The following is a 72089-nucleotide window of genomic DNA, read 5'->3' on the forward strand; positions in this document are numbered from 1 at the left end:
ACTCTTGTGCTAGTCGAGCTGAAGGGGATGGCCCCGCCGATGCCTGGCTGGTCGAGGCCGCAGGCTTCGTCGGTTGGCTTGCAACTAATGGCGTTTCAAGCTGACTTGTCGATGGCGTACCCTGTATAGGTGCTGTCCCACCTCCACATAGGTTAATGTCGCCAATTATCTTTGATGATAGGTCTAGCTAGGCCATCCGAAGCTCCTCCGCCTTGTCTGGGTCTACCTCCTTTGGGTATCTAGCCTCTAGGCGCTTGAGATCGATCCGAGGGTAGTGGGCACGCACCATGCTTAGCACATGGGCACCCGTGTACTCACCCGCCTCCTTCATGAACTCTTGGAACCATCCCCATGCTTGTCTGCATCTCTTGACTAGTCTGAGCTGGGGCGTCCTTGGCTCTTCCTCTATGAGCACCGGGTCGACAAGGTCGAGGATGGGCAAAATGCCAGTTGCCACCTCCTGGCACCGGTTCTTCCATGTGTCCCGATCCTCGGTGGCCTCGAGGCATCGTGCTTTCCAGCTGTCACGCTCTTTTATCATGGCTTCTAGATGCCTCTTGGCATTGACTTTTAAAATTGCACACCGTACAAGACATCAAATGTAAAGGCACGACAAGATAAGGTGGGCAACAGAATGAGAACGGTGGTCTGGAATACTTACTCTTCAGTTCCACCTTCATTGTGGTGGTGTGGTCCTAGAGTTGAGACTGGCTGCGTGCTAGTTTCTCATTGTCCTCCTTCAGGCGACCACACTCTGCGGTCACACAGCTATTCTCCTCTTGGAGGTGGGTTATCTCAGCTTCTAAGCCTGCATTACAGCTGTCATTACCAACAACGCAACAACACATGTCATACACTTACTATGATAAAATGACAACTTACTTGTTTTTTCCCGCTCTTTGTCATTGAGCTGGCCGACTAGGTTCTGGTTCTATGTTTCTTGCTCTGTCCTCTCTTGGTCAGTGGCTTCAAGTTGGCTGCGCAAGCGTTCCACCTCGGCCGCCAGTTCTCTATTGTTCGCCGTGATTCCCTCAATCTAGTCGAAGCACCTCTTTCAGTACTTCACGGTCTTCATCAAGACCTGCATATAAACAAGCTAAGTCAGACAGATCGACTACATAACAGGGTCAAGTGGTCAAGCCAAACATACCTGGACTTCTATCACCAGGCGCTTTGCCGCCCGTTCAACTTTTAGGGTCTCTTCGACCTCTGGGATTTCTTCGTGCATAACCCACTCGTCGTTCCGCCAGCGTGACACATATACATGTTATCGTTTATCTTGGGGATAGCCTAGGATTTCTTCTACTTCGTCCTCTTCGGCCTCTTGTTCAGAGGGCGGCGCTGGTCTGGAGTCTGCAGTCTCCGTGACCACTATGGCTTTCCCACAAGCCGTAGCATCGGCTAGCGTGCTCTGCGCCAACTCCGGTTGCTGCTCCTCGGCTTGGTCTGGTTCCCTTGGCGCCAAGGTACCTACTTCAGCAGGGTTAGTGCTCGGAGCACCTATACTTTGCCCGGCTGTCTTCTCGACCAGCTGCTCGGGGACTGACGTTTGGCCGCTCGTCTACCGAGGTTCCTCCACAACCGATCGCTGAGCAGTTCTTTCCGCTAGTACTAGCGAAGCCGTGCCACACCCAGCTAGCTGGTCAGGATTTTCGGTGGACGCTGACCTGATATACCAGGAAAAAGTTCAGAAGACAATAGTATTCAATACAAATTATAAGCTTACATCAAAGTTACAGATTCTTATAGCTTGGAAGCACGGAATGACATGGCGAAGGAGCGTCTCTTCGATCACGCCTGCTCCACGTGCTCGGCGGTTTCCACCGGGTCTTTTTCCATGACCGGTACTGGCACTGGGGTTTGGTGCTCAACACTTCCCCCACTTGTCCTCTGTGTTGCAGTGGTCAGAGATGCGATCACTGCAGGCACAGAGGAGCCACCTTGCTCCGTCAACCCCATTTGTCTCCTCCTCTTTCAAGGGATGAGTCAGAAGATGTCCGCATCCTCTGTTTCATCGTCTGAAAGGGGAAAGATGGCCAGGCGACATTTGTTGGCAGCCGGCCGCTTGCCAGCCACTCTGGCCGATGCATCCTCCACAACCTCGAGTGCCGCCCAGTGGACGTCTTCGGTCCTGGCACTGGTCTAGGCGGCTGGGCTGGCAACTTGCGGCCAATCCACACTAGGGGGTGGAGACACTAACACTGTTGCCTAGTCATGACCATTACTCTGGGAAACATAAAGGAGACAACAGTAAATTTCTTGTTACAACATGATTCTACAGGTACAATGAAGCATCATTTACCGTTGGGGGAGGTTGGGCTAGCTTGAAGGCGTGCTCGATGTCATTTAACCTGACATAATTGGGATCAGCTAAGTTGAATAGCTCCCCAATCCTAGCCTTGACTTCTATCTTGTCGAGCGCCTCTTTCCTGGTCCTCGTTGGGTCTGTGCTCCCCTGGTACTCGAAGCCAGGATGTACCCTCTTCTTGTAGGGCTGGATCCTTCGGCTGATGAAGTTCCCGACCACACTTGGACCATCCAGCTTTCCCCACGGGATCATCCCGAGCAGTTCTACGATCTGCTCCAAGTGCTCGGGCTTCTACAACCAGCTGTTCTTCTTCTCCAAAATCAACCCCACATCACACAGGGTGATTGTGTTTGGCTCTTTGTGGATGTAGAACCACTTCTTGTACCATTCGTCCAGCGAGGTGTTCCAGGGGCAGTGCAAGTACTGGGCCTTCATACCGTCACGCAGATTGAGGTAGACGCCTCCGGCTATCTTCGAGTCGCCGCTCCCTTTCTTCCGCAGACAAAATAGGTGGCGAAAGAGGTCGAAATGGGGCTGGAAGCCACCATAGGCCTCGCAAAGATGGATGAAGGTGGAGACAAGAAGAATCGAGTTGGGATGCAGATTGCAAATCCCAATCTCGTAATACAAGCAGAGACCCTGAAGAAAAGGGTGCACTGGAACCCCAAAACCCCACTTGAAGAAATCCTCGAAAACCATAATCTCACCTGGTTGTGGATCGGGTAAGCTTTCTCCTTCTGGCGCATGCCATCCCGCGAGTGCCTTGTTGTGGAGCACTCCCACGGCGACAAGGTCTTCGATGGTCTGCTCATTGCTCCTTGATTTCCACCACTCCTTCGCCATGACTCCGCCTTTCTTCTGGGCGTCTCTCTTCGCCATTAATCTGCCCTTGCTAAGGGGGTGGACACGGTGGAGGGGGGATTGGTGGTGATTTTCGGAGGAGTAGGGTTCGGCAAGAGGAAGAAGAAGGTTGCGGCGGCGAATGACAATGGGGATCGGTAAAAAGTAACTTACCAGCTCTATATTATAAATAACCAAGAGCTCCGTTGTTTCATCCGCCTGAGATTCTTGGGAGGCGTGTGCACGCGTCGTAGACGGTTGTTTTCACAACCTTGAGATCTACGCCAATAAACGCGCCTCTTCGTTTCTAGTGTACGCGCCTCTTCGTTGATAATGTGAGAGGGCCCACACTGACGCACCTCCATACAGGCGCCAAGCGACTGTTTGCCAGAAAGAGTAAGAAGGCAGAGTGATATGTTATATCCGTCTGCTTTTTTGACCAGATGTGGTAGATTGGACTTGATAGAGTAAGGAGATAAATAAATACACCAAATAATAATACAAGCGGCGTTCCTTTTTTTTTGCTGCATGTCTTGAGCTCAATGATGGACCAGACCATTGCCGTGCTCGGGGACTGCCCAGACCACTGCCATGCTCAGGGACTACCCAGACCACTGCCATGCTCGGGGACTGCTCCGACCACTGCCGTGCTCGGGGACTGCTTCGACCACTACCATGCTCGGGGACTGCTCCGACCACTACCGTGCTCGGGGACTGCTCCGATTACTATCGTGCTCGGGGACTGTCCCGACCACTGCACGGAGATCGTTCTTCTCAGCTACATGTGATTTGTACTCACATATAGTTGAGAGACATTTATTTAGACCTTGCTATAAGGCTCATACTTCGCCTTCCAGCAAGCTTGGGGACTACATCGGTACGATGCATCTGCCGATGCATCTCGTATTGCCTACACAATGATTGGATTCTTAACTTTAATGGAAATTCTTTTTTTAGACCCTGGCACCACGTGCCTGCGTCACCTACTACCAGGATCGGGGACTAAGTGGGCACACTTCACCTTGTGGTGAATGTGTTTGTTTAATCGACCCTTATGCTTTGACTGATTGTAAGGATTACTATCATGCTCGGGGACTGTCCCGACCACTGCTCGGAGATCGTTCTTCTCGGCTACATGTGATTTGTACTCACATACAGTTGAGAGACATTTATTTAGACCTTGCTACAAGGCTCATACTTTGCCTTCCAGCAAGCTCGGGGACTACATCGGTACGATGCACCTGTCGGTGCATCTCGTATTGCTTGTACGACGATTGGGTTCTCAACTTAATTGGGAATTCTTTTTAGACCCTGGCACCACGTGCCTACGTCACCTACTACCAGGCTTGGGGACTAAGTGGGCACACTTCACCTTGCAGTGAATGTGTTTGTTTTTCGACCCCTACGCCTCTGATGATCAAGGACGCTACGCTCCAAGACGCACTTACATTTCTGTTCAGAAATACAAGTGGGCACACTTCCCAGGACAGAAATCTTTTTCTTTTTTCTTAAGAGCACCATATATTCTTCGGACAACCTACTTCTCCGGCGACAACGGTGGTTAGAGATGTCAAGGACTCAAGCCTTACTTGTCGGAGAAGGTTAAAGTGGCGTGTCGCAGCATAATACATGGTGCTCGGGGACTAGCTGTGGGGGTATTAACCCCTATACCCTTATGGCTAAGCTTGGGTCGGCCTGGATCGGTGGGTCCAGTCCACCAAAAGATGACGTGTGGCCCGGCTAACCTGATCGGAGTCCCGCGTAAGGAGTCAAGGCGGATTTGGTGATCCATCAAGATCCTGGTCAGTTAGAATAGGAGTCCTTATCCAGCCACATATGACAATTGTAACTGGCTAGGATTAGTTTCCAGATCTGTAACCTGGCCCCCCGGACTATATAAGGCGGGCAGGGGACCCCTCTAAAAAACATCTCTCATTGACATACAGCAATACAAATCAGACACAGGACGTAGGTATTACGCCTTCTTGGCAGCCAAACCTGGATAAAACCTCGTGTCTGTCTTGCGTCACCGTCTTGTTTGTGGCTTGCGCATCTGTCTGCCAATAATCTACTACCTTGGGCATATCCCTAGGTAGACTGCCGACCATATTTCGTCGACAGACACTTAGAGTAGTTTAGGACTTTGTTTGTTTTCTTTGGCCATACTATTAAGGGGGGTATGGATGGGTAGCTTGACCTAGGTGAGTCTAGTGAGTTAGGTGTGGTGCACACTTGTTAAAACTAGCACTAGGTAGCTCCAAAATAGCCCTTAGATCCAATGGAGCAAACTTCATTTATATATGATCGAGAGTTGGAAGTGAATGGAGGGTCAAATACTAACCAGACGCTGGCTCCGGTTTGACCGGACGCTGGCTCAGGGTCCGATTAGTTCATTTGACCAAGGTGATTGCGTTCGGTGTAACCGAACGCTAAGAGCCAGCGTCCGGTCGACTCCAGTAAGGTTCCAGAGAAGGAAAATCACGACCGGACGCGTTCGGTTAGTACTGACCGGACGCTGGATGGCCAGCGTCCGATCACACTGTAAACACTGGAGTTCGGGGTGTACTGACCGGAGCGTCCGGTCAACATGACTGGAGCGTCCGGTCACCCAGCAGAGGCACATAACGGTTCGTTTTTCAGCCCATGTTATAAATACCACCTTCACTCATGTGTGGGGGTACTTTTGCTCATTCCAACAGTTGAGAAACACCTTAGAGAGTGCCAAGAAGAGCAAGGTTCTAGTGAGGTGATTGAGATTTGAGAATCCCAAAGAGAGCCCTCATTAGTGAGATCAAGAGTAGCAAAGTGTGCATCCACCCTTCTCATTAGGCTTGTCATGGTCAAGTGAGAGTTCGTGCTTGTTACTCTTGGTGATCGCCATCACCTAGATGGCTTGCTAGTGATTGGGAGCTTGGTGATCATCCGGAGAGCTTGTGGATGACCCAACTCAAGTTGTGAGCGGTTGTGGGTGATTCACCGTGATGGAGTGTCGAAGAATGAACCCGTAGAGAGCACTTGATCCTTGCGCGGATCAAGGGGGAGCTACACCCTTGCGCGGGTGCTCCAACGAGGACTAGTGGGGAGTGGCGACTCTCCGATACCTCGGCAAAACATCGCCGTGTTTCCTCCTCTCTTTACTTTGAGCATTTACTTTGTGCAATTCAATTCTTGTCATTTATATTCATAGAATTGCCATGCTAGAGTAGGATTGGAACTTAGGTTGCTAAACTTTTGTGCGTTAGTTCAATAGAAACACTTTCTAGGCACAAGGGGTTAATTGGGCTAACCGTAGGACTTATTTATTGCGAAGAAATTTAGAATTAGCCCAATTCACCCCCCCTCTTGGGCATCTTGATCCTTTCAGTTCCCATGGTCGGCAGGTGTGGGAGTTCAACCCCGGCGCTGGCACCCAAGAGGAGCTCAACAAGGTGCAGCAGCTTTGCCGAGAGTTCACCGAAAACCGCTTCTGAAGGAGGGATGGCAGGACCTCCTCATGCGCATGTATTAGTGTCACACTTCTAAATTGGCTAAAGAAAGGAAGCTCACTTCTGACCTTTTTTCTGATTTCTATCTATGCTTGCAATTGGTGTGTACCTGTACAGTTCTGACTTCTGACCAAACCACACAATGTATACTAGTCAGTTCTGCACAGTTCTATTACTTCTGACTGTTAAAACTGATTGTTCAATTGCATAGCAGGTTGCTACTCTTGGATCATCTGTTGGAATGGAAACTTCAGAGGAAACATTCACTACTACACAAACTTTACTGGAGGCGGGCATTTTTGGTTTTCCGCGGCGGGCAAAGCCGTCTGCCGTGGCCTAGAGGCCACGGTAAATCATGGCTTAACCACGGCGGGCGGCCTTGCCCACCGCGGTTAATCGATTTACTGCGGCGGGCGGTGTAACATGCCCGCCGCGGTAAATATACTTTTACCACGGCGGGCACGTTAGGATGCCCGCTGCGGTTAATCATTTTTAAAAAACAAAAAAACTAGGAGCCCGTCGGTGAGCCCGTTCTCGAGCCCACTGGCGAGCCCACCGGTGACGGATCCGGGCTTCCCATGGCCGCCACCACCTCGCCAGTCGCTCGTAGGGGACCACGCCGACGCCTCCTCATGGATCCCTATGCCTCCTCACGGATCCCGCCGCGCCAACGCGTCCTCGCCCGCCGTGGTGGAGGTCCCAGCGTCGTGGCCATGGTGGATCCCGGCGTCGTGGCCATGGTGGAGATCCACCGTCGGATCCGGTCGCTCCACCGCCAGATCCATGGAGGAGGAGGGTGCAGCCGCCAGATCCGTGGGGGAGGAGGTCGCCGCCGCCAGATCCGTGGAGGAAGAGGTCGCCGTCGCCGGATCTAGAGAGAGGAAGAGGGAGGAGTGAGGGAGATGGAGAGAGGAAGAGGGAGATGGAGAGGAAGAGGGAGATGAACTCACTGGATTTGAAACCCTAGCCCCGCGCCGTCGTCGTTCATGGAGGATCCATGGGGGAGGAGGAGGGCGCAGCCGTCGCCGTCGTCCCGCGCGTGCCGCTGTAGGGGGCGGCGCTATGGAGGAGAGCTGCGCTGCGCGCCACTGCCTGCATCGAGGGAGAGTAGTGGGAGGCAGAGGGAGAGTGGGGGAGGTGGAGAGCTGAGAGAGAGAGTGGGGGAGGCGGGGAGCTGACAGAGAGAGAGTGGGGGAGGCGGCGACGATGGTGCGAGGGCCTCGGTTTATATTGGAGATGGCATTTACCGTGGCGGGCATCTTAATATGTCCGCCACGGTAAATCGATTTACCTTACGATGTCCGCCACGGTAAATAGGGTATTTACCGTGGCGGGCATCTTAATATGTCCGCCACGGTAAATCGATTTACCGTGGCGGACACCTTACGATGTCCGCCACGGTAAATAGGGTATTTACCGTGGCGGACATATTAAGATGCCCGCCACGGTAAATCGATTTACCATGGCGGGCAAAAGTGCCCGCTGCAGTAAATAAAAAATGCCCGCCGCGGTAAATCGTGGGATTTACCGCAGCGGGCAAAAATAGGTGCCCGCCACGGAGTGCAAAAGTGCAACGCTGCGCATATTCGTTTGTGTAGTAGTGATTGAGTAGGATCGCTTATGGAGTCTATCATGGTCATGTGAATGCCACAACAAGTGGTGGGGGTACATACTCACCTCAAGAGGACGATGAATTTCCATTGCTTTGACATGTTGTATTGTCGATCGATGATCAGGGGCTTAGAATTTTACTATGATGTTATGTGGTTGTAGTTCAGTTTGGTCATTTTGATGGCACAAGTGTTGTGTTAGTGCGTATAATGAGATATTGTAATTTAAAACAATGCGGATTAATGAATGTTGAATCCTGATGGAAACAATGCATGTGTATCGTTCCATGTTTAAATTTGTATTTGAATTAATTTTTTGAATTGAAATATATATTGTTGGTTCAATAATATGATCTGCACATGTTACTGTAAAGTGGTTGTTCCCTACAAAAACTTAGCCCCTAGGTAAATGAACTTATTTACACGTAGGTTGCAAAGTGATATGTCAGCAGATTTCCCTAGGGGTAAAATTATCCTAGGGAAGATAGTTTCCATAGGGTTTTCTGGTGACACCCTAGGGAACTTCAGAGTTTCCTGCGAAATTGTTCCCTAGGCCACGTTCCTGACGAACCACACTGGTTTCCCTAGGGTATCTAAGCCTTTCCCTAGGGTTTTTGGCCTTAGGAAACTGGACGATTGCAGTAGTGAAAGCAAGACAAAAGTAGCTCTCCCGCTGTTCAGGTTGTTAGGAGGAGGTGGGCAAAAAATGAGGATGAAATTTTGGATCTTTAATATCATATAGATATAGATAGAGCAGATACACAAAAGATTTATGTTCTAGATCCCAGGTTGTTCCACTCTTAAGATCAAATCTCACGGCCAAAGATCAGGTTTTAAATCACAACACATGGGTTCATGGCACACCCGCCAGTGCCCGTCTCATGCTTAATATGAGTCACTCTACGACTAGCCAGAGAAGGCTAGTAGCCGTACACGAGTGCTTCCTCACCTACAACTTGACAGGAGCACCATGTCTATGAAAAAATGTACTATGTATAAGACTTACCGAATTAAGAAGAAAGGATAGTGCTTGTATATGGCTTTAGCAAGTAGGTAATAAAAGCATGTTAAGTTTGCATAGAAACCCATTTTTGCATGAGTGAAAATTGAGGCATAAGACTTAATCGACTTAAGCTACGCATGAACATACAAAGGAACTTGTACATCATCAGGTGTGAGCTCAATCTTTCAGGATTCATCACATAAACTCTCCATTGAAGCCAAACAAAGAAGAGCATGCATGCTTATGACATCATTTATTTGAGGTGTTCCACAATCTTCACCTAAGCCTTTCCCAAGTGTGCACATGTGTGTCCACGAGAAACCTTGCATACTAGCAAATACTATAAGTCCTAACACACCAGAAATCTCTAAACTCTTCCTAGTGTTCATATTTTTCACAACAACATTATCTCGCATATATACCCAATCCTACTCGTACGGCTACACTTGCCCTGCCACATATGACTCTAAATATTCTAGGTCCATGATCGGCCGCCCAGTAGTTCTTGTTTTGTGATAGATATAAATGCACATGGAAAATTTCTGCAGAAGCTGTTCAAATTTGGAGTTCTTTGTGGCCAGCATTAGCAGATCCATCAGCATGTTCATAAATTTTTAACTATATTTTTTTCGGTTTTAGTGGTTCTATATATATATATATATATATATATATATATATATATATATATATATATATATATATATATATATATATAGAACTACTATCCTGTAGCTGGCTACAGAATAACTTATTCTGTAGCCACTTTGAGTTATGATAATTACTATGTTCATTTACGAGATTATAGTAACTCCTTACTAAGTGGTTTAATATAACGTTATGGTAAATATCCACATGTGTTATAGTAACCCAACTATCGTAAATATGTATTGACATTATGGTAAATTAGTATATAAAATTATAGTAAATGGAGGTGGCTACAGAATAACTTATTTTGTAGCCGGCTACTGAATAGCCTCTCCCTATATATATATATATATATATATATAGAACTACTATCCTGTAGCTGGCTACAGAATAACTTATTCTGTAGCCACTTTGAGTTATGATAATTACTATGTTAATTTACGAGATTATAGTAACTCCTTACTAAGTTGTTTAATATAACGTTATGGTAAATATCCCCATGTGTTATAGTAACCCAACTATCGTAAATATGTATTGACATTATGGTAAATTAGTATATAAAATTATAGTAAATGGAGGTGGCTACAGAATAACTTATTTTATAGCCGGCTACTGAATAGCCTATATATATATATATAGGGAGAGGCTATTCAGTAGCCGGCTATAAAATAAGTTATTCAGTAGCCACCTCTATTTACTATAATTTTATATACTAATTTACCATAATATAAATACATATTTACGATAGTTGGGTTACTATAACACATGGGGATATTTACCATAATGTTATATTAAACCACTTAGTAAGGAGTTACTATAATCTCGTAAAATAACATAGTAATTATCGTAACTCAAAGTGGCTACAGAATAAGTTATTCTGTAGCCAGCTACAGGATAGTAGTTCTATATATATATATATATATATATATAGAGAGAGAGAGAGAGAACTACTACCTTATAGCTGGCTACAAAATAACTTTTATATATATTGACCCATGAACTAATACAATTCAGAATGAATAAACAAATTGGTATGCCCCATCTACGAAATAAATTCGTCCTTAATTTCAGCAACCACTTCTATACACTACTTATTACTAGTCATTAATAAGTTTGCATTGGTATACGATGCATATATACTATATTATACTATATCCGTACCATATATGGTGATGTGTGATTGTATAAACCATTGAAGCTGCTGCAACTGCACAATTAAAAGATAACATTGAGGTGGTCGACCATGTGGAGGCTAAAGACCTCAGAAGGGGGAGGGTCATGGATGCAGACAGTGAGTGGTTTCCATGGCCGGCAGATGCATATATACTATATTATACTATATCCGTACCATATATGGTGATGTGTGATTGTATAAACCATTGAAGCTGCTGCAACTGCACAATTAAAAGATAACATTGAGGTGGTCGACCATGTGGAGGCTAAAGACCTCAGAAGGGGGAGGGCAATGGATGCAGACAGTGAGTGGTTTCCATGGCTGGCAGATGCATATATACTATATTATACTATATCCGTACCATATATGGTGATGTGTGATTGTATAAACCATTGAAGCTGCTGCAACTGCACAATTAAAAGATAACATTGAGGTGGTCGACCATGTGGAGGCTAAAGAGGAGGGCAATGGATGCAGACAGTGAGTGGTTTCCATGGCTGGCAGATGCATATATACTATATTATACTATATCCGTACCATATATGGTGATGTGTGATTGTATAAACCATTGAAGCTGCTGCAACTGCACAATTAAAAGATAACATTGAGGTGGTCGACCATGTGGAGGCTAAAGAGGAGGGCCATGGATGCAGACAGTGAGTGGTTTCCATGGCCGGCAGATGCATATATACTATATTATACTATATCCGTACCATATATGGTGATGTGTGATTGTATAAACCATTGAAGCTGCTGCAACTGCACAATTAAAAGATAACATTGAGGTGGTCGACCATGTGGAGGCTAAAGACCTCAGAAGGGGGAGGGTCATGGATGCAGACAGTGAGTGGTTTCCATGGCCGGCAGGTGTGGGAGTTCGACCCCGGTGCCGGCACCCAAGAGGAGCGCAACAAGGTGGAGCAGCTTCGTCGCGAGTTCACCAAGAACCGCTTCCAGAGGAGAGAATCGCAGGACCTCCTCATGCGCATGCAGGTATATATATATATATATATATATATATATATATATATATATATATATATATATATATATATATATATATAGGGAGAGGCTATTCAGCAGCCGGCTACAAAATAAGTTATTCTGTAGCCACCTCTATTTACCATAATTTTATATACTAATTTACCATAATGTCAATACATATTTACGATAGTTGGGTTACTATAACACATGGGAATATTTACCATAACGTTATAGTAAACCACTTAGTAAGGAATTACTGTAAATCTCGTAAATTAACATAGTAATTATCGTAACTCAAAGTGGCTACAGAATAAGTTATTCTGCAGCCAGCTATAGGATAGTAGTTCTATATATATATATATATATATATATATATATATATATATATATATATATATATATATGGATGCTCAATATTGTCATGCATATATGCCACACACGCACATATGTATGCATTTGATACTGTACATGCTGGACTGTTACTGATGATGAGCTCTTGTCTGATTGATGCAACAAGTTCACTGGACATCAACATCTGCACGCCGATATGCCGGCCGCAGCCAAGCTAGACGATGGTGACGAGGTAACGGAACAAGTTGTGCAGGAGTCGCTCAGACGGGCGCTCGGTTGGATGTCTGCTCTCCAAGCTGAAGATGGTCACTGGCCTGGTGATTGCAGTGGCATCATGTACATCCTGCCCTTCTGGGTTAGTGTTAACAAACTTCTTCCCATGTCTTTCTCAATTAATTGGATCCTTCATGCAGTAGTGCAAGCTATATATCTAGCTACCTAAGTTTTGTTTTCATTCTCTTTTTTGTGCTCGATCAGATCTTCGCACTGCACATCACAGGATCAATCGATGATGTCCTATCACAAGAGCATAAACGGGAGATATGCCGTCATATCTACAACCATCAGGCACAACAACCTTAACATAATACTGTAGCATTACACAGTTAGTTCATGAAACAATGACATTAATTAAAGCATATTCAAGTTATTCTTACATGCATATATAGAACGAGGACGGTGGATGGGGCTTCAACATTTTGGATGAGAGTGCCATGTTTGGTACATGCTTAAATTACGTCACCTTGAGGCTTCTCGGGGAGGTTCAAAAGGACGAGAACGATGGGCTAGCAAAGGGCCGAGCTTGGATCTTATCCCATGGCACCGCAGCTGCAGGCCCACAGTGGGCAAAGATATTACTCTCGGTATGCCTGGCCCTGAGATCCGTGAATAAATGCCTTTATATCATTCTAAATCTAGCTACTGAAAAATAACACAATGAAACTATGAATATCATATATGTTATAATTAAGATGCCTGGTATCAATGTCCCACTTGTCATCCAGTTTCCAATTCTCACATTTGAGCTCAAATTCTTCTTATTATTGTGTATTATCTTATGATTATTCCATACAAAAGTTGTTCCATTGTTCTATCTAATTAATGCATGGAAGCAAAATTCATAACAATGAACTTGTACTATATTCTTGCGTGCATACGTTCTTAGGGGTGAGTGTGCATGCGTTGTGAGTATCTACTTTGTACTGTGTAATTCGTAAAAAAATAAACTTGTGCTATTCTGTTCATCCTAAAATATAATATAAGACACACCCTAAGTTTGTGCTAAATCAAACGAAGTAAAATATCAAAATGTATTTCATGGTGAATCTAATGATGCTCACGGGAGGTCATAAATATTACATTTCTTTTCACTAAGAAAAAGTAATTTGCCCCAGGATTCAATCTACGAAGACAACCTTGGTCAAACTTTGGATAACTTGATTCAGGATGCCTTATATTTTTGGATGGATATTCAAATTAGTATCTGATGCATGCTGCCTTTTTTTTTTGTTAAAAATAAGGTAATTGGTGTATATGATTGGTCTGGAAATAATCCTATGATCCCTGAACTATGGTTGGTCCCACGATTTCTACCAATTCATCCAGGTAAGTTATTTTTGTAGCTGTTTTACATGTATGTCAAGACAACTTGTATATGAAATTCAACACTTCTCTAGTTTCCTTCTTTCACCATAGGATTAGCAAAAGTCTATTTTATTCCTTTAAAGTATTTTATTTTTGTGCATAATATAGGAAACAATTTTTTTTAATCTCACTTTAGCCCCCATATCCAAAGCATGCATAAAGATTTCACTATAACGTTTGTCCTATATAAGCATGGCTAAACAGGCTAGGCATGATGGGCTGGCACGGGCCTGGCCATAAAAAGCACGACACTAGCACAGCCCAGGCACGGGGCCCATAGTGCCGGTGTCGGCACGGGCATGGCACGGCTAATGGGCGGGCACTATGATGGCCCAATCTCACTTTACACTAGGTATAAATATGAGCAGTTGTTTCCGATCTTCAATCTCATTCCCACCCCCACTCCCCAGCCACCGCCCCCTGTATCTCGCGGTCACGGTCGTGCTCCCACTCCCGTCCGATGGGCGAGACCACCCTGCGGCCCCGCCCTTTCTCTCTCCACCAACACCTCCGCCTTCTTCTTCTCCAGCCACTGCCCTCCCCTCCGCACTATCCCGCTTGTCTTCCTGTCTGGGCACCTCTCTTGCCCTCTTCTTCCTTGGCTATTCTCGACAGTACGCCATCTTCTTCCCAGACATTTCTCAGCGGCGAGGCAGCGGCGTGGGCCTACGATGCAGGCGACGGCAGCACGCACGGTGTGGGGGTGACACCAACGCAAATAGCGGCATGACGACTTCAACTACGGTGCGGTGTGCCAGCATGGGCCGGTGGGCCACGGTGCCCATCGGCATGGCAAGACACGACCAAGTGCCCATAGGGCCGTGCCTGGGCCGAGGGTTGGGCACGGCGACCCGATACGGCATGGCACGGTGAGAGCACTGTGCCCGATAATGCCGTGCCCTATAGTGTCGTGCCAAACACGGCCAGGGCGGAGCCCGCCCGTTTGGCCATCTATAGTTTATCATTTAGTTTCCTTCTTATAAAGTATTTATTTAAGTTGATATTTACTACTATATAAAAGGATGAATTCATATAGTATATTTTACAAAATAAGACATGCAAATAGTCATTAAAAATATGAAAATGTTTTACAAAACTAAACAATACTGATGAATAGTCCTTTGAGTGCATTGATTAGAATATCTGAGGCCACTTCAACCTTCACATACAAAAATAAAAATCAATATGAATAGTCATAATAATATGTAAACTCCTACCCTAAAGAAAATAGCAGATTTAGCAACTGTGTATAGAATTGTGTGCCCAAAGTGTAGTACCAAATATTAGTAAAGTGGCCCTATGTTCAAATACATTCTTGTATGTACTATATATTAATATTTGAGTATATACAACGTGACCTTCTACTGCACAGGACGATTCTGGTGCTTCACAAGGATGGTTTACATGTCAATAGCTTTCCTTTATGGCAAGAAATTTGTCGGTCCCATTACACCAACTATATTAGCACTAAGGGATGAACTCTACAGTTTGCCATATGACAAGATTGATTGGAATAAAGCTCGTAAGACTTGTGCGAAGGTATGCCACGCACTATCCTTTTTGTATATTTAGTTCAATATACATTTTGCCTCTGCTAAAAAATTGTGCAATATTTAAATACAAATAAAACATCCATTTAACATAATGGTAGAAGCCCTTTTTGTAGCATCAGTTCATCTTGCAAAAAACAATATATAAATGTTTCGTTTAATAAAATATTTATTTGCTAGGTTCGTGCACGTGCGTTGCTACGGGGCAACTAAACTTTTATACTAAAAACACACGGATCGCATGATAAGAGAACAATACTGTAAAATTAAATATCGATGTTAAAGTGATATTTAATTGAAAAAGCAATGTTCGAGAAATTAACACAGTCACGGAGAGCGCGGTATTGCAGGCTCACAAACTCTACTGTATATACCTTTCGGCCGGAAGAAATCTCCGATATCCATTTCTTCCGTGCGTCAATAAATCCATGAATAAGTTCCGCCATATCTCCACACCATCCTGTACACAGGTTCGAGTATATATATAAATATTAATGCCTGTCACATAAGTAATACTATGTGTCTTGAAAAATCTCTCACAAAACTTAAAACAAAGTATGTTATACTCATCGTATAAATATGTGACTTTAGGCCGATTCCACATAGACATATACTATAGAATAAGGTATCTACTTGAGTATATGTGGCAAAATTCACCATCAGCAATATATAGAAAATCATTGGTATTATTATTGCAAGCGACAATGACTCTGAGTTTGTCCGGTGCGGACATGTTCTTCCATGGTTTCCTGCACACCGTAAATAGAGGTAACATAAAGTCATCAACCTAGATCCCTGCGGCTAGCGAATCCTAGCTAGCGAATCAAATCCAGAGTATATGCTCTAGCTTTACATTGAAAACTATAATGTGCAAAGAAGCAACTACAACAATAAAGTCGTGTCAGCTCTGAAGATGAAAATTTCTACGAGTTCTACATAACCACTTTGTGTCAGCTCTGAAGATGAAAATTCACCTGAGAAGTGAAACATAAAGTCGGAAGATCCATATTCCAATACTACATTTTCTCATGTCAACTACAAAAAAGGGAGATCTGAAGATAATATATTTTGTAGATTCATTCTCATATTTCTCATATAATGATTGGAAGCATTCTCGGTCTGTAGACCAAACAAGAGAAACGTTAGAGGATGACCAAATTCAATTTTGTAGGAATAGCATCACAGACCCAATCAAGAAATTTGTCTAGAAATGATTGATAATTTCTTTCCAAATCAAGTCATAAATTTACATTGTTCTGAATGTCAAAAGGCAATCAAGTATGTCGGTGGAAAGCAAACAAATTTATGCATGAGAGATTGGAGAAAAAGATATTAGAATCTGTACTAGTGTTAGCATAAGAAACCACAAGAACAAGTGATTAAATCTCAACTTCTCGAGGGTATGCTTGCTTATGTATCTTCATCTCTCCTCAAACAAGTAGCTAGTACAAGGAGCGTGCCAACTGAGTAGTCAGCATAGAAGCAAACATAAAAGATATTATGTTTGAGTAATGGTTGGGTAGCAGTCATTACCATTTACGAATGGCATCCTAGTATCAGGGTGATGCGACACACTGCAGAAACAAGTAATACAAAAAAGAAGTTAAGGAAACAGAGGGGCTGTTTGGCACAACTCCTTGCAGCTCCGGCTCCTGCACTATACAACACTATAGTGACACTGTAGTGTGGAGCCGGTGAAGCTGCAAATCGTGGCTTCTCCGGCTCCTCCTCTTTGTAGTTCATTTTTCTTCTCGGGAAGCGAAATGGCTCCTTGCTATAGTGGCAAACAGTGATGCTACAAGAAATGAGAGGAGGAACCGGAGCCGCCCGGAGCTGCACCAAAGGGGGCCAAAGTGATGGACAAAACCAATTCGAGGTGCATGAACTGATAAATGGCACTTTAAAATAACCCCATATTGCAGTATACTGTGAAATTGGCAGTTTTTTCATATTATCATGGCTAAGTTAACATATCCTGTATCCCTGATAATACTGAAAGACTCAACTGATTTCTTATGAAATGAAACAATATACATGTACACCACACTAATGCAAACAACATACTAAGTTCATAGCTACTATGATGTCACAAGTTTCCTTGAGTTAAATTGAGAAGGCTACAAGTATTTAACGCACGTGGAGTAGTGCAGCCATTGTACCATAAGAGTGTCATAGTAGTAGAGCAAGATCTTCACAGGTTTCTCATTTCTGAAAGAAATAACCAGTATCATCACTCTAAATGAAAACTTCGGTCCCAACTACCCAAATCAATATACTTAGGGCTGCACGATCAAATATTTAAAATGTTGATTCATGGACTGTTCTCCCCACTTCATCTACCATATTTCAAATGTCAAATTTTCATCACAAGAAAAATGTCCTAATCAAATCTTCAGGGCCTGCACAATTCATTTTTCAGAGCACACCGTATAAAGGCTCCTATCTGAACCTCACTAGTTTATTCAAGCCGAACACTACCAGGAAATTGCAGTACCTGGGAACAAGTGCCATTGACAAAGAGGACAACAACGCCTAAATCAAGAAAAAGTGGACAAATCAACAAAAAAAGAGAGGTAAAAAATTGCCATGCAGGCATTTCATCGAACGCATGATAGGCGTCGTCCATGTCAAGCTCGGGGCTAAAATCAAGTTCGACGCTGGCGGCGACCCTGACCTCATGTTTCATAAACGGCTGATGGCCTAGCCGTGGAGCCGCTGGGGGAAGGTAGCATGAGCCGGACTCCTGCGTCCGTGGCCGGTGTTGACCCGAGCACCTGCGAACCAGCATTTCAGCAGGTGGCGTCCGGCGGAGAGACGGCGGCTCATTCTTGTCCAGGACGAGGTCCGGCTCGCTGCCCTTAGTGCACAAGGGGACGGGATGGAGCGCAGGGTGGCCTAGGCGAGGGCGCACGTGGCGGAGAGCGAGGAGGAGCACGCGCGTGTTCCCCATGGCGGCGCCCCCGCGGAGGAGAAGCAGGAGCGCCGCTGCGCCGGCGCAGGCATCAGGAGCTAGAGGAGTTCCGTCGCCTGCGTATGGCGGCCGGGCAACACCTCGAGGAGCACGTCGACGGTACTCTGCTCATGCTCCCCTTCCTCCTCCTTCGCGGCGATGGTGGGGACGGGTTGGCTATCATGCACGACCTTCTCCAGGAACTTCTGGAAGTACCACTCCGACGGGCACCGGTTTATCGTGCGCGCCGCATCCCCGCTCTGCCTGCTCCTCCTCCACCTGGTGCAGCAACAGTGCCGGCAACCACCGATTGAGAGTGCGGCAGGGCCCAGTAGGGTTGGGGATCTCCTCCATGGACCCACGCCAGGGAGACTCGAGCGGGGCGATTCGGCTACGGATGTGGAAGGGCGTGGAGGCGGCGTCGAGGCGACGAGGGCAGGGCGGGGGAAGGCGGACCGACGTTTGCGGGATCGCACGGGAAGGCAGAGCGACGACCCAAAAAATTTGGTGTCGCACCTGTGCACGGAATAGTTATGAATGTTTTAGTTGTAGAGAGTAGAGATAGAATGGAGATAGAGATAGAGATAGAGACAGAGAAGAGATAGAGATAGAGATAGAGAAGAAAGCGACTATAAAATGTTTTAGAGCGAGCATAGCAATTAATATCTTAAATAGCCACATTGCCATTCTCTATATATATAAACAACTTTGGGAAAAATCTATATTACTCCCCCTCATACCAAAAAAAAAAGGTTTTTCGAATAACCCCTAATCTAGTTTTGTGTTCAATTGTTTCCCTGTACGTTCTTGAGACCTTTAAATTCTCTTGCATATACAAACCAAGTATATAGACACCAAATAAAGTAGTGTATCAATAATACCACAACATCGATATGAATTTCAGTTTGCTATTTCTTAGGTGGACACACGCTATCAACCTTCAGCAATATTCAATGCCACTGCAAGTTGTTTGAACACGTTTGTGGAACCACTCTTGAACTGTTGGCCGCTTAACAAGCTAAGAGAAAGAGCTCTGAGTCACATCCTGGAACATATCCATTACGAGGACGAAACTACTCAATATGTTGGCCTAAGTCCAATTAACAAGGTATTGTCTACTGTCTTTAATTTATTCGCTCATCGCTGCCTTCTTATTCTTGTTATTTCATTTAATAGGAATGGAAATGTTTGGTGTTTGCTTATATATTATATTCTAAGCCAAAGTCATATATATAGCATTCATCAATTCCTTGTCATGTCATTTAATTGAGGATCCATGCACAATCATTTATGAAAGCATGAATTGGATTGCCCCCACATAGTACTGGATCAGATTACACACGGGCATCAATTGATCAAATCCTTTTTCTCTTTTGCCGTGCATCTTCATGGCCCATCTATGGCTTGAGGCAGCGTGGATCTGTTGCTGCGAGGCAGGAGCAGGGCATCAGCCCGTTTTGCTTTTCGCCTGTCCCCAAAAGCAAGAAGCCCAAGAAAATGAGCAAGGCAACACCAAGCATATTAATAAAGGCATGGATCCGCTAGCACAGCAGCGGTTCCCAAAGAGCATGCAACATCCATCTGCTGGTATGCGGGGTGGCATGTGTATAAATGGCGGACAACAAGAACAGCAACCGTGTTGTGGGAGGGACAGGAGTGGAAGCTCCAATGTACTCTTCTCCCAACATGGAACACTCAAAGAATATCCCCCATGCCATCGTCCTCCATAGGTGTCTCTAGCATCCTTCGAACTCACAATATGCCAGAATGCATTTCTAGGGGCGGCTCTAGACCATTTATAGCAACGGTTTTGGCAGCCGCCCCTACAAATCGGATTTGTGGGGGCGGCTCACTATTTGTAGGGCGGCTGGATATTGAGCCGCCCCTACAAATGCGTTTCCAAAAAATCACAAATCCGGACCAATTTCTCTATCCGAGGTCGTTTGAAAAAATTCAAATTTTAATGCTTAATTTTAAATATTCGGTGTCCATTTGTAGGGGCGGCTAAAATTCGATTTGTAGGGGTGGTTGGATATTGAGCCGCCCCAACAAATCGGGTCATTTATAGGGGTGGCTGATAACACCAGCCACCCCTATAAATGCATTTGTAGGGGCGGCTCATTTGACCACCATTTGTAGAGCCGCCCCTAAAAAAAGGGGGCGTTGCTACAAATCATTTTTGTAGTAGTGTCATGCCTTGTGGGGGTTCGATGATGTTGAATGCTTATGTCGTCATCTGGATGGGAATTTTTTTTCTCCCTGCCATGACATGGTGTTGTATGCCCGGCAAGCGGGCTCTATTTGGCTCCATCCACTATGTGGTGGAAATCGAGATCTAATGACATAGGTCTCTGTGCCCTAAGGCTACCACATCATAGACGGGTCTCTAAAGTGTGTCTGTGCATTGCTCACAGTCAAAGACAGGGACAGTGTAGCACTCGGTTTTAAGAACAAAACCAGATACACACCATATGTGAGCCCAAAAAGTCAAATCTCACATATAGCTACAAATAAGGGTAATATCAATAGACAATGCTTGAATACATAACATATTAGTATAAAGAATATAACCTCAGAGTATAGACAGCGTAAAGACAACTCTGATCTTCAGGCGAAGACTCCAAATCCACAGGGACAACTGACTAGTTGATCGCAAGCCTAATTCCTCCAAAGTTTAGCAATCTGGTACCCATCCGGGATTTTTTTATCCAAATAATTGAAAAATAAAGCAAACGTAAGTACATGTCGTACTCAACAAATATAACATGGGGTTCATGAGGTTCAAAAGTTGACACTGGTTCAACTGCGATTAGCTTTTAATTGTTATAATTTTAGCATAGGAGTAGCAACAAGTTTATCACAAGCCCATAAACACATGATCAGGTAAGCTTGAATAATGAATAGCATAAACAGTAATCATTAATGAGCATCTTCATCATCAGTGTTCATCATCATTAACCATTAGTGATCATCTATTTCGTAAATGTTCCAAGGCCGCTCGTGACCATAAGCACGGCTGATATACCAGTTTTACACTCTGCAGAGGTTGTACACTTTCACTGTGAGTCGTGATTTACCCTTTCGCCCAAGGTGATCAGCCTCTTGACCCACTACCAAGGAAGGTCGGCAGGGTTCACTATGAAGCCTTTCAAAGGTTCGTCTAACAAGTTAGGGCTATTAGATTCACTCAGCAAACAGATATAGGAACCCCCCTGTCAAATGGCACAATTTCATCACGTCTATACACATAAGGGTAGAGGCTATCCTATACCCGATTCGGCAAGGCATTCTTACGCCAATAAAGGTAACCACTAACAAGCTAGAAAATGTCCTCATACTGAGCTAAAGCCAGAGCCATATAGCCCTCATAGTTGTACTGTAAGTCCCGGATGATCACTTATAAATAAGTCCTTAGGGAGAGGAATCTAGAGCACCATAAAACAGCCCAATGCTCTAGCCCCCTTGTTCTATGTTGCTAAAAAGCATCTTTTAGTGTTTATTGCATATACCATTAGTCAAGTTACAAGATCATGGTTGTAGTTGAGCACTAGCATCATACTACCCAATGCAATAACCCATAGGTATCAAGGCACAAGGTACAAAGTACTAGGAAATCCTTAGTGGTAGTCAAGGTAGACACATGCAGTATGATTTAAATGATTAAAGGTATATAGGACAACATGGAAGATCCCATGCTATACTTGCCTTAAACACCGATCCTTCGGTAAGCTTTAATCTTCAATGTTCTTCTTTTTCTTCTTGATCACCACGTATATCTCACTGACTGGACTTAATCATAAAGCACCACGCAAGCATCCATACAATCATATATGAAGCAAACAATAGATCTAGATTAGAACAGTACACCAAACATAAAATCAAGAAGAAAAGTTTGTAAAACGAATCTACGTCTCGCTACGAACACACAAACGCGAAAAGCACACTAATCGGAGCTACGGTGAAAAAGATACATCTACCGAAAGATTTGCTCATAGGAGAAAATATAAAACTATTAGCTTCCTGTGTTTTAATTATATAAAAACATATATAAGATATTTTATAGATAATATAATTTAAGTCAAATTTAAGTTTGATTTGTAATACTAAAGTAAAATAATTCATATTTTATTTAAAAAACCCAATTGCATAACTATTATTCAAATTAGAGTTTAAACCATGAAATTCTAGAAATAGTGGGATGGTAACTACTGTTACTAATGCGTAGATCTCGTTGCTTTGAATCTAACACAACTTGAATGGACTAAAATGGAATTAGAACGCAGAAGATATGAAATAAACAAGATTTCCTTTAATAAAATAATAGATTAAATCTAATCATGAATTTTAAAAGTTGAAAACCTACTTAATAGTAGTATTAACATGTAGATTATGTAATTACGAACCTAACGCAAGTTGAACGGATCAAATCGGAGTTAAAACAGAGAAGTTATGGCTAAAACAAAATCAGTGATAAATCTATAAATAAGTGAAAACGTATTTTAGATTAAACCGATGAAACTACGCTTTCCAAAGAAGAAAACGTAACCTATGATTGCGCTTTGGACCACGGGTTCTATATTAAAAACTCCAGGGACTCTTTAGCAAAATGTCCACGCGAAGGGGTATGATCTAATCTGGCCTCTTGATTTAAGATCGGACGGCCGAGAACGGATTGGGGAAGAGCTGGCTGTCGGAACAGAGGAAGTCGCGGTGGCGCACCATGGCCGGCGACGAGGAACTTCACGGCGAGCTTGGTTTGGACAAATCCGAGCCCCATGAGACACGGGAAGAGGACGGGGAGCAAGAGGAGGATATGGCGAACCTGATTAGGGCATCGGGGTGGCCCTACGTGGCATGGTGGCGAGCTATCCACGGCGGCGCCATGGCCGGAGCAAGGAAGCTCGGCGGCAAACTTGAATATAGACTTACAGTTCACGGTTTTCGACGGTGAAGCCACGGGAGAGGAGAGAAGGTCTAGGAAAGCTCACCTGGGCGTCCCTCGGGGGAGAAGGAGCAAGGCGGCACTGTGCTCGACTGGCAACGACGGACGGTGGCACTAGGTGGCAGCGCGGCTGCGGTGGCTCGGCGAGGGTGGAGGGGTGCGGAGGCTCGCTATTTATGGCGCTGGCGCGTCTTGGGAAGCGTGGCACATGACTCGTGGTGGAACCAGAGTCGGACGGCGTCGGCATGGTCTCCGGCTTGGTTACGGCGCGGGGAAGACGACGTCTAACAGGTGGACCAGTGCTGTCAGCGTGATGGAGCAAGGAAGGGTGGAGGCGCGCTGTGGGCCTTGCTGCTGCTGGGCCAGACGCGCTGGCATGGGCCGATGCCAAGGCGGGGAGGGACGGGCCGCCGGAAGCAGGAGCGGGAGCGGCCGGTTGCTGGGCCGCCAGCCCACGCGGATGAATGGTAGTGAGACAAGGAAAGAGCCGGGCTGGGCCAAAAGAGAGAAAAGGAGATTTTTTTTTCAATTTCCAACTTTGTTCTATTTTGTTTTCAAAACCAATTCCATTTTGAGCCAAATCAATTCAATTAGAGTTTAACATACACTTTTCAATACGAATAAAAATGAGAAATTTTGGTATACTCCCACAAATAAAATTTTCAACTTTTTAAACTCTTTTATTTTCAAATTTTCTTTTCTATTCTTTTCTTTTATTTCATAGCTATTTTTTATTTCATTTGCAAAAGAAATTTTGAATATTTCCAATTTGAATCAAATCAACACAATACAAAGAAGCAAAGGCACTGGCATGTATACACATCCATGTTGCTAGCTTACGATGAATTTTAATTTAATGAAAAATTTTATTTTCCTATATTTCATGTGCACAAAAATTCATAAATAAATCATTTTAATCCTATTTTCAAAAGTGGCAAATTTTGGGGTGTTACAGACAGGCGCAACCCTTCTCTAATATGGCCACCACCCGTCAAAGACACTTGTTTCGATAGGCCCGTCTGTGTTGTACTCAATATCAGAGATGGGTGAAAATGGCAGCCGTCTCTGATATTATACCATATATCAAAGACGGTTGTGTTCCTACTACCACCCATTTGTGAATACGTAACATGAGAGACATGCCTTGTTTACGTCGTTCTATGATATGGCACCCGACTATCATAGACAGGCCTTTAGTAAGGCCCATCTGTGATAATTGGCGACCTCAGACCCCAACCCGCGGGAGCCAACATCAGATATATGTACAATTGATACCCGTCTTTAATAACTATTATTCAGAGACCCCTGTTGGCCTTTCTCTGATGCAGTATTTTCTTCATGCTTTCTTGGCATAGTGTTCTTTGTCAATGTCGATTGGCAACTGCCTACATGGAAACATGTATGCTATTCTCTACTGAGTTTTATGCTCGCTTGTCGTCTCCCTCTCTAGTGGGTTGTCTTCAATATGATTGGGGTTCAAGTCTAATGCTTGGTCCTCTTTTTGTGATGTTTTGGCCAATCATTGATCATATAACCCTCCATCATAAGTCCAACATGGATCTCTAGTGGTGCGGACGCTGGAGTCAAAGGAAGCAAGAGTTACTAGCAGCGTCCTGACTCCTGAGAGCAGTCCTCACTACAATAGAGCGACACATTAGATATATATATACCGCTCTATATGCATGTTAGAGACTTGGAATTTCCACGTCTTTAAATTTGTGTCTCTGATGACCCTCATGTGGGTAGACAAACTCTGATGATGTACATCAAATATAGCTATTGTTTACATGTAATGGTGCACATCAGATACTATATACATACGCCTCTATTGAGATACATTAGAGTCGGGAAACATTTATACATGTTAATGAAGATGAGTAAACAAATAAATAAAAGAGGAAAGGATCGAGGAAGGTCGTATATATACATCACACTTTCATATTTACTTGATTAATAATCAATTAAGTTATACCTATCCCCTATTACTTTCCCACAGTGATTTCCAAAGTGCTACCATCAACTACTATGTCCAAAGTGAGATGAACTACTAGTTCTAGACTCCAAATCTGCAAGGGGTGAAACATCACTACAAAGTAAAAACAGGTATAGTCACTAGAATGAAGGATGTAGTGCTCAAAACTTCAAATAAAGATGGATTCAAAGGATACTATAAAAGTGCATGGAGCATTTGATTCTTTTCCTAAGGCCTGCACAACGCACATTTTAAACTATTATGAGTGATAGCTAAAGTGAGCTAATTAAGAATACTTTGTTAATAATCAATAAGCTAAGGATCAGAAGTTTTACTACATGAAAGAGCATCTATAAAGACATGGAGATGCACATATATGTGTGAAATTATTCACCTTTGTAACAATAGGATGGCTGAGCTTATGCCAAACAACAACCTCCTATTTAAATTAAATGATGTTCATACAGTGGCAGTTTCATCTCTGGGGCAAAACCATCTTCTCCCCATCCAAAAGCTCTGCATGAATAACACAGAAAATATTATGCTTATTTGTCCCATGGAATGGAATTGCGCACATATAATGCATAGATGTGAACAAAACAATCATAAATCAATGAAGCATATCATAAGTTATTTAAGACAACAAGAACATAAAATATCAATTTGAATAGTGAAAGTATGTGGACCTTATCTCTTTTGAATAGTGAAAACTGATGTTGTCATCTAAAAAGGCATATAGATTAAACCTGACATAGGGAAACGTACATTAGAATACAAAGAAGTGGACCTAGGATTGATGTACATCCAAATCCATTCAAAAGGAGTATGTGGCAAGCAAACAAAAGCAGGCCAGGCCGACGCATTCTGGGATAGATCATGGAAAACTTATAATGCATAGATACATCCACAACATCATGAATTTAAGAGGCATGCTGTTAATGCTGCTAATTATTGTGCAGTAGTCTATAAGTAATAAATTACTGATAACAAAAAAAAGTCTCTGTATTTGTTCTGGTACAACAAACATAAAATAAGATATATCATCTCTAATCACTCTGGTTGGTTGTTCTTGCATGGAACAAGAACCCACCTTCAAACCATACATTAAAATTACTATGTGTTTAGTAGAAAAAACTAATCCATTAAGAGATGAAACTTTAGCATTACATCCATACCAAGATTAGCATGGTTGATGATATCAACCAAGTATTAATAACAAGACTTTGGCTATGAACTACAGATTGGTTGAACTTGAAACCATTAGGCTGAATGTCATATAGTAGTAATACTTAAAGCAGTGAACCAGATCCCTATTACAACGGATTTGCTCGATGGTCTAAAACTGCTTTTGATTTTTGCAATCAAGACATGGGCACTATACAAATAATATATGGGCACTATACCACAGCCAACGCTCGTTGGCTGTGGTATAGTGCCCATACATTATTTGTCATGTACCTCATGGCGGCCTTCACAAAAGAATCAATACTCTCCACGAACTTGGCAGACATAGGAGCCTAGTACATCCTACGTGATCCATGTGTGAATAACATAACGTCTATGACATTGGTAGTAATCATATTTATGCCATTGAATTTATGAAAAATGACCGCTAAGAATCTACATCATTCACAATTATTGTGAGTGGCAAGATACCAACCTTAGAGTAATAATATTGGTGATGTGCAACCTTCACAATTTGGGGGCCTCCTGAACAACTCTTTAAAAAAATATCCTCAATAATGAAAAAATAAATAATAAAGATGATCCCCACCACATTTATCTCAATATATTGGAAACGATATAACCAAGAAAACAAGCTAACAATTAAAGTAGAGGCTACATACCAACTTTAGAGTAAGTTGGTGTGGTGTGCAACCTTCAAAATTCGGGAGCCACCATGATCAAGAAGGGTTGCTAGTTACCAACCTTAGAACAAGGAAGACATGTTCATCCTTTGAGATTTGGGAGCCTCCATGAGCAACTTGGTGAAAAATGGCCACAAGAATGGTGAAAGAGGGGTGGAAGTAGTGGGTAAAGAAGTGAATGGCGAGAGAAAGAAGAGGGAAAAGGGTTTTTGTTCCTACTAGTGTTTTTCACCATCGGATCATATGGAATTTTTAACCACCAGACCATAGTCGGTGGAGCGCAGTGGACATTTGAGCCGGCGGTGAAAATTGCTTTCATCGCTGGCTCAGTGGACGATCAAGTGGAGAAAACCACCACGGTTTTTGCCGTACGGTTGTCTGCCATGAGCCGAAAATGAAAGCAATTTTCACTGCTGGCTATTCACCCCACTGCGCCCATTTGCTTTAAAACCAGCAGTAGAAATTGTTTAACCACTGGCTCACCATATAATCTGAGGGTGATAACCACCACGATTTTCACCGCCAGATCATCCTCCTACCTGCTTTTGAATAAGTGATGAAACATTATCACCGCTAGTTTTGGCCAAACCAGTAGTGAAAACCATGCTGCGAAAATGAAATTTGTAGTGTACCATTATAATTTGAGCTATATTAGAACAAAGCCATTATAATTATAGTGTTATATGAGCTACATGACTGTAGTGGCATATTTCAAAATATATGAACTGTAGTGTGGAATATCTGGAAACCATGACAAGTGTCATGGCACAGTAATGAAACAAATCTGGTTAAGATCAAGAGAAAGCGAATTCTTAAATATATTTCCTAAGCAAGCTGCAAGGCTTTTGGGACAATCCCCCGAGCGTCAATAAAAATAAATCATGTCACTCCTTGTTATTACCAGCCATTGGCTTGCCAACGAACACAAATATACCGAGATAAAAATGTGAGTGGCAGGTCACAAGCAAAATGGGTATGTTTCAATGACAAAGGTGAAGTTATTTCCTTTCTTTTCCACTATAATCTTTAAAACGTGTATGTACTTGATAAAATTTATCGAGAGTTAACATTTCTACAATTCGTTGATGATTATTAGGCACTGAACATTATTTGCCGTTGGGTAGAAAACCCAAATCCAGATGTGCTCAAGCGACATATTGCAAGGATACATGATTATTTGTGGATTGCTGAAGATGGCATGAATTCCAAAGTACTGTACAGTCTCACTCAAACTATATATACTTTCAGTTTCATGCATATTCAACTCAAATTCATGCATTTCCTTTGATTACTCTGTGTGTGTGCGCGCGCGCGTGTACGAGCGCGAGCGAGCGCGTGTTGTGTGTGTTGACTCACATGAATGCAGAATCTGATTTCATTGTCTAGCAGACGTTTAATTGGGAAGATTGCTAGAGCCTAAATTAGAATCTGACTGCAATGTCTAAAATACATTTTTTAGAAGGCTGCTATATCCTAAATTTATAGCCAGGACTCAACCAAATTGATCAGTACAGCTGCATCACAGTGACAAAAATGTAAATACATATATTGGAAATGTTCTCTGATGCAAATAAAATGGTTTGCTTCCAAACCTCTACAAATGACATAACATGTTTCCAGCTGTAAGAACAAATTGAGATACTACTTTAGGATCCTATAGATCTACATCAAATCATAAGATGGAAACCAACATTAGAGGTGCAAACGATATATATGTATATTTTCCAAGAGCCCAACTGTCTAAAGGGGGTTGGATAGTGATTTAGATTGGAGATTCCAATTTTTCCTTTGGATATCAGATACATACTGAGATATTGGGTCGAGTATAATGTGGCCAATATCTTTCGATCAGACGACGGATATCAAATCAGATAATTCAAATAGTTAGGTCATCAAATATAAGATTCAAGTAGCTCATCGGATATCATTATGAGTGGCCTACAGGCTCAATTTGATTGAACTCCATGACGAGTTTCTGCCCAAAAGGGAAAGTGAACTAGAGTTTCTTATTTTTATCTAAATTATTTTAGATGTATGACTTGGAGCTAAGACAGTTTTTGTAGCATCCGGTTATAAGAACAAAACCAGATACACACCATATGTGAGCCCAGGAAGTCAAATCTCACATATAGCTACAAATAAAGGTAATATCAAAAGACAATGCTTAAATACATAGCGTATTAGTATAAAGAATATAACCTCAGAGTATAGACAGCGGAAAGACAACTCCGATCTTTAGGCGAAGACTCTAAATCCACAGGGATAACTGACTGGTTGATCACAAGCCTAATTCCTCCAAACACTAGCAATCTGGTACCCATCCGGGATTTTTATCCAAATATGTGAAAAATAGAGCAAGCGTAAGTACATGTCGTACTCAACAAATATAACATGGGGTTCATGAGGCTCAAAAGGCTGACACTGGTTTAACTGCATTTAGCTTTTAATTAGTCATCTTTTAGCAAATGAGTAGCAACAAATTTTATCACAAGCCCATAAACACATGATCAGGTAAACATGAGTAATGAATAGCACAAACAGTAATCATTAATGAGCATATTTATCATCAGTATCATCAGTGTTCATCATCTATTCCGTAAGGGTTCCAAGGCCGCTCGTGACCGTGAGCACGGCTGATATACCAGTTTTACACTCTGCAGAGGTTATACACTTTCACTGTGAGTCATGATTTACCCTTTTGCCCGAAGCGGCCAACCTCTTGACCCACTACCAAGGAAGGTCGACAGGGTTCACTATGAAGCCTTTCAAAGGTTCGTCTAACAAGTTAGGGCCACTAAGGTTTTCCCATCAATAATTATGAACCCCCCTCCAAGGAGTGACTAACAAAATATAAAGAAACCAAAGTACACCCTCTTGGAAGGCCGAGACCATACAAACCGGAGCCCCTCTTGCGCCATAAAGGTAACCTCTAACAAGCTAGAAAAGGTCCTCATACTGAGCTAAAGCCAGAGCCATATAGCCCTCATAGCTGTACTATAAGTCCTGGATAATCACTTACAGATAAGTCCTTAGGGAGAGAAATCTAGAGCACCATAAAAACAGCCCAATGCTCTAGCCCCCTGATTCTATGTTGCTAAAAAGCATCTTTTAATATTTATTGCATATTACATTAGTCAAGTTACAAGATCATGGCTTTAGTTGAGCACTAGCATCATACTACCCAATGCAATAACCCAAAGGTATGAAGGTACAGGGTAACAAGGTACTAGGAAATTCTGAGTGGTAGTCAAGGTAGACACATGCAGCATGATTTAAATGATATTAAGGTGAATAGGACAATAAGGAAGATCCCATGCTATACTTGCCTTAAACACCGATCCTTCGGTAAGTTTTAATCTTCAACGTTCTTCTTCTTCTTCTTCTTGATCACCACGTATATCTCACCGACGGGACGTAATCATAAAGCACCACACAAGCATCCATACAATCATACACGAAGCAAACAATAGACCTAAATTAGAACAATACACCAAACATAAAACCAAGATGAAAAGTTTGTAAAATAAATCTATGTCTCGCTACGAACACATAGACGCGAGAGGCACGCTAATCGGAGCTACGGTTGAAAAGATACAACTACCAAAAAATCTACTCATAAAACTATTAGCTTCATGTGGTTTTAATTATATAAAAACATATATAAGATATTTCACAGGGATCATAATTTATGTCAAATTTAGATTCGAATTATAAAACTAAAGTGAAACAAATCATATTTTATTTATAAAATCCAGTTGCATAATTGTTATTTAAGATATGATTCAAACCATGAAATTCCAGAAATAGTAATATAGTAAACACTGTTACTAACGCGTAGATCTCGTCGCTATGAATCTAACGCAACTTGAACAGGTCAAATCAGAGCTAAAACATAGAAGATATGAATTAAACAAGATTTTTGTTAATAAAATAATAGATTAAATCTAACCTCGGATTTTAAAAGTTGAAAACATATCTAACAGTAGTATGAATATGTAGATTAGGAAATCATGAACCTAACGCGAGTTGAACGGATCAAATCGGAGAAGTTATGGCTAAAACAAAATCAGTGGCAAATCTATGAATAGCTAAAAACGTATTTTCAACCTAACCGACGCAAAGTACGCTTTCAAAAGAAGAAAACAAAATCAGAAAAGATGCAATGGACCGCGGGTTCTATTATTGAAAAAGGGAGGGGCTCTTTTGAAATTTTGCCCGCCGAAAGGGTATGATGTGATATAGGCCGTCCGATTAGAATTGGGTGGTGGAGATTGGATTGGGAGGGTAAGGCGTGGCCGGCGACGAGCTACACGGCGGCGGTGCCATTGCCGGCAAAGGGAACTCGCCGGAATTCTTGGATCTTGGCCTATGGAGCACGGTTTTACGAACGGGAAGGTCCGGGCGAGAGAGGAGGGAGTGGGGAACTCACCGGAGTCAAAAATACCGGACGGAAAATGGCGACGGCTGCGCGGCGCTCGGCGAAGAGGACTGCAGCGACGACGGTTAGGGCAAGGCGGCTGTGCGCTTGCGTGGGGACGAAAAATTGTGCGGCGGATGAGATAGGAGGAAGAGGAGGCGTGGGCGCTATTTATGGAACGGGGCTGCTTGAGCGGCACGGCACCGGCTCGTGATGGAGGCAGACTCCAGACGACGACGTGGGATGGAGTCCGACGTGAACATGGCGCGAGGAAGAAGCGTCTGACGGCTGGGCCCAACCCGTCAGCGGGCGGAGGGAGCTCGAGCGGGGCGCGGCTGGGCGTGCGGTGCTGGCCGATGAAGTTGGGCTTCGGCCCAAGCGGAGAGGAGAAGGAGAGCAGCGGCCCGAGAAGAAATGGGAACTGGGCCAGGCGCCAAGGGAGAAGGGGAGGGCGCACTGGGCCGGCTCGGCCCACGCGGGGAAATGAAGAGGGCCAGGCCAACTGCCAGGCTGAGCAAGAGGAGGAGGCAGGCCTTCAGGCCAAGAAAGGAAGAGAGAGTGAGAGAAATGAAAAATACTTTTCCAAATTTTCTTTTCTACTTTCCTTTTTCTTTTTCAAACCAAATTCCATTAGAATTTCGAGTATACTTTTCAACTTGACTAAAAGTGAGAAATTTTGGTAAGTTCTCAGAAATAAATTTTACAACTTTTTTTTATAAATTCTTTTATTTTCAAATATTCTTTTTCCCTCTTTTCTTTTACTTCAATGCCATTTCTAATTCTTTTTTTCCAAAAGCATTTTGAATGTTTCCAATTTGAATCAAATCCACACAATACAAAGAAACAAATGCACCGGCATGCATGCACATCCATGTTGCTACATTAGGATAAATTTTAAATTAATGAATATATATATATATATATTTTATTTTCCTATATTTCATGAGCACAAAAGTACAGAATTAAATCATGTTAAACCTATTTTCAAAAGAGGCAAATTTTAGGGTGTTATAGTTTTATCTAAATTATTTTAGAACTCGTCCCATATTTAAGATACATTTATTCTTATTTATAGCTGAGACACCTTGTATTTGTGTGTGTATCGGACACTATCCATGTCCCACTCTTATTCTAAAGGGAATTGTGGAACCAAATTAAATATTGGGTTAGCGATATCTGTTCGTATTCAACCTGGTTGCCCCCATTACTAGCACACATTGAGTAGCTTGCATTGTGCTTGTTATCAAGTCTCATCGTCATTGGAAACGGTACTAAGCTAAAGCATCCGTAACACCCTGCGTCCAAGTTGGTACCAAACCCACCAACCACAACCACACATAAGCCACTTGGGCCAACTTCACAACTACTACAGGCTACTAATAATGGGATGGGTGTTACAACATCCTACACTTCTTTCATTATATATTAATGATCATTTGATATACTCCTTAATTATTTATTTTTCTAGTGAAAACTTCAACACTCAATTGCACTAAAATGTCCATTTCACTTTAGAAAATTCTCTCATGTTTATATCTAATAGTATAATACTAACAAGGGACTTAGTGATGCGTGATTCTTTGCTTAAGTGAAAACTGAAGTGGTCAGACAAGAAAGCAAATCTATTACTAATTATGTCTAGGATGTTTGTGAGTTATGTTCCTTTGAATTTTCTTGATAATATTCATTTTATGATAAATAAATCGACATAAGGTTTACCATTCTACATAGGCCAATGGTTCTAAAAGGTAAAGGGACATGATAGCAATAACATAATTTATTAACATTGATTTTAGCCATTGTTATTATTTTATTTCAGTTTTTATTTATATGGGTATTCCACGTTGCAAAAAAGTTGCAGTATTTATAATTCTATATTCAGGAGAATGATAATATCAATTTTCTATTTATTGGAAATTGAGATAACTTTATTTGATGTGTTATTAATTTGGATTGCAGATATCTGTTGGTACCCAAAATTGGGAGATAGCACTTATAACCCAGGCCATCTTGTCGGCAGATATTGCCAATGATTACGGTCCAACCATCGAGAGAGCTCTCAGATATATAAAGAAAGCACAAGTCTGTTGTTTCTCATCTTCAATTTATCCAAATATTTTTTTAAGAACAAATGTTGATGTTAACTTATCTTTTTCTTGTGTATTTTGATACATTATTCTTTTTAACAAGCAGGTTACTAGAAATCCTCCAGGTGACCCAAGTTATTGGTTCCGACATAGATCAAAAGGCTCATGGACACTTTCAACTGTAGATAATGGCTGGGCTTCAAGTGACTGTACTGCAGAAGCCACTAAGGTTGGCACAAGCTTGTCAGTGTGTGTCATAAATCATATTAGAAGAAAAATATCAATTTTAGTAGCAGAAAATTCCATCACTTGACTAATTTTTTTCTTTATTTAGACAATGATGTTGCTTTCAAGGATATATCCTAAGTTCTTTAAGAATCAAGAGGAAGACGAGTGGCTCTTAAATGCTGTAGATTGCCTTCTTTCCTTTATGGTATGATTTAGATAATTTATTTTTTAGAGCAAATATTTAGGGTTTAGAAAAATTAATTTTGATAACAAATATTTAGGGTTTAGGGTTTGGTGGTGTGCTATGAATTAATGACAGATATGGCATATACCAATAAATATATATTTAGTGCTTGCAACTATCTACATTTATTGTTTGCATCTAACGCATATAATTTGTTTATAGAGAAAGGAAGAAATACATTAAGAGTTGTCTAAAATTATGCGTACAGTTTTTATAGATACTATCCACTTTATGAGACAAAGTGATACATCTTTCTCGAGAATATGAGAACTGTGTACTCCTCCCCTTATCAGAATTCAGTTAAAACATATTTAATAAAGTGCAATAATTTTATAATTATTATGGAGTGACTTTATAATTGTGAGATTGTTGTTTCCTACAAACCAGTACTATATGTGTCACCTGCTAGCTACTCTAGTTGCATCAATTGTTTGCTGAAGAAATCGACCAGGAATACCCATTTTTACTTAATTATGCTTGCATTTGTTCAAAGTAAATCATTGATCAGTTTCGCCACTTGTCTGTGAACAGAAATCAATATATTTAGTGACATTTTACATATGCAGAAGCAGTCCACACTTTACTCCAGTGCAATATTTCACTAACTACAGACTACATTTTTTCTATTGAAGAACAAAGATGGTTCAGTTTGTACATTTGAATGCCAAAGAACTTATTCTTGTCTAGAGGTGAGTGCCTTTTGCAAAGCTGCAATTCTGAACCTCTTGAAAAAACAGAAGATAGAAGTTTATGCCATGCATGTGCATTAATAGGATAAGTGACGGTCTAGTATCTTACGTGCATCCTACTCGAGATTTTATTGAAGGGCTCAAATTTACATATTGCTAGGAAAATTAAGCTCTTAATAAATTCAAAATCAAGATAAAAATGGATAATAATGATGTTTAAATGCTATGTAAGGGTTCTGGAATTCAGCCCGAATGGACCGAAATGCCAAAATGCAACAAATTTCATCCATTTCAGTTGGGCCCGAAATAAGATCAAACTAGTCAGATTCAGCCCAATTCAAATTTTTAGCCCAATACCACAAAGCAGCCCACAAAATCCCTCCCACGATATAAAACTACAAAGCCCACTCTTGCCACCTTCCAGCCTCTCGTCCCAACTACCAGTTATGCTGGTTGCCCTCCACCATGTCATGTTGCAATGTTGAAATCCCCATTGGATCCCTTGTGGTTCTGTGCCTCTGTGGACACCTCGGCCTCTAGTGTGTGAGACTACTGAATAGCAGCGGAGCACTGATGGTCTAGTAGCCGTGGCATCATGAGGATAGGAGTAGTTCGATGCAATCATGCAAGCATCAGTGGTGGTGGTGCTACAGATGCGCCAATCTGCAGCTTATTTTTGTTAAATTTTGGAGGCATCTTATCAAACACATTTTTTTTTACTAGTCAACCCAGATGAATCCTAGCCCGACTTTTTTGAATTTTCGAAACTTCGTCCAATTTGGTAGGCTCCGAATTTTTCCCAGTTTTGGATCCCAGAACCCTGCGCTATACTCTGTTAGGAGCATGCCCAGCACATTGTTTTGGAGTGAAACATGGAGACAAAGAACGCGGAGATCATATGCGGCAGTATATGACTACCCAAAGAAACACCCAAACTGAAATATGTTCCCACCAATCTAAAATATGTTCTATGTTCTATGGAGTTTCAGTAAGATAATTTCACTACAATCCTATCATCATCAACTGAAATTTAAGGTGTGATCTTTCAAAGAAATAAGAAGAATCTTTGAACAAAATTATATGTTTCTAAAATAAAAGTTATGTTGAAGAATATATACTATGGCCAGTGATAAACTCATAAAATTAATGGTTAAATTCTACATTGAAGTCTTGGTGGTCATGAAAAGTACAACATAAATTTTCTTTGTGCCAAGAGCAATATTAACGAGAATTTCTACTAGATGAGTTGATTTTCATCTTAGCACAAACATTGTTTATATTATCACGCCACCATTCTACATGGAGATGGTATTCACTACGAGCTGTCTACAAAAATGCATAATTAATCTAGCATTGCTGAAAAACAATCCACGCACTATCTCATGTTATCTTATTAAAAAGTTATCAAATAATCTTGGTCACAGATCTTCTAGCTCCATGTACACTGACTTTTGTTGTATTTCCAGATTTTAAATCCATTAGAGAGCTTTCGGAATATTATGGCTGATTACCCGTAAGAACTAAGACAATTCCACTAACTAAAAATTTGATATCACTAATTTCAATTTGTTGGCAAAACCAATTCACTAGCTGGATTAATCTATTGGCAGAACGGTTGAATGTACTTCCTCAGTGATGGAAGCTTTGATACTATTTCGGGAGGTAAATCCAGAATACCGTGGTGAAGAGATAAGAGAATATGTCAGCAAAGCTGCCATGTTTATTGAGAATAATCAGAAGAAGGATGGATCCTGGTCTGTACGATAACATGGTCTGCATTTGTCAGTGTTATATATTGTTTTATGCATGATAACTAATAAAGTGACTATTATCTGCAAGGTATGGCACTTGGGGCATATGTTTTATCTATGGGACACTCTTTGCAATAAAAGGCTTAGTTGCTGCTGGGAGAAATTATGAGAACAGTATTTGTATTAGGAAAGCATGTGAGTTTTTGCTGTCAACAAAACTCAGAACAGGTGGTTGGGGAGAGAGCTATCTTTCTTGTGAAAGACAGGTGAAAACTAGTTTTTTTTTCCTTTCCTCACGTCTTTTCATCTGTAACTTTTGGCATGCATGACGTGCAACCTACCAAAATAATTCATAAAACAAAATTTGTGTGGGCAGTCTGAAATAGAGAAACCCCTACAGATTTTTTGACTAGTCAACATGCATAGAAGTGATAGAAGTTTAAAACCAATGTAAGTTCAGATTGCTACAGTCAAACAAAGTGAGTAAAATATTGGAAATTACAAAATAAGGGGTAAAATGTTATATCAACCACAATTGGCACATATAGTAAATCATAATGGTAAATGCATGTACCATTGACATTAAGACATATAGCAGTCATAAGTGCCACCAACCAAGTGAATGAATGATATCAATATTGGGGTTCTATATGCATTGTTTGTCAACTCATATTTTTGGAATTTGGATAATGGATATATATACTTCAATAATTATCATGTCATTAATTAGCTCATTGTTGTCCTAATCGAGAAAACAATTGATGTGGTCATACTGAGGATTTTTTTTTTTTTTTTGCTGTAATCCTATGCAGGTCTATGTCGAGGGTCCTAGTACTCATGCAGTACAAACTGCTTGGGCGATGCTAGCTTTGATGTATGCTGGGCAGGTTTGGTTTCTTCGTCACATATCACTTAATTTTTTCCAAGGTCACATATCACTTAATTACAACAAAAAAAATGCTCACTTAGTGAAAATAAGCAAGTGATGTCGTGGAAACTATGCAATCAAGCTTTGCAACATAATAATACCTCTGTGTCAGCATTACGGAACAAGGGGTGTCCCGTGCCACCTTCCAAGTCTGGAGGCAGCCAGGGGCAGGACCCTCATTTGGAGGTGTAGTTGGGCAAGCAAAATATGCAGAGTGGCAAGGTAGCGCGGCCGGTCAGGGGACAACCATGGACACATGGCATATATAGGTCTAACCAAAGAACCACTATTGAAGGGCCCACTAGGTCAGGGTCCCTGGTCAGCAGATCTAAATGGGAGGCTAGTAGAGGTAGTGGTCAGAGCAGAGAGGCAAGTCATAAGTAGGACTTCTAAGGGTAGTCCCAACCCTGAAAAGCAAGGATTAGTTTCCATGTCTTAAAACACCATAGTAGAAACTATATAGTTTTCTTCACGTGGGTCCCAATTTGACTGAGGCCAATCCTTTTCTTCTCATTCACGTATTTCTTTTGTATCCGATCTTCCTCTTCTCTCTCATCTATCTACTTTGCCACATGTCAAGCGGAGGGTATGTATGCCGCCAAGGTCCGGGCGAGCGGCCATATGGGGTGAGAGGGTGCGAGAGAGCATGTGACAGTGGCGCGGGCTTGACTGGCGGCCAGGGCGGAGGCAAGCGTGATGAGATGAGCACTCACGGCCAGCGAGGCCTGATGAGGTGGTCACGTAGTGGGTGCACTTGACTCATTGTACGGTGGCGGTGGCAGTAGCAGAGCAAGGGCGTGCAAGTTCGTTGGGACCGGCAAGAGGCGGCCGTGCGGTGGGCAAGCGGGAGGGCACGCGTTGCGGCCAGTGGGCTCATGCGTCGCAGCAGTGACCAACTTGGCTTAGTGTGTCAAAGATGTGGCCAGCACGACAGCGAGCACTCTGGCGTGCGTGGGCGAGCGGCGGTCGCGCATGTCAGCCGGCTAGATGGGCCACTACTACGTAAACTATTTTTTGAGGCACCTCCGTTTCTAGGTAAATGTGGCTCTTCTATCAAATGTGCCTTTTAAAATGAATTTTGAGCTGGTCCACGTCTAGGAATTGATTTTTTAGAGACAACTAGGAATCAATTTATAGAGGCGGTAGGTAATGTGGTATCTCTAAAATAAGATGTAGCTTAGTGATAATTCATAACTTTTCAAAATCAAGTCGATGAAGACAAACTTCATATCAAAGTTGAAGATATCTACAATTTTGTAGTTGACGACTTTTCTATTTGAAACCATTTAAGAACAAAATAGTTTGTTTTAAGTTTTCATAATTTGAAATTCAATAATTTAAATTTTCCAAGTGACCCCGGATAAAGAGATAATCTAAACCAAAGTTGTAGTACTCGTAAGGATCCGCAACTTTGTAGTTGACTTCTTTCTCATTTGAAATAATTTACTGCCTAAAAGTTCTATTTTAATTGTTCATATTTTGAAATTCATCTTCTATGTTTTTTCAAAGTACCTCGCATGGAGAAATGGCATAAACCAAAGGTTTAGTACTCGAAAAAATATGCAACTTTGTTATTCATGACCTTTTCATTTGAAAACATTTAGGGCCCAAAAGTTCTGTTTCAATATTAATGATCTTGAAATTCATATTTTTATGATTTTTTTCAAATGACCTTAGATGGAGAAACGACCTAAACCAAAGTTATAGTACATGAAGATATATAAAACTTTCCATATCAATTCTTCATCATTTGAATTTGTTTATGGTCTGCGATATATATGTTTTACAAGATTCACTAAAGTGAATACAAAAGGAATATATATCAACCACTTAGTTAGAAGTGACTTTGAGGCACAGTGTTAAGGAAGCAACGCGAGAGGTTTGAGGTTGTGAGATTGATCTCCAATGGCTGCATGGTCATGTATTTCGTGTGAAAAAAAATCACGTGAATTTGTGTATTTGGAGATGCGACTTTTGAAAATTCGCCAAAATAAAAATTGCTATTTTTCCCCGGGAGATATAGGTGTTTGGATTAGCTGCTTCCACAAGTGGTTTCCATCTGCCTTTCAAAAGATTGTTTGTAGAGGTGTGTCTTTTTTTGCGTAAAATTTGTAGAGGTGTGTCTCGAATAGCTGCTTCTACAAGTGGTTTCCAGTTGCCTTTCAAAAGCTTGTTTGTAGAGGTGTGTCTTGTTTTGTGTAAAATTTGTAGAGGTGAGAATAGCTGCTTCTACAAGTGGTTTCCAGCTGCCTTTCAAAAGCTTGTTTGTAGTAGTACCATGGTCATGCATGGCAGCCAGTAAAAGGAGTCACGCATACTTCCTTCACAGGGCCAGTTCTAATAACCTGATAGACAGTGAGTTTAGACCCAGCATGGATATGATTTTCTGCATTAGTGAATTTGTTCGAGAAATACTAGAATTGCACTTATTTGGATATGAATGGAGGATAGTACTGATAGCTAGATAATATGTAGATCACGATCTGTCGGATTCATTCTAACTAAAAATCATGATTATTATTTTACTGGGTTTAACAAATAAATTACGATAAAAAATTATGTTTATGTTAGTGTTTTGCATACAGTTTTGGTATTCTTATCATCACTTGTGTATGACTATATATTGGAAGTACCGTTACATGTTATCCATCCATTTTATTTTTCTAATTTGAGCAATACATAGATGGAACGGGACCCAACACCATTAAACGGTGCCGCAAAAGTATTGATCAATATGCAAATGGAGACAGGAGATTATCCTCAGCAGGTAAGATTATATTGTTATGAACGTTGTTGTGGTACATGCAAGTCTTTTTTAATGTTGTATTGTCAATATCCTCTTGTTGAGACTTAATTTAACCAAATTCCTTTTCCCCAATGTGAAAATTCATGTTTATTGATTGCTTTTGGCAGCGATAATTGTTTATAAAATGAAGTTTTTTACTCTTATCTAGGTCATTATATGCACATAATTGGCAATTTTTTGTACATTATATCACAATATTATGTTGATGCTTTTCAATGTATTATCCATGTATATATAATTATGTTGGTCAAATTAAAAGGGTACCAATCCCACCATTGGAGAACATATGGGCAACATGGCTCAAAACTGAAACACATGGGCCTTGGCATTGCATTGTGTTTTCGAAATGTATTTTGGGCTTGTTATAAAATTGAATTGTCATATCTATTTCTTACAATTAATACTCCCTCTATTTGAAATTGCAATGCAATTCTTAAAGTTAGGACAATATCTAACCAACCTTTACTCATCATTATTTCATTTATGTGATGCAATGTAATCATGAGCAAGTACAGATTTTAATACATGTTTAATAACATAAATTTTGTATTACAAAAATCATGTATGATAAAGAAATTGTTTCTCATAATCTTTATGTAACACCCCAGGCCATTAGTAGCCTTAGTAGTTGTGAAGTTGGCCCATATAACCCAAAAATGGCACATGTGGAGTTGTTATTGGTGGGTTTAGTACCACCTTGAAAGTTTAGGAGGGTGAGGGCCAGCTCATAAGCCTTATCGTTCTAAACGTACCACCTTTGGGTTAACCTTTTACATGAAGCGAGGACAAAAGTGTAAGAGAGGTGCTATGCGTATGCAGGCCCGTTCCACGTGCGGAGCTAGGCCATATAAGCAGAGTCTGGACACGGGGTGTTACTGATGGTATTCTCAACCCTTGTTGTATGTGGCCGTTGAGGGGTGTACCATGGGGTGATCCTGGACATCTGCCACATATATGTGCTGAGCTGCCAAGGGCGAATGTAACACCCAGTGCATTAGTAGCCTGTAGTAGTTCAAATATAACACCCAGCAAATTAGTAGCCTGTAGTAGTTGTGAAATTGGCCTATGTAGCCCAAGTGGCACATGTGGAGTTGTTGTTGGTGGGTTTAGTACCAGCTTGGAAGTTTAGGAGGATGAGAGCCAGCTTATAAGCCTTGTCATTCAAACATAGCACCTCCGGGTTAACCCTTTTACACGAAGCAGGAACGAAAGTGTAAGAGAGGTGCTACGCTTATGCAGGCCCTTCCACGTGCGGAGCTGGGCCATTAGCAGATTTTGGACATGGGGTGTTACACTTTATCTTAATGAGCTAAAATACGCCTTGTAATTGCAAATGGAGGGAGTAGCATTTAGTAATCTTATTTAATTTTGCTTTGGTTAATGGTCAAATAATTATCCATTGGTTAAGTCACATGGTATCTTTGCTTTTGAAGACAACATCTTTTTAGGAAATCTAAGCACAATTGTTGGGTTAGATGCATTGAACTAAAAATGTATATCATGGTGTAAAAGGTAGATTAGAAATAAACTACTCGCTCTATCTCTGCAATGGTTATTTATAGTGTTCAAATTCTATGTCAAAATACAACTATTTATGTGTTTTGATGGGTTATATAATGTGGTTTCTCAAAACCACCCTTTGCAATACCTTTTAAGTAGGCGACATTCAACCAAATATGCCAGCAGGATGAAGGTTGCCCTTTAAATTTTAGGCATGCAAACAAATATAGTCAGCAAGGCTATCATATTTCACATGCATCTATCTCACCCATATATGGAAAATTTAATGACGTGCACATTAGATCTTTAACCTCTCTATTTATTCTATTTGAAAGAGGTTAATGCTATTATAGTACAAAGTGAGTACCATTACTAAACATTTTCTTGCATTTCAATTATATAGGAACATGTTGGAAACACCAACTCTTCTGTTTATTTCAACTACCCCAACTACCGCAATTTATACCCTATTTGGGCTCTCGGAGAGTACCGACGCAGACTACTTGCTAAGAATGAATGAAGGCTACTCAAGCAATACAAATGTGTGATGCTCACAATTCTGTCATACTGGAGCATATATAAATCAAAGTGTAGTAATGCTACTTGTATTTTCTATATTAAGTAACTGTGATTTTAGATATATACCTTACACAACTGTATGCCCTACAAGTGATATTGCTTTAATAATGCAAACTAAGAATAAGAGTGAAATACAATTTTTTATGGTGCATATGCAAACCTTATAGTGAACACAGGCTAATGGCAAAGTATCTATACCTAATATTAAAGAGTGAAAATTTCTTCCTCCAAAATTTGGTCCATCGCACTCTCTCACTATCCCAGGTGCCCCTCCACTCTCTAGAGCATAAGAGTCCTAGCTGGTTTTTACTAAGAGCAATAATATGTGAGAATTAGATGATAGAGTCCTAACTGTTTTATTGTCCGTCCACGACCCGAACTTTGGACCTATACTCATATGTAGCGTATGTCCAACGATCATGCTAGTCTGAATCCAAAATATACTAGAACGATAGCACAAGATGCAAATTCCATTGCTTATGAATTACAAAAGACTAATCATCAACATGTGCATTATCATCATCTAATATTATTTAGTATCCTACATTCTACAAAGCAATTAAGAGGCCATGGTTAATGAGGGGAATGCCACATTTCTAAATGTCTAGAGCCACTATCTTGTAAAGTAGTATCCATAGAGTCAAATAATGCAACGGCGGCCCCCAAACTTGTGTGTGTCACTTAGGTTCACAAACTTTAAAAATGCATTTGTTGGTCTCTAAACTTGTTAAGTGATGTACCACAAGTCCATGTCAGCCACATGGATGTTTCTTGTTGATGTGAAATACCAGCGTGGCATATTTCTCTACATTTAAGCACTCATATTTTTTCTTCTCTCATGAATAGATCCTTTATTCTCCATGTTTCCCTCTTCTCTCACAACAACTGCCTGTAACACCCTAAAAATGACTTTCTTTTAAAATAGCTAAATGGGATTTATTTATGTAAATATGTGTGCATTAAAAGATAGGGAAATAATAAATTTTATGGAATTAAAATTAAAAAAAAATAAGGTTAGAAACTTTTTGATGCATACATGCTGCTGCATATCATTTTGTGAATGCTAGGAATTTATTAAATATTTCAAAAAGAATTGAAATTTGAATTTAAAAAGGGATTTGGAAAATAGTAGAAAAGAAAAGAATCTTTTTCCTCTTTTCTCCCCCTTTCTTGATTTCGGCCCGCTGGCCTTCTCTCCTTCCCCCGCAGCCCAGTTTTCCCCCGGCCCAGCTCGCCTCCCCGCCTCGCTCGGCCCAGCGCTAGCCGCCAGCCCTTGCGCGCTGCGCAGCCCAGCACCGCTGCCAGCCCAGCCCAGCCGAACGGCCTCGCCGCAACTGCCGCCGCTCCCTTCCCCGCAGTCGCTGACCGCTCGGCCCCACTTGTCGGCGCCGTCCTCTTCCCCGCGCGGCTCGGAACCGCCCGCGCCCGGCGCTGCAGCAACCGTCGCCCATGACGTGCGTCGTGGGAGCGTCCCCCCCCCCCCCCCCCCGCTCCTCGGCCTTGTTAAATAGCAGCCGAGCCCCCCCGCGCGCCCCCTGCTGTTTCCCGTTCTTTTTTTCTTCGCCCTCGCCGCCATCACTACCGAGCCGAAGGTGGACGGGATTCGCCGACCACGCCTTCGCACGGACCGCCGCCGCCGAGCTTCCCCGTCCTCCTTCTTCCCCGCGGTGAGAATCCCCTAGCCTCCCTCTATCTTCCGGTACCGCTAGTTTCTATTTTCTTGGCTTCTTGAGCCCTGGCCGCGAGCTCCGCAAGCCTTGGCCGCCGGCCATGGCGGCCACCGTGCTACCCGTGTCTTCCGGGCGCCGTATCGGCATGGTCGAGACCCCCTTCTTCCCCCGTCTACCCCGGTGCTCTCGGTTTCTCATTTGGTGAACCCTAGCCCCCTTACCGCGCGCGCCTGAGACCTCCACGCCGCCGGCATCACTGTTCCGGCCGGCCACCTTCTTCTCCCTTCCCCCGGAATCATTCTTGGCCGCTCGTTTCTAATCCAACGGCCGAGATCATCCGATACCCCTTCGCAGGTTAGTTTTCTAAAGAGACCCTCGGTTTACATTTAATTGAACCTGCAGTCCAAGGCATAGTTCCCCGAATGCGCATTCTCGTTTGGAAAACGTAAACTTCACGGCTTAAGTCAAAAATACGTTTTTAGAATTTACAGAAATGCCATTTGAACTGTTTCGCTTATAAAATTGTCGTTTTAGCTCCGAATTGATCCATTCAAATCGCGTTAGCTTTGTAATTTCATAAGCTACATGTTAGAACCACTGTTAGTCAAGTTTGGAACATTTTAATTTCCTGGTTAGATTTAATTAAATATATTGCTATAGGAAAAACCCGTTTAAATCATAACTTTCGCAATCTAGCTCCGTTTTTTCGTGAACTTCGCGTTGACGTGATCGTAGCGAGACGTAGATTATTTTTACAAACATTTTATCTTGTTTTCAATACTGTTGGTGTACTGTTCTAATGATAGGAATGTTTGCTTTGCATGAATGCTTTTGGAATGTTGTATGTTGCCGTGTTGATCACGTCCAGACGGTGAGGAAAACGTTGGAGACCAAGAACTCTTCGACGACCAGCAGGACCAGCACGAGTTTGTGAACCAAGGCAAGTATAGCTTGGGCCTTCCTTGATATCCTATTTCACCTTAATCAATTACTCATTTGCATGTGTCTAATTTTGATACCCGTAAGGACATTCTAGTGATTGTTTATCCTGTTCCTTGTCTCCTATGGGTTAAATGCATATGGGTAGATTGCTAGTGCTCTAACTGAACTTGATCTACATGATGATGAATGACTCTATGGAACTAAGAGTTTAACATGATATATAACAACTGTTCCATAGGGCGAAGGTGCAAATGACCTTTGATCATGTTGCTCCCGGCCCTCCATAAGGACTTATCTGTCGGCAAAAGCTGGGACTGACAGTGCAACCGGGAGAGTCATATGGCTCTGACTTTAGCTCAGTAATAGGATCTTTTCTAGCTAGTTAGAGGTTACTTTTTTGGCGCAAATGGGGCTTGCCACGTTGGGTATAGGGCTGCCTCTGTTCCTATGTGTATAGCCGCGATGGATATGTGCCATAGGAAAGGGGGGTTCCTACATCTACCTGCCAAGGAAACCTAGCAACCCTAACTTGTTAGTAAAACCTATGAAATGGCTTCATAGTGTACCCTGCCCACTCACCTTGGCAGTGACATGGGAGTAATTAACCCGGGCATATGGGGATCACGACTCGCGGTGAATGTGCACCACCTCTGCAGAGGGTAACAAACTGTTATAACAGCCGTGCTCACGGACACGAGCGGCCCGGAAAACTCATAGAATAATTGGATACTTGATGATGATCATTTAAGTTGTTCTATGATGATATATGGTACACTTGACCTTGATATATGTTCTTATGGGTTTAAATGGGAGCTTAAGCATAATTTGATAATATCTGATAATAAAAGCTTGTCGTACTAAAAATGCTAATTGCAGTAAACCAGAGTCAACCCTTTTTAAGCTTTATAACCCCATGTTAGCTTGTTAAGTACGGAATGTACTTACACTTGTTTATTTTCTTTATTTGGATAAAAATCCCGGATGGGTAACAGATGACCACGGGTATGAGGAATTCCCCGAGGATTTTTAGGCTTGTGGTCAACCAGTTGACCTTCCCTGTGATGGTGTTCCATGAGAGTGTTATCCTTTACTATTCCGCTGTGTTGTGTAAGACTACTTAATGTTATTATTTGTGATGTAAGAGACACCGTGATGATAATTTATATGATTTGTCGACTTGTGTGTGTGACTGATTCCTGGGCACACATGAGTATTGTGCATTCAATTTTATCCTTAAAATTGGGTGTGACAAATTGGTATCAAAGCCGTGTTGACTGTAGGACGCAAGCCTAGTTAGAAAATGATCGTTTTAGCATCTTTGCTCCTCTGGTTTCTTGCTTACTGTCTTATTCTTGTTATTTTATTAAAACATTTATGCTTTTCATACCTTAATCTATTATTTAAAATTGTTGATTCTAATTCTATCTCACTTTAAATCTATAGATATCTCATAATCCGAAGACTGCTCCCTTCAGCACCGCCGATTATCGTGCCATGTTCACCCCATGAGCCCCACAGGCGGAGAGGGAGATTGTGATCATCTCCGACGACGAGGAGGTGGCTACCCCGACGCCTACACCAGTCGCCGTGCCAGTCTATCTTGTTGTAGCTACACCTGAGGAGTTAATAGCTACTTCCCCTACACCTGCACCATCTCCAGCTGTTCCTGTGGTGGATGAGGAGATTGGCTGGAAGTGCAAGTACTACTTCAAGCTAGCCCCAGAGACAGCCTACTACCACACCCTCCTCACTCACGCGCTGGACGACTACTACCCCGACTTGCATGCCTCCATCAGCTACCACTACGCCATGTACCAGCATCTATTGGAGGCTACCTTCTGGAGGGTAGAGCTGGTGGTCACCGCTTGGAACGATATCAAGAATGGACATGAGGTGGAGACTATCCACTATGCCCATGTCAGGAGAGCCCATGCTTTGGATGGCATGGAGGATGCAGCATAGAACGCCTACATCCACTACCATGGTCGTCGCTTTGAGGCCATGAGGGAGGATCGCTTCAGGTTCCTTCCTCGAAATGATCATGAGGGTGTTTGGCAGGTTTTGGCTCCACCAGAGAATGACCCAACTCTGGAAGCAACGGTGCAGCATGTCCACGCTATGCAGGGAGTGGATGAGGAAGTCAAAGGAGAACTGCGTGCATCTCAGAGGGCTCAGAGACGCCTCCAGAAGCAAGTGGATGAACTTCGAGCACAACTTGGGCAGCCTTCCATCTACAAGAAGAAGCGTCGGTCCTTCACCATGATTTACACCACTTCATAGGTGTTAGGTGCCTTGATCTAGATTACCACGTCGTTAGTTCGTGTTTCTTATTTAGTCTTGTTGGTCTTGTGAACTTGGTTGATTAGATGTTTAATTTGTGAACTTGGTTGATTTGGTATTTTGCTTGATTGCTGGAAGTTTGTGGGCATGTCCACACCTTCCTTAGATTGGAACTTTAAGTTTAGAATGAAATCTTAATGCAGTTGTTTCGCTTTATCTTATCTCTGCTGTGCTGATTTCTGGAGCAGCCTGTGTTCTTTATCTGATATCTCAAAATCTGGGCTGTCAAAAATTCTGAAATTTTTGTGGAGATAACTAGACTTCTGTATCTTTCAAATGTCTCTAGAATCATGTCAATAGCTGTTCAGGATTGTGAGATCTAGCTGACACAAGTTGAAGTTCCTGCGCTGTCTAGAACCCAGAACAGTTTGTGGACACTGCCGCTTGTGGATAGTTGTGTCACCAGACAGGTTGAGGTTGGCATGAGAGAAGAGGGAAACAAGGAACCCATTCATGTGAGAAGAGGGAAGGAGAGGGGTTAAATGTAAAAAGACATGACATGCTAGCATGTCCAATCACCAAGAAACGTCCATGTGGGTAGTATGGATGCATAGTGCACAACTTAACAAGTTTAGGGACCAAAAAATACACTTTTATAATTCGTGGACCTAAGTGACACACTCTTACAACTTTGAGGGCCGTTGGTACATTTAACTCCATAAATAATTTTTGAGATGGCTCCCTCCAAAGCTGCCTTTAGAGAGGGTCTCAACTAACATACTATCTCTAAACTGTCTCTAAAAAATACATGTTCAGAGATGTGTGGTATTTCAAACCATCTCTAAAAATATAGATTATTTTAACAGGGTTGGAAATGCAAAACAACTTTGAAAATTACGTCTCCACCTGGCAAATTATAGCCACAGCTAAATATAATTTCATGGCATGTGGCCAACTTCTTGTTTTCTATGCATAGAGTGGGAAAATGAAAACCCTCTGTGGCTGCCACAGTTAGGGATAAAAACAGGATGAATATTTCCTATATCCATCCATCTCGAAAGGACTTAAACTCTAGTTATATAATTCATATATGAATCTAGACATTTAACATTCGTACCATATCCCAATTCGAATACTCAAAGCTGGATTTCTGATACATATATACGAGAGGATCAAGAGGTGGTGGGGCTCAAGTCCGGAGGTGTGAGCTCAGGGGCGGTGGCAGCGGTAGACCTATCGCTGATGAAGAAGCACACGTGGGACGGAGAGAAGCAGCTGGTGTCGTCAGAGTTGTACTCCGTTCCATACGCTGTGAGGATCTCGAGGAAGATGCACAGAGGGGACATCAGTCCCTGCCACTCCTAAGAGGATGATGCCATGTGGTGCCTCTCGGCTGATGAGGTGCTCCAACTCGAGATGGAATGACACTGCCACGTTCTGGATCCCATATGGAAAGATCTGGGAGAATGTGCCAGAAGCGGTCAGGCGGTGGCAGCACCTCCCTAGTGGCGCTTTGGTAGTGAATGTTTTCCAGCATGTAGAACATCTAGCAGCACTCCGACATGGTGGGGTTTGGGCCCAGACCGAGTTAGATCTGCCGAGCAAGGACCTCGAGGTCCACTCCTAGGAGGCCTGGCAGATGACACGACGCTAGGGACCTGTTGTCCACCGATGGGGTCTCCTTGAGGGGTTGGAGTTCACTGTAGTAGTCAGCGACGTAGGCCAAGCTCCCAAAGTTAAGGACTTGGCCTAGGACGAAGGCACCGATGGCAACGATGACCTCATCGGAGAAATGGAAGCCGCCTTGTAGGGCGGTGCTGCCTACTCCGACAACAAGGTGGGTGGCTCTGGCCATCATAGAATTTCTAGGTTCGTTTCTATGGCAAGCATCGTGGTTGTTCATCAGATGTCGGGGTATGGGTCTTTGGTGGCTTGGGTACTCTAAATCACAAGGGAGACACAACAGTTTATCCTGGTTTAGGTTAGTGCTAGGTTAGAGCCAACCTTGAGCTGCCGTCGCTCGGCAGCTTGGGGCCTAGGTGAGCCCCCGAGCAAGAGAAGTGGACACAGGCGTGCTTGGGTTCGGCCAAACTCCTTCTAGAGAGAGTGTGCATGGGCATACCGGTGGCTATAGGCCCCGAGTGATTTGTGAGATTGGTCGAGGGGTATGTCGGTCGGCAGTGTTGGCGGTCACTAACGACCATTTCTAACCACCAATTCTAGTCCAAAATAGGAGACATAAACATACTTTTGACACATATGCCTTTACTATTGACATAGTTCCACTTGTATTCGAGAAAACATGTTTTGCAGGACTCATATTCAAATACAAGCGGAAAACATACCAAAATACGCAAACGGGAAAGCGTAATGTGGATTCTACACCAAGGAGACAAGCAAAGGCCCATCCAAACATCCAACCTGGGCAGAATACCACCGAGGACACGACCCAGGCCTAGCTAGCAACACACTAGAGCAAGGCAGTGGACAGCTAGGCTAGCCGAGGTGTGGCCGCACAGAGGTGCGCCCATACCCCTAGCACCGCCTCTTGGGCCCACCTCACTCTGGCGGTTCCATGCCGCCATGCATTGGCGGTTCGTGGTGATTACCTAAAATAACAGCGCCAAACCGTCCTCACTTCACTATAAAAGAAGAGGAGGAGCTCATTCTACACAAACAATCATTTGGAGCTACACCTCACCTCTCTCTACTTGTACTCTTTTAGCTTCAGTGTTTGTAGTTGTTGGGTCCATAAACCCAGGGTCCCTCATGGACTGGCTTCCCAGCAAAAGCTCAGCCTAGCAGATGATGTTGCAAATGACGCGCAAACTCCTGGGCTGGCCCGAACACCTAAAACGACAAGCCAGAAAGGCGATCTGATCTCCGACCAGAAGGCCTCACTAAGGAGGAACAATGCTCACTTCCGACTCCGGCCCGCCTCTCCGACCAGAAGGCCTGGCCAAGGAGGAACAGTGCTTGCTTCCGACTCTAGCCCGTGCTCTCCGACCGGAAGGCCTAGCCAAACACCGCTTCTGAACTCTGACCTGCGTCTCCCACCAGGGACGCACCGAACCCCTGCTTATAGCTCTTCACCGACTGGCGCAGTTGGAGCCAACTGGGACCAACCAACCAGGGATGCCCGCTCGGTGAGGACTAGGAAATGGATGAAGCAAGTAGGGCAGGGTACTCAAGTCTATCGCAATACCGAGGACCGTACCCAAGCAGAACCCAAGCAGTGTTATGGGCACTGACATTTTCCCTATAGTGTTGTGGGCACCCGCAAACTCCCGTACCAGACAAGCACGGTAAAACCCCTTACATGCCTCTAGGCATCAATAGTATGGCAGACACTGACGTCTGCCATACCAGAAGAAGATGATGCAACCTCCCACATGCATCTGTCATTAACATTGTTATGGGCGCCTCCAATCATCTTGTACCTGATAGCATGGGCAACGAGACTTAGCATACGTACACACACTATGTCTCTCTCTCTTGTAAGACCATCCCCTTCATCTTTAAAAGACGGTGCGCTCTCTCCCAAAGGGAAGGATCAGTCCACAACAACTCGAACAACACACACGATCCGAACGACCAAGGATCCCAATCAACAACAAATGTTTGAACACTTAGCACATAGCAGAGCTCCCGTCACTCTCAGCCCTTCAGACCAGAGTCTGACCAGACCTCTTGTACCCCCCATCTTTCTCCCTTCTGTTTGTAACCCCACAATAAACTTTGAGCACCTAGGCTCTGGAATAAAGTCACCGACTAACTCAAACTGGACGTAGGGCACGTTGCCTGAACCAGTATAAACCCTGTGTCATTGAGTGCTAGGCCACATCTGATCACAACGTACGACAAAACTACAAGTATTTACGTGTTGGTCATTTTCTGCATCGACAGTTGGCGCCGTCCATGGGGAAGACGCTGTACATTCACACTTTTGGTCATCGGATGGCCCCACTTTTCCGCCACCTTCGCCATGGTGGGCTCAAGCGATACGACTCGCTTTGGCTTGTTGGAGTTTCCCCCACTCCCACCTATTGGGATGTGGGTTCCACCCCTCTTTGAGTAGTCATAGGCCTTCCTCTTCGGAAGCCTGGACTTCGTCGCTGATTGGCTTGTTGTACTACACCTCCACGAGGAGGCACTTGTTCCAGCACCCGTCGGAGGGGCACCCTCCAACTGCTCCGAGACACCCGACGACTTCAACGATGAGGCGCCTGAGCTTCATTCCGAGCAAACACTCTGCTCAAACCCCGTTGTGAGTAATGTACATGTAGTTATTTACTCGCTATTTACTATCTTCTGCTAATTCTCTGGAGGGACCCCACTATCCCTACCGCAACCGCCATTCGACTAGTCCCCCTACGGCCTTGCGTCCCCCGCAGATGCGTACACCTAGGGGCTCCAAAAGATGCTGACACTGCCTCCTCTCACATCTAAATTCATGGGGATGGTGAGCTACACTCCCACCTATTTCTACGAACTCATAGATGACGAGTTTGAGAGCGACGGCTCCAGCATTTGTGACGTGGCACCTAGCCACCGTCCGTCCTAGGAGTGCGCTATGGCGGATGCTCTGGGATAGCCACCGGTGGTAGCGGAGTCCTTGCAGACTCACACCCCTCTAGACCTTCGTGCGGGGGCCCTTGTGCTCGCACAAGAGCATGCCAAGGAGCTATGACAATGGCTGTAGAACCAGCCACCACCTGCATCGGTGCACTTAGTGTAGCACATTGCTCCCCATGTGTGTAACCCAGTGAGCGGCGCCCGAGGTCATGCTCGCTAGGTCTAGCCAGAACATCGTTGTTGCGGCAATGCTTCTGCACGCGGCATTCCCAAGCCCGTCGACCCCTAGGAGTGGGCGGTCCACCAGAACCTCCAGGCGCTGGTGAAGCCACCACCGTTCAATAGGCGGAAAGCTCCGCATCATGACTCTGACTCATGGACTCTCTCCCCACCAGGGAAGTGGGGACGCACCAGACAGATCGCTCCATCCGCTCATCGCTACAGCCACCAAGCGCGGCATAGGAGGCCACAGCTGCGCCATGGTTCGACCTAGCGCCTGCTCCACACCGACCGCCGTTACATGAACAGCTCAGTCCAAACCAAGACGCTCGTAGCGTCATCAGCAACTGGCATTAGGCCTGATGTGATGATAACGTCAATTGGGCGGCGGTGAGGGTAGGTGACATGGGCCCTGGCTGGACCATTGAGCGCAACGGTGAAACACGCCCTAGGCATGATCGCCGGCTAGACGACTGGAGTCCTAGCCCGGATGGCTCGGGACCACGGGCCTTTGGTCGACGCATCCACAGAGCGTCGTTCCCACAGCGCTTCTGACTGCCCACCAAAATCACCGAGTACCCCAGGGAGATGAACCTCGGTATATGGCTCGAAAATTTCTGGCCCGCCTGCCGAGCCGAAGGGGTGGATGATGACCATTTCATCATTCAATATCTCCCCATCTATGTCAGGGAACATGTTCAGGCATGGCTTGAATTCCTCCCGCATGACAGCATCCGTGACTAGCGCGGACCTCAAGAGGGTCTTCGTCAAAAATTTCCAGGGGACGTATGTCCACCCTGGTAACTCCTGGGACCTCAAGAGCTGCCAGTAGGAGCCCAGCGAGTCCCTACGGGATTACATCCGTAGGTTCTCCCAACAATGCAACTCCCTCCCTGATGTTGTTGATGTGGACATCATCAGCGCATTCCTCTCCAGGACAACCTGCGAGTCCCTGATCCATAAGCTTGGCTGCCTGAAGCCCCATACCACCCATGACCTACTCGATGTCACCACGAACCATGCCTCTGGCGAGGAAGTGGTTAGAGCGGTCTTCAACAAAGGCCGGGACAAAGGCAAGGCCAAGCGCGAGGACCAGGACGATGGCCCCTCCATGCAGAGGGGCAAGAAGAACAAAAAGGATTGGCGCTGACTAGCCAACACCGTGTTGGTCGCCATAGCTGATCGTGTGGGCAAGCAGCCCTAGCAGGGCCTACCTGACCACTTCAACGAGCTCATGGAGACCCCATGCACCAACCACACCTACCCCGTCAAGCACCTCTACAAGGACTGTGAGCTCCTCAAGCGCTTTCTGCAATAGGCCAGTGGGTCGAAGGAAGGAAAAGGCAAGGAGACAACAGCCAAGAAAGGGGGCGTGGCAGGCAAGGATCTGGGTGACAGAAGGTCCCTATATGGCGACCATGGTGATCCGATTGGGCGCCTACCAATTGAAGGACGACAACAGCAATGTTCTCACCAACACTTAGAACAGCGAACAACTACGCCATTTCTTCCCCTAAAATTCGGTCTTACCATTTTTTTACTTAATGTTTGCTCAAATAAAGCGCCCCGACCCAAATGCTTTTGGCCCGGGTCGCTCAGGGGGCTCCATGGGGGTGCAATACCACCTCTCTTTTTTACTATCATATGGTAAATACCTTTTTTTACCCAAACGAAAGGATAGTCCATTCCTTTAATTACCTTACCTAACTTTGCTTTAAATATTCTGACCGATCACACCCTGCCTCTACCTATGGTTACGAGCAGCTGAGCCTTGCGGGCCATGCCTGGGCTCTTAAGGTTGCAGCCTACAGGACGAATGGGCAGGTGCAAAAAAAGAAAGAATAAAAAAACAAAGTTATGCTAAGGTAAAAATAAGGAACGAACGGGATAAGCTTCCCCGAACGAAGTAGTTCCATCACAAAAACAAAGTCTCTGTATTCATGAATACACAAAAACACTTTACATAGGGGGCTCCCCCACGGCATTATCTTTTATATTTGCTAAAGCATTTCTACTCTAAAACTTGTACTGTGGCTCCCCGACGGCATCAGCTACCGGCTCGACCGACAAGGATAAGGGCTGCTTGTCCTCTGACTGGGCAACATTCGACTCGGTCAGAGGTGGGGCGACGTCCACTTTCGACCTAGGCTCCACACCATCCATAGGCTAGGCAATGTCCTCCTAACTCACACCTTCAGCCATGTCCGCATGGCGAGCATCCATCACCCACTACGCGGAGACTTGCTCGGCCACCAACTTTGCGTGTGGTAGCAAGCTCTCCCCGAGCGAGTGGATGTCCTCCGCGCTCCAGTCATCGGCATACCTGCTGCAAATTGTGGTGAAGTCTAGGTCCGAGTGGTATGTCACCACCGAAGTCAACACCTCCGATGTCCCGTAGAACAACCCATCGGTGATGAGGGCCCGAACCTCATCTGGAACCTTCGTAAGCTAGATGGCTAGCGCGCTGGTACTTGGCGCCGACCTAAAGACCTCCGAGATGACGAGCTGGGCAACATTGCATATCTGGTCAAGTTCCCCCTCGAGAGCACATCGCTCTTCAAGGGACTTGGCCAGCGCCTCCGCATTCTGGCCAATCATCGCCTTGGCCGTCTCTAGGTCCCGCTCCAACGTCTCCACCTTTTCGCCTAGCTCTGGAAGAAGGACAACAAGCTCAGAAGTAGGCTAAAGAAAAAAAACCAAGACACCAAAAGTAGATAGGGTACGTACCGAGGCGGGTGTTCCTTAGGATGGAGAGTCCCTCCTCCTACCGAGTCACCTGCTTGCGCAACCAGGAGTTCAACTCCTCAGTCCTAAGCACCCAGCCTCAGAGCGCGAGCACTTCCTAGTCGCCCTCTAACCGGCCTTCCGCTCTGACTCCAGGGCCATCTGCTCCACCTCTAGGGTCTCTAGGGTACTTTGGAGCACCACCCAGGTCTCTACCAAAGACTTCTACAATGCTGCCTCAGTCTCCGCCTTGCGGACCTTCGCCACCTCAAGCCCTCGGTCGGTGGTGGTCGCCTGCTCCGCTACGAGCAGCTCCACCTCCCGCTCCCTGGTCACCTCTACCACCTAGTCTTGGGACTCATGGTGGGCAGACTCCAGCTCACGCTTGGTGACCTAGGTGTGCTCCATCCAGAGGAAACGAGACTTGTGGCTCGACATCTCCTCCAGACCCTGCAAAAATGAGAAGCAAGCATGCTGAGGCAACCAACGAAAGACCAAGAGGTCAAGGACAAACGCAGAAAACTCACCTCTGCTATGCAGGGCAGGTCAACCATGACCGCCCGCTGGAGAGACTTAACCCGCTCCTAGGCCTCCTCAAGCTTCACTGATAGTTGGTTGAGATCAGACTCCATGGCGAATCCTCTCCCTCTAAGCACCTCCCAAAGCTGATCCTCCTGCTCATCTTAAAGGATGAACCAAACCTTCCTTGGGTCCTCGGGGCAGGGCCACACTAGGTCGATGGCTCCCAACCCACTAGAAGGCCCAGCTAATGATCTGACCACCGCTAGCTCCTGAGATGGCGCTGGTGGCTCCACCTCATCACCTGCTTCGTCATCAGAAGGGATCTCCACCACCTCAATTTCATGGGCCACCGGTAGGTGTTCTAGCTCTGGCCCGCCCGCATCTCCCCCCAGCACCTCCAGCTTTGACTGGGAGGGTGAGCCATGCGGCGAGGCAGGGAGCCCAATCTCCCTCTCCTCTTCCACTGCAGTCGGTGGAGGAGGGGCTGCAAGGGTTAGCTCCAACGTGGCCTTTGCCATGACCACCAGGATCATCGCCAACACCATCGCCACCGCTGCCGCCGTACTAGCGACCGACCCGAGGGGCACCGCCCTCGAAAGGGAAGGACCCACCGCCACCACCCTGCTCTGCCCGCCACTCACCACAGCATGCTGCAAGGTGGGCCTCTAATCCTCCCACATGGGAGTTGGGGCAATGCTCAGCCCCATTAGCATCTGGCCTCTATAAAAAAAATACAGATCAGTCGCACTCCAGAAAACTCAAACAACAAAATTGAAAAACAAAGAAAGGCATACCGAGATGTAAGCGATATGGCTCTAAAGCCCTGATCCGACATCAATGGGCCCACAGGGCGAGGACCGCTCCTGGGCCACAACCCACCCCCTCACTTCAACTAGGCGGGAGTTGACCCAACCGGCTCCTTCTTAGCCTACGAATCACCATGACCTTTGGCTTAGGGCACGCTGACCAAAGCAGCTGGCGGGGCATCCTCCTGTTGTGGGTTGCGCGCTGGCGTCGGCCCCGACGACGCATGGGTGCGAGCCTGCTCCTCCGATCGCCTGGCCTATCCTGCCACACCCATAGTAGGTGGGGACAAGGCCGGCGACGCCTCCAAAGGGCGCAGTGATAGTGTCTGCTTCACCTCCCATTCACCAATAGTGTCCGAGATCACAGCGCACTTCCTTGGCACATGAACATCACCACGCCTCTCCACCTCCTGCTCACCACCAACGGATGTGGCCATAGGATCACGACACTCTGCTAAGGTCACAATGACCTCCTGGCCTTCCTCCTCCTCAGAGAAGATCATGTCATCGCCCACCTCTATGGGGTCCTCCGACTCAAGCTCTAACTCGACGTCGCTCCTATTTTCCCTGGCCTGCACACACCAGGCTATCTCCATCTCCTTCTCATGCTTCCACCGGGCCTCCTCGGCTTTCTTTTTCTTCCTCTCAAGTGTCACCTCCTTCAGGGCGGCTTGCCGAGCCACGCCCTTGGGCCCCTTCGGAATGTGTGGCTGGGACTTGTAAACTCCAAGTCCCCACAGAATGGATGACTCAAACTCAGGATATGGGAGAGCAAAAGGGGAAAAGAACACATAAATAAAGAGAGGGGAGCATACCAGATTGGACTACTTCACAGCGTTGAGAGCTCTAGGCTTTCCATCAAGGGTCTCTCTGGGCCTCAGTTGCAGCACCCAGTCAAGACAACTCCAGACCTCGTCATTCACTAGCTCCTCCGATGATGCATGGTCGGGGTCCATCGGGCCATCGTACATCCACATCGGCCACATCCTCTCCACTAGCAGAGCGACTCGACGGTGGAATAAGGTGTGGAACACCCGCACCCCATCAAGGCTGCGCCGCATGAGCTTCTGGAGCTCCACCTCAATAATCTCCAACTTCTTCTGTTGTCTAGCGGGGCCCCACAACCAGCTCTCCTACCTCTCTAGCTTCCTGCCAATAAAAGGTGGGAACGGTGCCTCTGACGGGTTCCTAATATAGAACCATTCCCCATGCCACACCTGATTGGAATCATAGGGCATGTACATGGGGTAAGAGCCTGACACGCTCGATTTCTTCCATAGCACGAAGCCCCCCACCGGCACAATCATGAGCGGCTTCCCCTCCGATAAAGCTCACCCAGAGAATATCCACCAGAAGAAGTCCATGTGTGGCTCCATACCAAGGAAGGCCTCACACACGGTAACAAAGCCAGCGATATGCAACACCCCAGTTGGATTGAGGTGCTATAGCTCCAGGCCCCACTCATTGAGGAGCTCGAGTAGGAATTAGTGCCCGGGGTATCCTAACCTATGCTCATGAAAGGCGAGGAAGGAAACAACCTCGCCGGCCCGAGGTTGCGGGTAATCCTCCCCTACAGGAGCCCTCCAATACACCACCACCTTCGGTGGCAGAAACCCCTTCTCGATGAAGGCAGCCAACACTGACTACCTCATAATTGATGACCTCTAGCTCGACATTGTGCTCTTTGGTTCATGAATAGATCTGTGAGTTTTCTCCTCTCCCTCGGTCTCCCCTTTTCTCTCCTAGGAATCGCCATGGCACTCAAACGCTCTTAGCGAGAAGGAAGAAGGAGAAGAGGTGGTAGATGAGGAATAGGTGAAGGAATAGAACGAAAGCCCTCTCCCTTCCCCTACTTAAAGAAAGAGGCACAACAGTTGGGAAAAGCGTAGTGATTGGGGAAAAGTGAAATGATGGGGGCGAAAAACCCTCTCCCTTCCCCCATTCAATGTGGATGGGATATGGTGGGACGCACCCAGACCGATGGGATGCACCCTGCCCAATGGACAGTGCCTAGTTAGACAGGACATGGCCTGGGTATGGCCCACCACTACCGCATGTCAGGCGCAAGAAATAAGGCATCACTACATGCTGGTGGCTCTCTGCCTTCCCAAGCAGGACTTGGAAAGGAACAACGATGGGATCTCCTCCAGGAGAGACCAATGGGCTTCCTGAGTCAATCGGATAGCTCAGGCAAACGCTGAGAGACATGTAAGTTGCAAAGGGATGGCCCATGTGGGCCATGCCGGCTCCATCACGAACGACGAGCGTGGATCCCAGATGGACATATATAATAGGAGCTCCTCAAACCCCGTCACTCAAGTCATCATGGTAACATTACCAACCCCCACTATTTCTTTATATGAACATTCATTCATCCATGCACGCATTCATTCATTCCATACATCCAAAAGCATTGCATATGCAGTTAAATGCATCACAACGCTTCGTGTTGCGTCACGAAGCGGCAGTTGCCTCATTCAACAAGAGCAACGACCAACTGGGGTTCGAAGGCTGGCCCACAAAGGGCTTGTGGCCACCTCATGTCAAATAGAGCTAGAGGAGAAAACACAAATGAGCCCCGAGCGACCCTCGCCTAGTCTGCCCTGAAGCAGACAGGGTCATCTCAACCTTCTTGTTCGATCCTATCCTAGAGCGAAATCCACAGAATCTCCATTGAGGGGAGGCCAGTGGGCCACCTGGGCTGATCTCCGAAATAACCCAGGCATCTATCGGGTTGTGGGTTAAGGAGCAGTGGAGTTCCACATGAGGGTTATGCCGACCCTGTCATGAACGATGGACTCGGACTTCACTTGAACATGCCCGTTAGTGAGCTTACTGAGCGCGTCACTTGAGCCATCAATGCAAGTGGCCTTAGCTCAGCCCCTCTGGTTGCGAGAAACCACGGATGGGGTAACGCACAAAACTCAACCGACCCCTACCAACCCCAACGGGGCTCAGGGGTTCAAGACACCCAAATGCCTCGACTGCGCCTAGGTCCGCGACTCTAACTCACCCGATCCCAAGACACGCCCGATGCCTGGATCCACGACTCTGACTTGCCTGATCCCCCAGCGTGCCCAATGCCTGGATCCGCGAGTCCATCTCGACCGATCCCTTGGCATGCCCGGCACCTTGGTTAGCGACTCTAACTCGCCTGATCCTCGAATTGGTGACTCTGATTTGCCCAATCCCTCAGCCATGACCAAACGCCTAGGGCCACGCTCCTAGAAATGATGGGCTAAAAACTAGAAAAGGGAGGCTAAGCCCACCAAAGTGCACACACTCACGCCCGCTAACAAAACCCCCTAGGCGATTCTGCTCGAATCGCCCTGGGGCTCAGGAGCTACACCTGCGGGTGTGCTCGCGCGCACCTGCTGATGAAACAAACCTTCCCCCGTAGGCAATATGAAAAACCCCCTAGATGATTCTACTCGAATCACCCGAGGGCTACACCTATGGGTGCGCTCACACGCACCCACCGTCAAGACAAAAATCCCCTAGACAATTCTACCCGAATCACCCGGGGCTTGGGGCTCCAGTCGGGTTCATAAACCCAGGGTCCCTCATGGACCGGCTTCCCAGCAAAAGCTTAGCCCATCAAACGATGTTGCGAATGACGCGCAAACTTCTAGGCTGGCCCAAACACCTAAAACGATAGGCCCGAAGGGCGATCCAATCTCTGATCGGAAGGCCTCGCTAAGGAGGAACAGCGCTCACTTCTGACTCTAGCCCACCTCTTCGACCTGAAGGCCTGGCCAAGGAGGAACAATGCTCGCTTCCAACTCTGACCCGTGCTCTCCGACTGAAGGCATGGCCAAACACCGCTTCCAAACTCTGACCCACATCTCGGACCGGGGACGCACCGAACCCCTGCTTATAGCTCTTCACTGACTGGCACAGTCAGAGCCAACTAGGACCAACCAACCGAGGACATCCACTCGGTGAGGACTAGGAAACAGATGGAGAAAGTAGGGCAGTGCACTCAAGTCAACCGTAATACTGAGGACCGTACCCTGTACACCTATAGGACAATACCGATAGGACAAGTCAGAAGAGTGCCCTGCAACCTTCTAGGCATGTCAGAACCCAAGCAGTATTATGGGCACCGACATTTTCCCTATAGTGTTGTGGGCACCCGCAAACTCCCATACCAAACGAGCATGGTGAAACCCCTTGCAGGACTCTAGGCATCAACAGTATGGCAGCCACCGACGTCTGCCATACCAGAAGAAGACGACGCAACCTCCCACATGCATCTGACATTAACAGTGTTATGGGCGCCTACAATCATCTTGTACCCGATGGCGTGGGCAACGAGACTTAGCATATGCACTCTCTCTCTCTCTTGTAAGGCCATCCCCTTCATCTATAAAAGGGGTGCGCTCTCTCCCAAAGGGAAGGATCAGTCCATGACAACTCAAACAACACACATGATCCAAACGACCAAGGATCCCAATGAACAACAAATGTTTGAACACTTAGCACATAGCGGAGGTCCCATCACTCTCAGCCCTTCAGACCAATGTTCGTCCGGACCTCTTGTACCCCCCATCTTTCTCCCTTATGTTTGTAACCCCACAACAAACTTCGAGCACCTGGGCTCAGGAATAGTCACCGACCGACTCAAACTGGATGTTGGGCACATTGCCTGAACCAATATAAACCCTATGTCATTGAGTGCTAGGCCACATCTGATCACAACATACAGCAAAACTACAAGTATTTATGTGTTGGTCATTTTCTGCACCGACAGTAGTATTTGGAGCTAGCAAAGCTACTTGAAGAGCTTGTCTCCTTGGAAGAAGAGCAACTTTGATATGAATAATACTATAAAGAGTTCTTCCATATTCATGTTCTCATATCATTCATATAGTAGTGCATATGAACTAGAATATAGTTTTCATGTTATAATCATGATATATGAGCTAGCATATAGTTGGGATATCTTGATCTTAACATGTTCAACTTTATGCTTCAACATTCATATGACTTGTATGAGCATAAGTAGAGCTAGGTTGGGGTGGTGGTTCGTTGTTCTTTTGGGTTTGCCTATATCCTTTACCTATCAATCCGTATGGTCGGGGACCTGGGGGGGTATACGTAGTTGCTTTGTGCACGGGCATGGTGCTCGGGTACACAAGAACCTATGGATATGACGGTATCCTAGGGTTGAGGGGTAGGCGGCAGGTGCTGACAACCTTGTCCATCCCTTGTAACCCCCCACGTCTAGGTATTGTGTAGGAGTTTTAAAGTCTCTCACGCTTGCTGGCAGACTAGTGCTCAGAGATCTCCCTGTCCATCTTAATCATAGTTCTAACTCTAGTCATATAACTTGTATGATCATTAACTGTTCTTTGCATGACTATCTTAGGACATGCTGGCTCCACGTAGGAATGTTATTTTATTCTTTGTTTCCTTTTATCCTTGAGGTTAGCCCAGATGTGTGTCCACTATCCATGAAATACCATTTTTATCCCTATTATGAACTATGGTCCACTATGCAAGTATGTCATCATGTTTATGCCTATGCTAGAATTTGTATACCTTATCCTCCTTTGGGAAAATATAAATAATGATACCCTGAATACTTTCGGGTGAAATACTACAACGATAGCTCCGTACACTTGCAGATATTGTCTGTAATCTTTAAGGACTATCATAGTTGGTGTTTCTTAGCGGTGTTGCTAAGATTAACTCAATCTTAGTAATGGTGTTAAGAAATACCAATAGGCATTTTTAGCGCCGTTACCGGTGATGGACTTAAAACCTCCTTACTTGGTGATTGCGCTAAGAAATGCCAACAAACATTTCTGGCGCCGTTGCCAGGGAGGGCATAAGTTGAAAAAAATCTAGCATAACATGAACAATGATCACATGCATGAAAGGGTAGCCATAGTTTATGTAGGCGAACTCTACTTGTTTTCTTCCTATTGTAGAATGAAAACAAGATAGTGTATGAGTGGTTTTGATCTGCCAAACAACTACACCGATAATCCGGAGGCACTCCTAAGGAAGAACAAGTCTTGTACCACTTCTTCTTCTGCTACTCCGCTGGCAGTCAAACTAGTCACCCCCGTACCATCCACTACTTCACTCATGGCCAAGTCACTCCATGACTACTCCACCCCCGCTGTTGCCAATGTGCCCGTTGGGTCCGCTGTCAACATAGGCACTGGAAACTTTGAGCTCCAGACTGGCCTTATCACGATGGTACAAGCAAACTAGTTCTGTGGTTTGCCAAGCGATGACACAAGTGCACACTTGCAACACTTCCTTGAGCTATGCGACACAATCATCATCAAAGATGTCGCACCAGCTAGTATCAAGCTCCATCTATTTCCCTTCTCCCTTGCGGGGAAGGTGAAATAGTGGTTCTACCAAAGCAAGGGAGCTATCGACATGTGGGACAAATGTTCCATGGTGTTCCTCATGAAATTTTTCCCCATGGGCAAAACTAGTGCCCTGAGAGGGAAAATTTCCAGCTTCTAGCAAACTTATCTCACCATGGAATGGAAGAATGGCTCGTGCTCCAAAACTTCTAAGAGGGGCTCATGCCCATGTCAAAGGGGCATGTCAATGCCACTATTGGAGGGGTGTTCCTTTCCCTCACCACCAATGGAGCTAAGGCCCTCATCAAAAAGATGGTGGCCAATCAAAGCTGGGGGGAAGAGCGCAAGCAACAAAAAGGAATGCATACCATGAAGGAGGCGGACATGCTTGTCGCAAAATAGATCTATTAATGAAGAGGATGGATGATCGTGCTGCTAAGAAAGAAGCCACGAAAAGCACTATCTAGGTCATGGACTCACACATGACGTGTGAGGTCTGTGGTGAAGTTGGACACTTGGGGAACAACTGCCCTGAGACTCATGAAGATGTTGCGTATATCAACAACGGGTTCCGACAACAAGGTAATAATAACGGGTGGAACAATCAATCCCGTCCGCAAGGAGGTAATTCAAACTTCAATTCAAATTACAATTCGAATCCACCTTCCTTGAAAGACCTAGTACTAGGCCAGGCAAAAATAAATGAAAATCTTACTAAAAAGCTAACTTATAATGACAAAATGCTAGAAAATATTAACTTTAAAATAGAAGGTTTAACTTCCACTGTTCAAAATCAATTGAGCTTTAACAAAAATGATAGAAACAAAATTAGCTCAAATTGCTGCTTCTATTCCTGTTAATAATGAAGGGAAGATCCTACGGCAACCCAAGAATTATCTTGAAAAAGTTAATGCGGTGACCACAAGGGTGGTAAGTCCACTCGTGATCCACCAAATCCTAACCATAAAGTAGGAAAACACAAAGACAATAGGAGGAAGAACCTTCACCATCAACAAAAACACACAAAGATCAAAAAGAAGATGAGGAAACGACACCGCAAGATTTTGTCAATACCAGCTACTTGTTGTTTCCCACAAGAAAAAGGAAGCAAGCTGTGGATGAGCAATTTGCTTGTTTTGTTAAGATGATAGAGAAAATCTGTGTGAGCATCCCATTAATGGACATCTTGCATGTACCTTCTTATGCAAAATACATAAAGGACATCATCAAAACCAAATGGCCATTGCCATCCATAGAAGTCGTCAAGCTAACAGAAGAGTGTAACGCTGCTATACTCAACCGTCTGCCTGAAAAGAAGAAGGACCTTGGGTGCCCCACTATCACATGCTCCATTGGAACCCAATAGTTTGATCATGCCTTGTGCAATCTTGGGGAAAGCGTGAGCATTATGCCCAAGACCGTCTTCGACAAGTTGAACTTCACACACCTCGCACCAACGCCGATGATGCTCCAACTAGCAGACTCAACGATCCGCTATCTAGCTAGAATCACCGAAGATATCCTGATCAAAATCCAAGGATACTTTGTCCCAGTTGATTTTGTGGTGCTGGACATGGAAACAACAAAGGAATCACCCCTCATCCTTGGGCGACCATTCCTCAGCACTATAGGAGCTCAGATTGATGTTGGAGCTGGAGAAATGCGCTTCAACATCAATGGCAAAGAAGAAAAGTTTGACTTTCGGCACCAATAGGAGCAATGCTCCATGATCCGTATCAAGTACGGGCTGAACCCACAAGGCATAAAGGAGGTTGAAATTCAACCTCAATTGGTGGATAGCCTCATCAAGAAAAACAAAGAAAACAAAAAAAGGTCGGAGCCAAAGAAGAACAACCCAAAGAAAAAAGGAAGAAACTTTGAATGTTGTTCCCACACCACCCAAAAAGGACAAGAAGGTGTGGAAGCAAAAACTAGAAGCTCCAAAGTCCACCACCACACCACCAAAAACCAATAAAATGGTGTGGAAACCAAAGAAGGAGCAATCATCTGTGCCTACTCCTATGGGCACGGATGTCCCATCATCAAGCAAAAAGTGAAAGACGAAGAGTCTCGCTCATTGGACTTTAAACATTGAGACCTTGCCAAAGGTAAATCGGTAGTTATCCTTTACAATTGTACTTTGCTTAGAATTCATATTGTAATGCCCCTGGTATTACGAGCTTGCTTAGCACCAAGATTGAGGCCCGAGAGAGATTAGCCAAACAAGTTTTCGGGTTTTAAAAATTTATAACGCACATGAAATGATAAGCGAATCCTATGTGACTCACTTTTGTGGACTCAAATAAATATCCAAGTTAACTTAGTGCGTAAAAGTGCTAATGAAAATCCTAACAAGAAAAATGGGACAAGTCATTTTAATTGTTTAGCACGAAAAACAATTTATATAAACAAAAATAAAATATAAATTATGCATAGTACTTAAGTAAAGTTGATGAGCAAGTGGTGTAGTTGAAAATGCAACTTTAATTTTTGAAAACAAATATTGTTAACTAGTGTTCTTGAGAGCTCAAAAATTGAATCTGAAACTAAAAATCAGCCTTTTCGTTGAATCGGCAAGAATTTGAACTTATGTTTAAAATGCCATTTTTGGTGAATTATATTGAGCAAAGTAGTTAAATGGTGCTTAAATATTTTTCTCTTATGGGTTAGTATGAAGTATGGACTATTGCATGAAATACTTGTTGGTTGGAATTGACAGGGTTTAGGCCTCTTAAAAATTGTGACAAAAGTGCTAATGGTTGTTTAGTTCTAACTAAACCCTTGCCCTTTTCTAAGTCTGAAAAGGATAGTAGACAATGCTATTTTGGCATTTAAATTCTAACTAAAATGTTTAAACACTAGCTTCACGTTCTTGCACTATTGGTTGCCTCTAAGTGAGCACTTCGACATGGTGTAGGTTGCGGTGGTGTTGGGAGTCACGATTGCACTCATAAAATTAGCCCAACTTCATTAGAACGCGCTGTGAACCTTGATGTGGTGCTCGATTCGTGAACTGGCATTCAGCGTGGCAAACCCAAGTTGGCATTCTTTTACCTCCCTATCTAGTTGCTCTCTGGTGATGGCGATTGCTCCGTTAGAAAGCTGGTGTTGCTGGCTTTAGGTTAGAGGGATTGCTTGAATCTTAATCATGATCATTTGTAGCCCTTGCTTCGCTTTAAAATTTGTGCATGAACCTTCGCTGTCGCTCGACCGGAGTTTGTGGTCATCATGCGCGTGGGCACTGCTAGCGCCGGGCTCTGGCCATGTCCAGGTGTTGCCACTTGCTAGCTCACGTGCCCAAGTGTTGCTGTGCGGCGCCTTCGGCCTAGCATTGGCTGGCCCTAGCGGGCTAAGGCCAAGCTACTACTATGTGCGCGTCACGCTAGTGTGGCTGGTCATGGTGACACGCGTAGAGTAAGCTGAGGCTGCGGTGGTCGTCGCTCGGCCAATGTGGCATCCGCCCTGCCCTTCGTTCCACCTACCACGCCGATGACCCCAGTCACAGTGGCGATGGCGACATCTCCTTGTCTCGCCCTGCTTCCATGCTTGCCGCCATCGTTGAGCCCCGCTCGGGGTATTGCCACTCTAGTTCAAGAGCGTCGTGCCAAGCTTCCATGTCCCGTCACATGTACGCACATGTTCATGCTGCCACCATCGATCGATGCTGCCCCATTTTAGCCTACTCGAGTTCACTCATGTGCTCCCTCCACGACATGACCTTGACAAGAGCACCGCGTGCTCCGCCCCTTGATCTGCTTAGCTCAGGGCTTTGCAGTTCTATTCCTTGCATCAGCAAGTGGCCTAGGAAGTCGGCTAGCCAGGCGATCCCTATCGAGGCCATGCCATGCCTCGACATAGACAAGCTTGGTGTTTCCACGGCCACCTATCATCTCGCTACCGTGGATGGCACGTTTGGGGGGGGGGGGTAAGTTGCTACGATTGGTTTTTGCTCAATTCAAGTCAGCTGTAGACTCGTCTTTAGCCCCTAGTGTCGGTGCTCGCCCTAGCTCCGCAAAAGGTCTCACCAGAGGTGAGCTGACGTGACCATGCCACCGTGGAATGCTTCTGCCTCTGCCGCTCCCATGCGGCCAACGCCACATAGGGCCTCCCCATCCTCACCAATGCCTCGGTTGTACTCATGGTATGCCACTTGTGCTCGCGCACCACCTCTTTTCTCTCTCCATCCTCCTAGCTCTCTGGAGTGGTCTCAACGCCGTCGGGAAATGCGCTGCCCCAGCTACCACCATGGTTGACTATGCTGCAAAGCCCCTCCGGGTCCCTAACCACCGTGTCTAGAAGCGCGCTGTCGTAACCTAGATGCTCGGTTGCCATAGGTCACCGGGGGTCATTGTAGATGGCCGGTGTAATCGCCATTGCTGTCGGTGTGCCATGCTGTTGCGCGCGGGCATGCCGAGGACTGCCCCATTACGAAGGTGACATGTTCCAAGGTCCTTAATGCAAAGCACGTCTCTTGTGCAATAGTGAGCAGAGGCGCTACGTAATAACTGATTAGTTCAGGGGCTCTTTTGCTAAATGTGAGCATGCACGCGGGCCTCTCGGCCTTGGGCCGTGCTGGGCCATCGCGACATGCACGTGGCTGCACCCACGCTGGGCTGCTAGGCCAAATTAGTCGGTCGTTGGCCTTTTCCTTTTTCCTAAAGCGTTTTCTAATTTTGTTTCTAAAGCAAACTTATAAATTCAATATAATTTGTGTAGTTGACCAAAAATTGTGAAACTAATTTTGTTAGGTTCCTCAAATCATAATCTATCTATTGGCGTGTTTGGTTCACATAGCTCTAAAATATTTCAAGGTTGATCTAAATAATGTAACATGCTTTAATATTATTAAACTATGAGCTTGTAGGAATTTTCATGATTAATCGGTACTAGTGTTAATTCTAGAAATTTTATAGTAAGTTCCTAGTATTATTATATGCCCACCATAATTTTTGTAGCTCCATAATAATTAGTTTGCTAAGATAGCTAATGAGCCCTAGTTCAAATATATATAAAATGCCGAAACACCTTGGGATTATAGAACTAAAACACTCACCGGGAAACGACGCCTTACTCAATAACGTGGATACACAGCCTAAGTGCGTTAGCCATTAGAGCTAGCTCGTTAGCTTGAGAGGCATAATCACATTTTTAAGAGTTGCGGTTGCCATTGATTAATTGCATCTCTACGTTGCATCCATGTATATCATAATAGGAACAATGATGGATCATGGAGTCATCTGGAGTAGCAGAAAAGATAGTGCCGTGATGATCGTGTCACCATGATAGAATGCTAACCTTTGGTTGTATCTTACCCAGGCAAACCCCGGTGCATAACCCCTATTATTCTGCACTTTATTTTATGTTTGAGCATTAAGTTTTAAGGAGTTGAATGAAACCCACTTGCATATATATTCTTATCCTATGAGTCCTACTAGTATGTCAGGATCGTGTAGATTGCTATGCTATAGGATCCCGGTAGAAGTCGAGTGATTACCTGTCACTCACGAGAGATAGGAAAAATATATTATTGTTACTATTATCATATTACCATCATGTGGAATATATATATGGATAATAATTGAAGACCGGGCGGGATTGTACATTGGATTGGACTTGGTTAGGCAACTGAGAGAGACTCCAGTTGCAATTGTCCCACCAGTGTCGATTGAGGACTGTCCGTTGCTATGGATGGTAGTCAGGTCTCAGACTTATTATCCTGAGCATATACTTGCTTATGGAAGCGGGAAGACTTGTCACTTTCTTGTCATGGGTTCTGGCTCTTTCCAGATCGGCTTTTAGGGATGGGTATTAGGTGGAGGTCTAAGTACCATACTAAGACTGGGCCTCAGATGTTGGGGGCTTGGAGTCCAAGATTGGACGGGGACCTGGACCCCGTGATAGGAAAGGAACAAGTTGGTCTTGTTTGTGTCTAGGGAACAAGCGAGACGTGTGTTTTGGGATACCCAGCTAGGATACATTGATTCGCGAATCACTGTTTCTTTAAGACGGTACCGACTTGGCTATGGTCTAGCACTGTAGTAAGAACTAGAACATGGAAGAAGGTAAATTGGTTCTGATTGCTTACACATGCTTGAAAGTAACGTAGGTGCTTACATAGAATAGTTAGTTAATGAAATAATGGTGGCTGCTAATAAAATTTAATATAAGGATGCACGTTTAGTACTACTTCCTACAGATGCAATAACCCACAAGCCAGATGGCCTTGCATATCTTTGAAGTCTTTTATTTTCCTCCTGTTGGGTAAGTCTTGCTGAGTACAATCGAGTACTTAGAGTTTTATTCCCCCTGTTGCAAGTGATAGGTGGATGCTAAAGTTGACTCTTGTGTGTGGAAACCTCCTAGTGGGCTCTGAGAGGATTCCTTTCACGCTACGATCGTAGTGGTTATTTATAACCCTCACTAAAGGTTTTTATAAAAAAAATTTATAATCTGCTATCATATCTTATATTTAAATGTTCACTATATTAATGATTCACCATGTCATTAAATTAATCTTTATTTCCACTATAACTCTGAGCATATGTTGTTTTTCGCTGCAAGATAAAACTTGCGAACCTAAAATGTATAAACTCTTTTACATGTAAACTATTTTAATTCCACTGTTGCATTCAACTTGTTTAAGTACTCTAATGTTGTAATAAAGTGATGTAAAAAATGGTTAAGAGTGTTGTAAGCTTTATTCACTCATTTATGAACCTAAGAAAAAATGTGCATTTTTGAGCTCTCACTTTGGGTATGTTCGATGGAACGGCATGATTTAGTGCACTTTCTTGGGTACTTAGTGTCTAATGGAAGACAAGTACTCTTGGGAGGGTATTAGATTAGGCAGTTCTGCCACACATATATAATAAAATTATAGACTATGCTTTAAAATTATGCTAAAATAAAAGTAATTAGTTTACCTATCATATTTATTTACACTTGAATAAATTTTGGTTCCCCTTCCTTGTTTTATACAAAGCATGTTTTGGTTTGAAGTATAGTTAGTGATCGATCATACTTTCATAGGCTTTTCAAATTAAGCATGGTGCTTAGGTTGATTAGTCTACCTTTATCAAATTAAACATGGTTTAGTTTGATCATTGAATCAAAACTCACTAAGTATAGACATGGATGAGTAAACAAAATAAAATATATACAATAAAATATAAATAATGTACCATCTTCGGAGTCTTCACCAAGCAACCCTGGATCCTAGGCCTCGAGCTAGCTTGGGGAAGGACCCCTGCATAGGTACCTTGTATCTTTTATTTTTGCAATTTATTTTCTACATTTATTATTTATTAGCATATAAAAAATCTAAAAATTTGAAAATACCAAAACAAATGAAATATGATAAAAATACCAAAAATATTTATTCCACTCTCATATGTGTTTAAGGAATGTTTAGTTTCTCCTATGTTGAAATGATGAATAGTTGCTCTGTCTATAATTCATTTGTGCCTAGGTTATAACTTAGTATTCCCCAAAATTTAAGTTTGTTGGCTAAAAATGCCTCATCCTAAAAATTTAAATACTCATGGGTTGCAAATGTATGCTCCTTTTCTAAGTTGTTGCGAGTTATGATATGGTACAAATAGAATTTGCTATGAGTTTGTTCTAAGAGAGACTTGACATCTGGAGATTTTCATTTAAAAAATGCTAAAATATAAAGTTCCTCAAATGATTATAAATACCTACCAAGGCCATATGACATGATATTCAAATTCAAACCTTAGTCATATGCTACTTGTTTGAGCATTGCGCTTTGTCAAATTGTTGTGACACGTGTCAAGATTCTCGTCATGCACCCATGATCAAGACACACGTACACCCACAAATAAATTGTTGATTCTTACACTGAGAGTTACGCATAACATGCATTTCCGTCCACAAAAATAATACTCCATTCGTTTATCATGATGTTTCTCTCTCTCCAAGTTTCATATGCCAAAAAGAAAGACATGGGATATGCTAAAAAAGAAAGAAAAATCTCCATGCCAAATGGCATGAAAGAAAAAAAATGCATGCCAAAGAGCATCAAGAAAAGAAAAGAAAAAGAAAAGAAAGAAATAAAGATAGCCCATCCTTTCAAAATAAAGACATTCATAAAAAAAGAGTCATGATCCAAAGGAGTACCAAAAATATTTAGAATAGAAACATTATAAAAATTCCACACACTTGCACGTCTTGATCAAAGTGTATGACTTGCATCTCCTTGAGGTCCGGTTTTTGACTTAGCAAAATATGTGATGCAAGTATGCCCCACTTTCATACCTATCCAAAACTCCACTCAAAGCCTTTAGTGGTAGGATATGAAAAGCAGGCAAAATTCAAATGCCTTGGTGAGGATTCATACACATCGAGTGATCGAGAGAATCATTCGAGGAACTTACATTTATTTTGCAAAGCTCATAAAACCTCCGGATAGATGGTCAATCATGGAATGAACGATTGGTGATTCTGTTATAACTGTTCTATCTTGCAACCGCCCAAGAACTTGGAAAAGCTATACGCCCCACAGGGATCAAGGTAAAGAGTGGATAAAAATGCCAACTTATTTGAATTACAGAAGAATGCTTTGTTATAGACATGGCACTTGTGAATTATATCGGCATAGTAGCAACTCCTCATCAACAACCAAGTACTTAGCTATTTGCTCGGTGCAAAAATGAGAAGCAAGCATGCTGAGGCAACCAACGAAAGACCAAGAGGTCAAGGACAAACGCAGAAAACTCACCTCTGCTATGCAGGGCAGGTCAACCATGACCGCCCGCTGGAGAGACTTAACCCGCTCCTAGGCCTCCTCAAGCTTCACTGATAGTTGGTTGAGATCAGACTCCATGGCGAATCCTCTCCCTCTAAGCACCTCCCAAAGCTGATCCTCCTGCTCATCTTAAAGGATGAACCAAACCTTCCTTGGGTCCTCGGGGCAGGGCCACACTAGGTCGATGGCTCCCAACCCACTAGAAGGCCCAGCTAATGATCTGACCACCGCTAGCTCCTGAGATGGCGCTGGTGGCTCCACCTCATCACCTGCTTCGTCATCAGAAGGGATCTCCACCACCTCAATTTCATGGGCCACCGGTAGGTGTTCTAGCTCTGGCCCGCCCGCATCTCCCCCCAGCACCTCCAGCTTTGACTGGGAGGGTGAGCCATGCGGCGAGGCAGGGAGCCCAATCTCCCTCTCCTCTTCCACTGCAGTCGGTGGAGGAGGGGCTGCAAGGGTTAGCTCCAACGTGGCCTTTGCCATGACCACCAGGATCATCGCCAACACCATCGCCACCGCTGCCGCCGTACTAGCGACCGACCCGAGGGGCACCGCCCTCGAAAGGGAAGGACCCACCGCCACCACCCTGCTCTGCCCGCCACTCACCACAGCATGCTGCAAGGTGGGCCTCTAATCCTCCCACATGGGAGTTGGGGCAATGCTCAGCCCCATTAGCATCTGGCCTCTATAAAAAAAA

The 72089-nt window shown here is 44.2% G+C and overlaps 1 protein-coding gene across 1 annotated transcript; it reads left to right on the top strand.

Annotated features, from left to right (window-relative positions):
• The first annotated feature begins 11533 nt into the window (after positions 1 to 11533).
• On the top strand, positions 11534 to 42616 carry LOC136507904 (achilleol B synthase-like). The gene is made up of 19 exons (XM_066502499.1): positions 11534 to 11721; positions 11816 to 12058; positions 12567 to 12755; positions 12878 to 12967; positions 13069 to 13263; positions 13921 to 14005; positions 15417 to 15583; positions 19464 to 19652; positions 28423 to 28536; positions 33703 to 33825; positions 33937 to 34059; positions 34165 to 34263; positions 34935 to 34991; positions 36458 to 36504; positions 36602 to 36745; positions 36831 to 37008; positions 37555 to 37629; positions 40354 to 40437; positions 42380 to 42616. The coding sequence occupies exons 2-19, from the start codon at positions 11861 to 11863 to the stop codon at positions 42494 to 42496; spliced, it is 2274 nt and encodes a 757-aa protein (XP_066358596.1). The 5' UTR covers positions 11534 to 11721; positions 11816 to 11860; the 3' UTR covers positions 42497 to 42616.
• The last annotated feature ends 29473 nt before the right edge of the window (positions 42617 to 72089 follow it).

Source organism: Miscanthus floridulus, chromosome 15 (assembly GCF_019320115.1).
Source record: "Miscanthus floridulus cultivar M001 chromosome 15, ASM1932011v1, whole genome shotgun sequence".
Taxonomy (NCBI): Eukaryota; Viridiplantae; Streptophyta; class Magnoliopsida; order Poales; family Poaceae; genus Miscanthus; species Miscanthus floridulus.

Coding starts and splice junctions, on each gene's coding strand:
- LOC136507904 (XM_066502499.1), top strand. CDS start 11,861: ATGTGGAGGCTAAAGACCTCAGAAGGGGGAGGGTCATGGATGCAGACA. Junction 34,060..34,164: donor GTACTGCAGAAGCCACTAAG/GTTGGCACAAGC, acceptor TTCTTTATTTAG/ACAATGATGTTGCTTTCAAG. Junction 34,992..36,457: donor GAACTTATTCTTGTCTAGAG/GTGAGTGCCTTT, acceptor TTGTATTTCCAG/ATTTTAAATCCATTAGAGAG.